At 37.6% G+C, this 51,629-nt stretch overlaps 1 protein-coding gene and 1 long non-coding RNA gene across 3 annotated transcripts; one reads left to right on the top strand and one right to left on the bottom strand.

Moving 5' to 3' along the window:
• The first annotated feature begins 4,731 nt into the window (after positions 1–4,731).
• Positions 4,732–6,553, top strand: LOC127084751 (uncharacterized). 2 transcript variants are annotated; one of them, XR_007788782.1, is made up of 3 exons: positions 4,732–5,615; positions 5,781–5,983; positions 6,414–6,553. It is a non-coding gene; the product is annotated as an uncharacterized LOC127084751 (long non-coding RNA). The 2 variants fall into 2 exon arrangements; XR_007788781.1 differs by lacking the exon at positions 6,414–6,553 and having other exon boundaries at positions 5,781–6,141.
• On the bottom strand, positions 6,117–9,419 carry LOC127084750 (uncharacterized). Its single transcript, XM_051025255.1, has 8 exons — positions 9,171–9,419; positions 8,567–9,076; positions 8,273–8,422; positions 7,990–8,196; positions 7,758–7,916; positions 7,507–7,668; positions 7,051–7,424; positions 6,117–6,968 (listed from the first exon to the last, which is right to left on the bottom strand). The coding sequence occupies exons 1-8, from the start codon at positions 9,313–9,315 to the stop codon at positions 6,357–6,359; spliced, it is 2,319 nt and encodes a 772-aa protein (XP_050881212.1). The 5' UTR covers positions 9,316–9,419; the 3' UTR covers positions 6,117–6,356.
• Between the last annotated feature and the right edge of the window lie 42,210 nt (positions 9,420–51,629).

The following is a 51,629-nucleotide window of genomic DNA, read 5'->3' as shown; positions in this document are numbered from 1 at the left end:
TACGGGCTTCGGTCCAATTTTGGTGAGCCTCGATTCTATGGTGATGGATCAGGTGCGAATAGCTAATTCTTATTATGAGGGATTAGTGAAGCGTTACCTATGTTGATGGTAACGAGTTTTGATGAGCCTCGATCCCATTGTGATGGATCGAGTGCGAGTAGCTAATTCCTATTATGGGGAATTAATGAAGCGTTACCTATGATGATAGTAGAGATTTTGGCATGCTCCGGTTCCAAGAGGGAATCGATCCTATGGAGGGGATCATGGAGTGAGATGAACATGAGTGTTCATATTTGGTACCACATGCATGTTGAGTCGGTGTTGAGTATATTGCATAAGTGTTGGAAATTGTATTGGTTGTTATTGATGTGTTGTCGGATGAGATGTTGTTGCATATGATGTTAATGATAATTGAAATGTGGTTTTGTATGATGTTGATGATAATTTAGATGTTGTCGTGTATGATGTTGATTATGATTTGGATGTAAGAATGTGATATATTGTTATGCATGATTGTGTAGATGTTGTACTCTATTCTTCATTCTATATCGTTACTATTGAAATGAATTCTCACCCTTTTTGTTTGAATGTTGCCTTTACATGGATATCATGCAGATACTCAAGAGTAGTATTGCTGAAGTAAGTGGAAGGTAGCTCTTGGATTACTTTTTTATTTTTCGCCTTTATTAGTGGTACCTTGCTCTGATCATGTAATATCGGGTTGGGTTAAACGCTTATTTTATTCCTTATATTTGATTATGTTGAAGTCATAAGACTAATTTTTTTGTTGAGAATTCTTAAGATGTTGAGTTGATTGATTACAACTCTCTTATTGTGTTATTACAATTGAAGTTGAGACTAAATGTTATTACTTGCTTTATCTTCCATAATTGTGATAATAATTCCGCTACAATGATACTTTAAAATGGAAGTGAGCATGCAGTGACAGGTTATGAATGTCTTATCATGTGAATATATAATACCGATCAGATGAGATGGATGTCGTGTAAACATCCCAGGTATGATTCAGATAAGTGGGATGTTGTGTAAACATCCTTATTACAAATGTATGTATTGAAATTTACTGTTGAAACCCGTGTTACGGAGCAGGTCATGCGTGTTATGAAGGTGTGACATCCTACATGGTTTTATTTTATATTTAACTTACGTGATAAATTATGTGAGGGGTTTAGGGTGTTACACCCCTGATGTCATCATTACTCCCTACTATTGGGATTTTTATCCTTACACCTAAGAGGCCTTTCATGTTCCTAAAAACTTACTTAAATACAGTTTCTCTCTTTGCACAACCCATAAACTTTTTCAAAAATTTATCTGAACCTCTTCCTCTTTCTACACTTATGAGAGTCAAAACCCTTTGTCTTAAAGGATTTCCTGTCTTTCTTCTCAATCCATGTACAGTGATCGCTTTTCATTCCTTTTATTCTTTTCCTAATCAATTTCAATGGTTCTTATTCGTAAAGGTGACGAGAGTATGAGGGTAATTTCTCCTAAAAATGTAACTTATATGCATGTATTGTGGAAATAATGCATGGAAGCGCCTATACGCGGTAGAGGAAAAATAGATTAGGGATTTATGGAGAAAGAAATGTATGAAGTCTTATTTGATAACACATATATGAATAGTGACACTAGCTCAATGTCTTCTTTCTCAGGTTTGGTCAAGATCATTATGAAGCTTCTCTAACTCTTTTAGTGATGAGGTTTTAAGTTACAACTCGATTTGCCTCGCCGAGCCTTGGGTAGAAAAATTTCGAGACCAGGTAGAATTTTCTAACACCGGTGGTGAGGCCCATTTTATTTTGAAACCTCGTGTCCTAGGTGAGAAGTTTTGTATACGGCAGCCGCCCGAAGTGCCCGACAAATATTTCTACTTCTACCCTGGATTACTGAGGATTTTAGCGTAGGTATCCCTTTCACCATCTTCCAATCTGAACTTTTGAGAACCATGAATGTTGCCATTTCATAACTTCATCCTAATAGTTACGAATTTCCCCAGGCATTTGAGGTAATCTGTTGGGGCCTTGATATTACGCCTAAACGCATACCATTGACATTTTATTTTCTTTTTTACGATTATGAGTCTATAGGGGCGGATAAGTGAGGTTAGATTTTGATGAATTCCATGCATGGGTGGGTCATCCTCTCCCCATATACGTCGAATTATAAAGGCTTGAAGGATAAATTCTCAAGGTAAGTGGTAATGTCCAATGCTATAAGTCATATATGAGAAAGATTGGACATAATGGATTCTTATTTATTGGACCAATGTGTAAGACCCCAATTTTGTCCCTAAGATCCCTCATGGCATCATAACATTGCAATTGCATAACCTCAAGGATCATTGAGCATCTTGGTTTCCCTTGCCTGTGGGTGGGACTCCTTGTGAGTGGTTTGAGATCACCAAGCATGTTTGAATTGTATATCATTATTTTTCTCATTTTTATTCACTAACCAAAAGCACAAAAATATGTCACTAACATCTTTTGGTTGTAGCTTGAGCAATCACAAGATCAAAAGCTTCAAGGAGGTCATTGGTCAAGAGGAGGTGGAAGCAAGCATGGTAATGGTTCCCAAAGCTCTCATCCATCAAATATGCCCCCTCTAGTGTTTCAATTCATCATGTTTGATCAAGGCAAGTCAAAGGATTTGAGGTTTGTTCCCCAGAGAAGCCCTAATTCATCTGTGCATCACAATGCCTTGCTCATGAAGCAACCTCAGCCCATGGTCAAAAAAAAATCAAGGGAAGTACTTTAACTCATCATTTCATGCATATTTGAACTTATTTGAGTGTCCTCAATCATCAATTCATCAAGATATGAGTCATGGACTTGGAAAGTTGATCAGTCAAATCATCTAACTATTTTGAAATACACTGAAACATAACTTTCTATGTGTTGGTCAAATGGAGATGGTTCCAAAATCAACAATGTTCTTAAGGACAATATGAACAACTTTCATGTTCATTAAAATTTTATTTGAAGCTTGGAAAACCATCTGCCATTCCAATACATTATAGGTCATTTTGATTGAAACCCTAATTTTAGGTCAACTTCCCAAGGACATAACTCATTCATTTTTTATGATTTTGATGTGGGATCAAATTAATTGGAAAGCTTATGATGTCTAATTCAAATGTTATGTTGAACAAAATTTCAAAATCTCAAAGGAAATACATGTGATAATGCAAGACATTATAGGTCCTTTTTTACCAAAGGCATTAAAAGTCAAAAAAGTCCAACTTCAAGTGCCCATAACTTCTTCATAAAAACTCCAAATGATGCAAAATTTAAGTCCATTTTGAGTGTCTTGAAAAGATCTACAACTTTGATGTTGGACGTGTTTCCATTTGAAGCTTGCATCATCAACACAGAAGGGCTTGAAAGTTGGCCAATTTTAGAAACCTTGCCTTGACATATTTTGCACATCACACTTTAAACTCAAATTTCATAATTTTTCACACTTCAAATGAGTTTTTGTCCAACATAACATTTGTTTCTTATACAAATACCTTTCCAACCATTACTCATATGCTTATATTTGGATTTTTCATGAATGACTTTCGAATAGCTGAACATTTGTGACCAATTGTGAAATTCACATTGAATCTTGAAATACAAGCTATTGCAAGGCAAATTACACGTCCAATTCCCTTTGGTCATTGCTCAGAGTTCATTTGACATTGCTTTTGGGCCTTGTGCATGATCATGCAAGCCCATGCAAGTGATATCCAAATTCATGCACACGGATTGCTTCACACTTCCCTTGCCAAATCCCCTATAAATAGAAGCTTCATTCCCTCCATTTCACATCTAATTTTTGACCTGAAATGCTGCTGAAATCATTCCCCAACCATTACTAAAGAAGCAATTGCATTTTCTTTAAAAAAATTCAGATCTTGAATTCAACTACATCTGGTTGTATTCATAGATCTAATGCTTCTAGACCTTCACCATACACTCCATTGAACTTCTGTTTTGATAAAGCAAGCAAGGTTTCAAGCTCAAATCACCAGAACTCAAACTTGAACTCCAACTGGTATTTGCTTCGATTCTCTTAATTCATTGACCTATTGGTTGTGGTTTTGTGTTGGCTGAAGTCCTATCAATGGAGGCATCATGTTTATGCTTTTAATTTTCGAAATTCATTGAGTTCATGATGAACACCAGAATTTTCAACTTCTGATTTCTCAAATCATAGAGATCTAGAATGAAAATGGATGGTATAGGAATGATCTACATCATCTTAGTTTTCTATTGATGTATAGATCGCTTAATTTGGTTAAGTTTTGAAGTTCTGCAACTTGGCCGGAATCTGGGAAGCTCACCGGAGAAGATGGTGGCTCCGGTGGCTTCATCAAGTCCAGTTCAAATCCTGGTCGTTGGATCCATTCTCCAGATTTGATCTCGTCCCTTCATTGTTATGACTTTTCATTTGGCACGGTGTGATGCGTTTGACCCGCGTGTATGGTGAACACGCGCTTCCTGGCTGTGTGATGATCCACGTCAATTAATGAATCATCACCAGACGGCTCACGTTTTTTCTAGTTTCTTAATTTCTGATTTTATTTCTTTTATTTCCATTATTTTCAAAAATCAATATCTTCTTCATTTTTAATCCAAAAATTATGGGACTAATTGCATTATTTCCCAAATAAATTCTAGTTTTTATTTCTGATTTTTAATATTTTTTATTTCATCATTTGATATTATCTTGGGAGGAATTATGGAGGTCGTAGACAGTGTAAACTCATTAGTTCAGAATGGGGTTCAAACTTTTACCTATATCAGAACCATCTCAAGTTTTTGGAGACTATATGTAGGTTCAACAATGAATCATGACAAAATAATTAGAGATCCTATTTAACTATGTTTTAACAATGACAATGGTCCTACAGTTTAACCGTGACAAATTTTAGGTCTTGTGCGATAACCCGTCTTACATGCCCTCAAAGACATTCCTGACCCATATGATGAAGTTTTAGATACGATGCTTCATAAGCTTTATCATAATGAACATGCTCCTCATAATACAGAGTTCTAGATCCTCTGGATGAACTTAGAAAGGAATGTGCTGAGTTGATGGCTAATCGGATAACTCGCTTTGATCTCCCAGGACGGCGCTTGGGTGGTTATTCTACTCAACCTCCACTCTCATCTCTGCGTAAAACTGCACTTTCTGCTGCAGAAAAGAGACCGTGGTTGGGATATCGTATTGGTGGTGATTGGCTTATAATGACGACACTTACTCCAAGACAAGCTGCTGCGATGGCCGCAGAAAGGAGATTACAGGATGACTAATGGTGTCGTTCTCAATCTTCATATCATGCAGCTGAAAACCATGTAAAAAAGAAGATAATCCTGGGAAGCTCAAAACCCTCTGAAAATCCTATTCTTGCTTTGGATCCGACATCTCGAAAAAGAAGTCGGGACAAGGATTCAAGTTTATCACTTTATTCACCTAGTAACCCTAAATTTGTTGATTTGACAATGGATACACCAAGTACATCTGGGCCACTATCTGGTGATAATAGAAAACTTCATTATGAAGAAACTGCAACCTGGCAGTGTTTGTCGTGCACTCTGTTAAACAAAGTAAACATTCAATGATATTGCTTTCATTCATCATAGTTATTTTCTTTACATTCTTGAAATATTGATGTGGATTTTATTTAAACGAAAGAATATAGTTAGCACTACCTATGGTCTTGTAACATACTTCCTTTTTTAATGCATGTGAACTGTTCCTGATTGATGCAGTCACTAGCCCCTATATGTGACTTGTGCGGCACGGAACAGCCAAAAGTTGTTACTACCAAGCACAACACTTGGTCTTGTAAATTCTGTATGATGGAAAACAGGGAAAAGTTCGAAAGATGCTCAGCGTGTGACGAGTGGAGATACTCTGATGGCCCCAACCTTGGCCCTGACAGAACCATGTAATTTGCAAAGAGATTTCCAATGTGAGTTATTTGTTGGGCACTTAAAAATCCATGTGTTAAATTAGCAACTGTTTTATATATTTTCCCTCATTTGAACTCATGTAGTCGACAGGTTGAGTTGTTACTTTTATAAAGAACGACCGCGTAGGAATAAAAAGTAGTTTTCTATCTTCAATCAACTAACCTTCAGAACAGAACTATGAAATCTCAGTTGCTTAAATATGACAGAGTACATAATAAAAGAATTTCACTATAATAACAACAATCCAACATTTGACATATAAATAAATAATTATATATATACTGCTCCAAATATAGGTAGTATGTAGTACTCAAGCCACTGTCTTCGTTATTTCAACAAGCCAAAAATGCATTTTCAGTACATTTTGCACCTTTAAAAGCCCTCTCCCTTATCACTTGTCTTTGGCACTTTGGTTACAATACCTTTCAGAAGATCAATGTAAAGCGGAAGTTGTGCTACTGCATACAAACTCACAGGAAGGCAAGTGACTGCATAAATCAGAAACACAATGTGCTTGAACTTGTGGTCAATCAAAAAGAAATGGCCAGAACAGAAAGTAACGAACAATGCAACAATGGACAAGAAAAGAGAGCTCAATCCCAAAAGAAGCTTCCTTGGCAAATCAATTCTGAAATCTTTGGCTTCTTTTCGAGAAGTAAGTATAGAGAGGAACATTATGAGTGCAGTGACAGAGAAACAAAGACCAATTACTGAAGACATAGCAAATGCCTCAAATGCAGGCCTTCCTTCCAGTGTTGGTTCGCCTGTGTCACTTTTGTTACCGCCCGGCACAGTGCTTGACGTAGCAAACGAAACGCCGGCAAGGAGTGCTGCTACTACAGAGCAAGAATTAGAAGTGTCTTTCAGCCATGCACTACCATCTTGTACCAGTGTTGCATGTGATTTCTTGAATAATTCTCCTGCTGTTTTGTCCTTTTTGTTTGTTCTAACTGTGAAATGCTCCGGCACTAGTTCTTTAGTGTACTGTTTATGTCGGTAAATAAGCTCAAATGAGTCATTTCAAAAGGTTGGAGTTGAGCTTATGGTATATAAAAAAGATATATACCTGAAACCATTTGATGTGCCACATCAGTTGCAAGGCAGCTCCAGAAATGTTCCAATCTCGATCACTTCTTGTAGCAGCTAAATGTAACACAGTGTTCTCTTCCATGTCCACACCTTGGATTAAGTTATCAAATATTGCCTTTTTATTACCCTCTTCAAACTGTTTTCTTAATGCCTTAACTACATTGGTTCTTCTGCTCTCAACTGCTACAAGTAATACATTTTTATTTTCCAAGTTAACATCGTATATTGAACTTGGTATTTTTGTTATAAGCTCATTCACTATTTCAACTATGCCATTTCTTGCTGCTGTCAAAATTGCTGTCTCACTTTCCAGTGTCTTAGAAATCGTTGGCTCCTCACTGTTATTATTTCCTGCAAGTTTCATTATGTTATCATGAGTATTATCAATAAACTACATAGAGACCAGTTAATTAAACAGTTTGGAATTGGATACCCTGATTTGGCTTGTAAGCAGAAAGGAAATCTGTTCCAATGACATATTGTATTGGTTTGGTGCCGGTTCCCAAATACGATTCATAAGCGTTCTCCATAAATCTGTTCAATAGTTGACCACTCCATTTGTGTTTTTGTTTCATCTTTGTGATTTCTTCAATCCCTTTTAATAAATTTAGAACACATAATCCATAGAACAATAAAACAACATTGAATATTCATATGATCAACTAAGATGAGACATTTAATTACCTACTCCTGAAAGGCCAAGGATGTAGATACATGCAAACTTCATAAACCAAAGACATGTAGCATAGTTTTCTGGAAGAAATTTGCTTTTAGATTGCATTGATATATTGCGATGTTGAAAATTTTGAAACACTTTGTGTTTCTCTCCCATATTTTTAGATCCTGCAATTCAATAACCGTTTCATTTTCAGGTTACATGTTTTATATACTATTGTATGATGTAATTCACACATACCATATGTAGCAGTAGAAGTAGTTTCTTTCATCAGCAGTCGCTTAACAAAGCGTATAAGTGGATTAGCATATTCTTTACATTTTTGAAAAAAGAGATAACATGTGTCATAGTTCGTTGGACATTTGTTGTGGGAGCTGCTTGACTCATACTGTTTCATGGCATAATATTTGACAGTATCTTCCACATTTAGGATTCCCACAGGTATACCTTGTAATGCATAATTGTATTAAAACTATGCATAATGGACATTAATGTACTTAATATTGAAATATTGAACACTTACAATGGTACATAATCCTCTTCCACCATATCATGTTGCATCCACTTTTGAATGCTGAGGGCCTAGTAGCAAGAAGTTTGAGAGGACTAAATCCGTGTCTGTTCGGAATGACAATAAGATTGGGATATTTATCTATTATTATAAGCGCCAAATCTGTTGCATTATACACAAATATTAGTATTCTAGATACAGTTTTTCTAACGCTCCAGATTCACATGCAGATTTAGATTCTCATGAATGCATTTGGAATCTGATAAGAAGAAGCAAACATGCAAATTAAGTAAAACAATTCATTACCGAAAAATTCTCTCTTGATGGCACAGTGAAGAATACTATCTCCATTGCTTCTAATAAGATCTTTAGAATAAGAATAATTACCATCAACATTACAATCACTCTCACTTGGTTTAAAGTTGAAGAGATAAACAAACGTTTGTTTTTGCCAAGACAATGCAGCAAGAAACAAAGGACTCTCTCCATCGTTGTTATCGATATCAATCAAATACTTCCTTTCACCATTTTTTCCAATTATACATTCACATATATCTTTGAATCCTTTTGATGCTGCAAGGTGCAATGGAGTGTCACCCTTTTGGTTCTTATATTCAAGGGCCTTCTCATTTTTCTGACTTATGATCGAATCAACAAGATTTCTAACAACTTTTCCATTGTCCTCATTTACTGCCACATGTAGTGCTGTTCCTCTACTTTTGCTGATATTTATTTTGCTGAATTTTGGATCTGATTTGTATAGTTTCTCAACTTCTTCCCATTTTCCTTCAATTGTACACCCCCGTAGCTTGTCCTCTTGATACAGACATTTCATATATAGTTAATAATTGGTTGCAATTAAATTTACTACTAGAAAATAAAATTGGCGACAATGTAAAAAATTCTATACCTTCCGAGGTGTATGCGGTGTCGTAAATATACTCTCCCACTTCAATAATGTTCATGGTGATCTTCAAGGCTGAAATGAAGAGTGAAACAACAATGTGAGATGAGGAAGAGAAGTTAACCCTTATGGTATATATGTTCCAATGCATGCAGCATGTAGTTCTTGTTTTAAATGAAGAATCTATGTTTTCAACTTTGATTGTGTGTATATTTCAAGTGAATTTGAAGGATAAGAGAAAAAGAAAGGATATTATTCCATAGATGCTTTAGAATACAGAAGCACAAAACTACTACAGTAAAAGAAGAAGATAAAATAGATTCTAAAGGAAAGTTTGTTCCTCAATTCTACAAGTTAAGTATATATTATATTATGATTGTTACAGTTCAATAAAGATCATGAATAAATACAAGTAATTTTATCTTAACACATGACATGTTTTTGAAAATGTTTCTACCGTTAGCATATGAGATGTATTTCCCAAACATTTACATTGGTTTTAATATGGGAAGAAAATAGATATAGCTGTTGTATTAATGATTGCTAAATTAATCACAATATTTACAAATTTTCTATGATTTGTATTTTCATATTTTGATTTTGAAATTTTTCTGTAATTTTTAAATTTTTTCATTTTTGTGAAATTTTGGAATATGAGAAAATTTTAATGAAGGATTTTATAGTGTTTTTATAAATTCTTTTAATTAATCTATATTATTATCATAATTTTTAAATTAAAAATATATTAATAATTATACTTATTAAAAGCACAATACGTAACCATTCTTAGTGATTAAGAGCTCTCAAAAACTTTAGACTTTATTGTGGGATTTATAATTAGCTCACGCAAGGAGGTTAAAACTATGTATATATAGTATCTGCGTAATGATATTGAATCTTTTCAACCTTAAGGTTGAGGTGTTAATATAGAGATCCATAGGTCAGAACCACAAACTCCGAATAAGTAACAATCACTTATATGAACATGAGAATGAGATAGTTAATCCCTTATTATTCAGGAGAACGTGATTAATTTCACTCTGACCCTTTCTCCGTGCCGTTACGGAATGGGACAAGTCATGTTCCACATTCTTACGCTTTGGGAGAGTTACCTAAGGAGCGGATATTATATTTGAGAAATAGGCATCACATCCAGTAAATAGGTGATATATCTAATAAACGGACAATTAGGAGGATGTTGTGGGTGTCATTCACCTTCCACGCCGCCCCTTGCGGACTCTTTGAAAATGTACTAATACATAGTCTCTCAAGCACGAGGGTTTGGAAAAAATGAAGTGGTTAGTTGATTTTTCCTTTCTTGGAACTGTTCAGATGATGCCCTAAGTGAAGTACCTCAGGTGAGACTTTAAGTTAAGTCTCTCAGGAGAGACTGCGAGTTGAGTCCTTCAAGCGAAACTTGAAGTCGATACCCTTTAGCGAGACTTCAAGCCGAGTTCCTCAGGCAAGACTATGAGTTCCTCGGGAAAGAATTTGAGTTGAGTCCCTCAGACAAGACTTCGAGTCGAGTCCCTCAAAAAAGAATTTAAGTCAAGCCCATTAGGTGATACTTTAAGTCGAGTCCCTTAGGAGAGACTTAAAGTTGAGCAATCTATGTAAGAGATTTCCCATGGAAATTTTGCATTTATGTTGCCCTAGGGGCGATAAGGATCTTTTTAGAAAAATAAAACATTTTCTTTTCCACATAAGAGCGACAAGGATTTTCCTATGGAAGCCCATGATTAACATTGCCTTTTTAAGGCGATAGTGATCTTCTTGTGGAAGTATAACATTTATATTTTTTTAGCACGACAAGAATCTTCCCGTGGAAGTCCAACATTTAAGTTGACTCTAGAACGGAATAATCTATTGTAAATAACAATAAAGGTTTTTCAAAGAGATTCATACATTGACAGGCAAATCACCTTTTTAAAAACAAAAAAGAAACAATTAACTATAGTAATATCTTAGGCTAACCAAATTCCAAGTTCTGGAAGTGAGTCTTCCATCTAGCTCTTTAAGTTTGTAGGATCTATGATGTAGCTTCTGATATATGTGATATGATCCTTCCTAGTTGGTTGTAGTTTCCTCGGTTAGGCGGGCATGATAGCCTATCTTAACACTAGGTCGCCTTCCTTCATCTCCCTTAGAACCACCTTTGAGTTATACCTTATGGTCGCCTTTATTTGGAGGCAAATTTTCAGATGTGGGCAACATATCCCATTTTCAGATAATGGAGCATCTAGAACAAGAGAACAGGGACTTGAAGGAAGAGATTGCTAGGCTGACTGCCATGATGGAGTCAGTTCTGGCCGCCCAGAGCCAAGCTTCACCAACTCCTGCAACTTCTCCCGCGAGGACTGTCATATCTGAGATAGCCACTTCTACTGTGCCTGCTGCGACAACCCACTTTGCTTCATCTATGCCAGCTGGGTTCCCCTGGGGAATGCCATCCAATTTCATGCCAGAGGGTTTTGCTCCTACTCTCGCTTCCTTGCCGGTATCTAACCCGGTCTTGTTTGTGCCACCTCCCGTTGTGCACACTCTTCCCCGTGTTGAAGACACCATTTATCATTCCGAGCCATTTGAGGGTCCAGACGTATATGAAAAGATGGACGAAATGAAAGATCAATTCGTTGAGCTGCGCAAGAAACTGAAGACTTTGAGGGGTAAGGTCCTCTTTGGTAAAAGTGCTGCTGAGTTGTGCTTAATGCCCAACGTGAAGATCCCTGTTAAATTCAAAGTGCCTGACTTTGAGAAGTATAAGGGAAACACATGCCCGCTCAGCCATCTTGTGATGTATGCTCGCAAGATGTCAACACAGACTGATAACGACCAACTGCTGATCCACTACTTTCAGGATAGCCTGACAGGTGCTGCGCTCCGGTGGTATATGGGGCTAGAGAGTGCAAGCATCCGCTCTTTTAATGATCTAGGCGAGGCCTTCGTTAAGCAGTATAAATATAATGTGGATATGGCTCCAGACAGGGACCAATTGAGGGCAATGTCGCAGAAGGATAAAGAGACCTTCAAGGAGTACGCCCAGAGATGGCGAGAACTGGCAGCTCAGATAGTGCCACCCCTGGAAGAGAAGGAGATGACAAAGATTTTCTTGAAGACTTTGAGCTCTTTCTATTATGAAAGAATGATTGCTAGTGCTCCCCCAGACTTCACCGAAATGGTGAATATGGGGATGAGATTGAAAGAAGGAGTCCATGAAGGACGTTTATCTAGAGATGACAGTTCCTCAGCAAAGAAATATGGAGGCTTTGCTAGGAAGAAAGAGGGAGAGGCTCATGATGTGTCCTCTCATGTCAAAAGAAGGCCCTCTATAAGGAGGAAGGATGTGCGTCCAGCCGTCAACCAACACCAGGTGGCTCATATAGAACCTGCTTTTAGAGAAGTTCATCATCAACAACAACAACAACAACATCGTCCACAACAGCAGGCCTACCAGCCTCATAACAATAACAACACCAGCACCAGCAACTACGAGAGGAAGAGGGTAACTTTTGACCCGATTCCGATGACATATGCTGAACTTTATCCTTCCTTGATTGATAGGAAGCTGACAACTCCTCGTGATCCTCTTGTTGTACCAGCCAACCCTCAGTGGTGGTATAAGCCCGAGCTTCACTGCGTGTATCATTCCGGTGCTCCCGGACATGACGTGGAGAACTGCTATCCGTTGAAGACCAAGGTGCAAGACCTTGTGAGAAGTGGGATATTGTTTTTTGAGGACGTAGGTCCAGACGTGAAGAAGAACCCATTGCCCGAGCATGGGAAGGCAGCTGTTAATATGGTCCTGGGTTGCCCTGACAAGTACAAAATCCTGTATGTAAATGACATAAGGCAATCTTTGGTCGAGATGCACAAGCTGTTGTGTGAACACAACCACTACGAGCATGACCATGGTAGGTGCCAGGTGTGCACTATCAACGAGAGAGGATGCCGTCAAGTGAGAAAGGACATCCAAGAGATGCTGGATCAAGGGATGATTGAGATACTTCAGAATTGTAATGAGGATGAAGTTGATGTAATTACTCTTGTGTTTAAAATTCCTGAGTCTGTTGTTGTCAAGTATGGTGGCAGCAAGAAGAAGGTATCGCCAGCTCTTGTGATAAAGCCAGCGGGTCCTGTCCCGTATGTATCAAACAAAGTTGTTCCCTACCGATATAACGCAGTTATGCTGGAGGACGGAAAGGAGGTGCCGTTGCCCTCAACTTATGTAGTAAGCATTTCAGATGTTTGTGGTGTGACCCGTAGTGGTCGTGTTTTCTCGGCTCCGCCGAAATCCCATGAAGATGTTGTGAAGAGAACTGTTGTTAATCCTGCCGGTCCTGTGGGGACTTCTTCTCAAAATAATTCTGTTCCTGTTGTTGATCCTATTGCTATTAAGAATAATAACACTCCTATCTTGGTTGGCCAGTCTGGCATTTTGAAAGAGGATGGTGATGAGATGCTGAGGCTCATCAAGAGGAATGAATATAATGTTGTTGATCAGCTACTACAAACTCCATCAAAGATATATGTCTTATCTTTGTTAATGAATTTCGAGCCACACCGCGAAGCTTTCACTACGCCAAAAACTGGAATAGACAGCGCCCCTTAGAGGGCGCTTTATTACAAAAGCGCACTCTAAAGTAAAGAGAAAAAATAAGGAGCATACTATTGGAATAGACAACGCACTTTAGAGGGCGCTTTTGTAACAAAGCGCACTCTAAAGTGAAGCGAAAAAATAATGAGGAAATGGAGGGACACCAATAGAGGACGCTTTATTGAAAGCGCCCTCTAAGGGTAACCTTAGAGGGCGCTTCTAAAAAATCGCTCTCTATGTCCATGTACATTTCCAGTTTATAAGGCGCTTTTGGAAAGCCTTAGAGAGCGCTTTTAGAAGCGCCCTCTTAGGCCCCCTTTAGAGGGCGCTTTTGTAACTAAGCGCCCTCTAAAGTGAAGCCAAAAAAAAATGGAAGGACAACAATAGAGGGCGCTTTTGTGAAAGCGCCCTCTAAGGTTACCCTTAGAGGGCGCTTTTGAAAAAGCGCTCTCTAAGTCCATGTACATTTCCAGTTTAGAAGGCGCTTTTGGAAAGCCTTAGAGAGCGCTTTCAGAAGCGCCCTCTTAGGCCCCCTTTAGAGGGTGCTTTTTTTAAAAAAGCGCCCTCTAAGGTCCCCTTTAGTAAACATTAAAATTATAACATATACTGCATGTCTCTTTATTTTCCCTCTCTATAAGCTATTTCGTTTACGTAACTGGGTTTTCTCTCAACTGCGATTACTCTCTACTGCGATTACTCTCGTCCTCCGTTCGTTCTCCCTCCCTCACCGTCATCGTCGCCGTTCGTTCTCCCTCCCTCACCGTTCACGTTCACTGCGTTAACCTCTTCCACCGTCACTGTTCACTTTCTTCTCCATCGTTACCGTCACCTTTAAGGTATTTCTCTTCTCCATCGTTACCGTTCACTTTCTTCATGTGTTTGATTAGGGCATTTTCTAAACTTAGTTTTTCATTTTGTGCATTATGTTGATTAATGTTGTTTAGGGCAAACTGAGTTTTTTATTTCTGATTGAAAACTGATATATTTGAAGTGTGTTTGAGCTTGTGCTTGGAAGTTTGATGATTATGGATGCAAGTTTGTTCATGTTCCAAACACCATAAGTTTGCATTGGTCTTTTGCATGCAGTAGGTGTGTGTGAGTAAATGTGTATGCAGTAAGTTTGTGCATGCAGTAAATGTGTTCACGTATTGAATCATTGTCTTACTTGGGTCTTATTGAATCATTTCTATATTACAGATAAAATGGCTAACCAAGACGATACCCATGCCGCGAATGAATCACGTAATAATGTTGAAAAAGAAATCAAACGAGGATTGACTGTTATGAAGTCAATCATTCGTGCAAGAGACAAGGGTGTAAAATTTGAAGTACATTGGAGTGCTGAAGACCAACTAATTGAGCCTAACGGTTCAATGTTGGCAAGTTACATTGGTTTCCTTGTTCGCCAACATATTCCGATTACATGTGATAATTGGAGAAGTCCGGACTTGAAGGTTGGCAAGGAAAAAATATGGTCGGAGATACAGGTACTTACCATATATTGTTATATGTTTTTTTTGTTGACTATTTGTTAACCATATATTGTTATAATATTACTTTATAATAACACACTCCATTTGTATGTTTTTTAGAGATCCTTTCACATCGATGAAAGCCGGCAAAAATATTGTATTCAATTGGCCGGAAAAAGACTCCGAGGATTTCGATCCTTTTTGTGCAACAAATTTCTCAAGGATGAGGAAGGAAAATTTGTTGAAGGAGAACGGCCAATGAAGTATGCCGAGATTATTTCAGCCGATGAATGGGATAACTTTGTCGCCAAACGAAGAAACGAAAAATTCCATGTAATGTCTATTAATTATGGTATTATACAATTGTTAAGTTACTTGGTTCTAATATGCCTTAAACTTTTTTATCCAGGAAGTAAGCGACATAAATAGGAAAAGGGCATCAAAACCCGCGTATCCGTACAAAAAAGGGCGTACGGGTTATGCACGGTTACAACAAAGAATTGTGAGTATATTCAAATGCTATGAGCTTATACATTGTCACAATATGTTATAATTGATGATCTTATAATCTAATTCAATGTGTAGCTAGCCGAGGAGAAAAGTGACGCAACATCTCTTCCGGACCACGTATTATGGAAGGCTGCTCGGGTTGGGAAGGATGAGGCTGTCGTTGAAGCGGTCCAAAATGTTTATGACGAATGTGTAAGTATATGTAACATTATTTCTTTAATTATACCGAAAATTTTGTTAGACATATAATTCATTTTTAATCTCCTCTAATAATATTTCAGGAGACTTTATCCCAAACCGTACCTTCAACCGAGGTCCAGGATTGCAGGAGCGTACTTAGTCGAGTACTAAATGTTCCTGAGTATTCCGGTCGTGTGAGGGGTAAGGGTTTTGGTGTGACTCCGTCGTCATTTTATAAAAAAACAAAAACAAAAAATCCTACCAACAAAGAGGTGATGGAGACCTTGGCGGAGTTAAGGGCACAAGTACTCCAACTGCAAAACGAGAATGCAAGGTATAGAGAGGAAAGGTGCGCTTCCGAGGCAAAAGATACTAGTGACCGAGCTAGTATCAATCATCAACCGAAATTTCCCGAGGTAATTATATATGTTATTATGAAATTAAAATAGCATTTTTTTACTTGACACATATACAAGTTAACAATAACATTTATTATTGGTTTAGGGCATTTCACCTTGTCAGCTGTATCTATCGTCACCAACTTATCGCATGGTTGGCAAGGGAAAAGTGCACAATACTTCGGGTGAATTACTTCACCATAATCCCCTCCCGGTGGGATTTATGAAAGTTTCGGTTGACCTCGTATTAGATACGGACGCCCGTCTACCATTACCCGACGTTGTTTCAGAGACAACGTTGATGCGAGATGCAGTCGGATCCTTTGTTGGTTGGCCGTCAGATCTAATTTTCCCTGATGCCGAGGTATATATGTTCTAAATGATTATGAATATTTAGAATTCACATTTCAATTCAGCTACAATTATGATACTTAATCAATCCTTATTACATGGTAATGTTAGACTCCTACAAGACCCACCCCTAAAGCTGGTAAAGGGATTTCAAGACGCATCGAGTCGGTTGCATCTCAAAAAGAGGTACAAATATATATACCCATTGAATTATATACACAACGATTCTTTTGCATCACAAAAAGTAATGATTTATTTTATATGAATTTTTAGGTTCCCGGTCGAAAGTTGAAAAGCGATGGTAAGGATATTCCAACGAAGGATATTCCAACGAAGGATATTCCAACGACGGTCGGGACAAAATCTCAAATTATGATGCGTCTTGAGAAAATGGTGGAAGAGTCCGATATTATGGACGGGTCCATTCGTAGTATAGATTTTGATGAAGGTGTTTTCGGAAAAGCTCATTTCGAAATAATTGGAAAGGAGGACATGCAACAACTTTTTGAGCACGACGAATTGGGCATCGCTATCATTCATACATACATATGGTACTCCGATCAATCTATAATTTACTTAGTTGAACAATTTATTTACACATTTCAATGAGTAGTCTAATATTTATTATGTTTCTATTTAAGGTATATGTATGACAAATTGATGCGGGGAACTGAATTGTGTAACCGTTTCAATTTTATTGCTGCTTCCCGTGTCAACGCAACGTTAATATCGAAAAATCCAACATCCGTAAAGAATGATCTAGTCGATAGATTCATGGCGGTCGGCGATAATACTACACGCAGTTTGTATTTTTTCCTGTTTAATTCTGGCAACGGGTTAGATTTTCTTTCTAATAATTTCATTCTAATCTATGTATATCTTTTACGTAGAAAATTTTCATTCATCTAAATTTTTGTTTTATTTTACAGTGGCCACTGGGTGTTGGTTGCTATGGATCTTTCGAGACTAATAGTGTATTATCTCGATTCGTTATCGGGTGATTGGAGTAAATATCCGGGTTTGAAGAAGACGGTTGACACGTAAGTGAAATTCCCCTAAATATTCGTGTGTATTTCTATATTTAATTATGTCTGTCAGATTGATCTCAATATACGTTTTTATTTTGTTAGGGCAATACTAAAATTTAGATCGAAAAAGAATTACCGCATTAGGAAGGACATTACCTGGGTCAGAGTTCAGGTATATATTAAGTATCTTATTTTTGCTTATAATAGTGTTTGTTTTTTTGCTTATAATAGTGTTTGTAAGAAATTAACTATATATATATTGTTTGTTTTTCTGTGTAGTGTCCTCAGCAAAATAATTCGGTCGATTGCGGATTTTTTATATTGAGATTTATGAGAGATATCATTGCATTGAATCGTATAGACATCCCAAAAATGGTATGGAATAATAACTTAGGGTTTATTTTAATATTATCGGATAACTAATCTAATTTGTTACTAAATCATGAATATGTTTTATTCTCTTAATTGTAGTACTTTGAGGAATACAAATCTTACTCAAGAGCTCATTTGGATGAAATGAAGGATGAATTGTGTCAATTCATTGTTGATCAAAGAATCATATAGCTAGGTTGTATATTGTTGTACATATATGTATAGAATGTTGTTGTTGTATGCTGTTGTTGTATATATGTTGTATATTGTTGTTGTACTTTTACTAAATCATGAATATGTTGTTGTATATTGTTGATCAAAGAATCATATATTAATGTTGTATATATGGAGGATTAATGTTGTATATAAATGGATTCATGTTGTATATATCAATGGATTAATGGTGTATAACATTGGATTAAAGGATGAAATCAATATGAATTTTACACTTTTGCAGCATGCGAACAGGTTACCAATTAAATATCCACTGTTTTTCAAACAAATTTTTTTAAAATAACTAACACTTTAGAGGGCGCTTTCTGTAGGAAGCGCCCTCTAAACACTTTACATTGAGAACTTTAGAGGGCGCTTTGTCCAGAAAGCGCCCTCTAAACACTTTACATTGACAACTTTAGAGGGCGCTTTCTGCAGAAAGCGCCCTCTAAAGTGTTAGTTATTTTAAAAAAATAAGCGCCCTCTAAACACTTTACATTGACAACTTTAGAGGGCGCTTTTTCCAGAAAGCGCCCTCTAAACACTTTACATTGACAACTTTAGAGGGCGCTTTTTCCAGAAAGAGCCCTCTAAGGTGTCCCTTTATGGACCACTCCAGAGGGCGCTTTTTTCATAAAGCGCACTATAATGTGGGCCTTTAGACAGCGCTTTCTCCAGGAAAACAAAGCGCTGTCTTTACCTATGCCAGCGCCAGATTAGAGGGCGCTTAAAAGCGCTGTTATAGGCCAAAATAAGCGTCCTCTTTTCCCTTATTTGGCGTAGTGTTTGCAGAGGGTGTTGGACATGGCATACGTGGACCACGATGTCATAATAGAGCAGTTTGATAGCATTGTTGCGAATATAACCGCTTGCAACAACTTGAGCTTCTGTGATGCTGATCTTCCTGAGGAGGGAAAAGATCACAATTTGGCTTTACACATATCTATGAACTGTAAGGATGATGCCTTGTCCAATGTGTTGGTGGACATAGGGTCATCACTTAATGTGTTGCCAAAATCCACTCTTGTTAAACTTTCATACCAAGGGCCTCCCATGAGGCAGAGTGGAGTAGTCGTGAAGGCGTTTGATGGATCGCGGAAAACTGTGATCGGCGAATTAGAACTCCCGATCAAGATTGGACCTAGTGGCTTCCAGATCACTTTCCAGGTCATGGATATTCATCCATCTTACAGATGTTTGCTTGGCAGACCATGGATTCACGAGGCAGGCGCCGTGACATCCATCCTACACCAAAAGTTGAAGTTCGTAAAGAACAAAAGGTTGGTGGTGATAGGGGGAGAGAAGGCTCTCTTGGTCAGTCATTTATCTTCCTTCTCCTATATTAATGCTGAGGATGAGGTTGGGACTCCGTTCCAAGCCTTGTATATTGCTGAGCCTTCGGGGAAAGGACTTTCTTCATTTGTCTCCTATAATAATGCGAAGTTGTCCATTAAGCATGGTGCAACTACTGGTTTGGGGAAAATGATCAAGTTGGAAGATAATAAGTCTCGAGCTGGCATAGGGTATTCTTCTGGTGTTTCCAATGAGCGTGGGCTATTCCAGAGTGGAGGTTTCATCCACATTGTTGAAGATCAGTAAGCTGCTGCCATCGTTGAAGAAGATTTAGAGGAAGACCTTGGCAACTTTGTCATACTTGGAGGAATCTGCAATAATTGGGTCGCTGTTGATGTTCCAACAGTTATCCATAAGTCAACGTAATGTGTTCATTTTGTATAAAAACCCTTCTCCCATGCCAAAGGGAGAAGTGAAGATATTGTTGGCAAAATTTTGTTAATACAATGATATTCATTCAATAATCGCATGTTAAATGTTTGTTTTCTCAAATGATTTTTCCTTTTTACTTTTTGCATGAAATTGGTGATCACTATAAAACCCTAAAAAAGAGAATAAAATCAATCTTTTCATCTGCATAATGATTTGCCTTGTTTGAATTCTGAAATCTCTTTATACTCAAAATCATTATGCAGGTTAATCAAACCCATTGAACATAATGATCCAACACCATCTCCCAACTTTGAGTTCCCTATATTTGAGGCGGAAGAAGATGATGTTGAAGAGGTTCCTGATGAGATTACCCGTCTGCTTGAGCACGAGGAGAAGATCATTCAGCCGCATCTTGAGAATCTGGAAACAGTCAACTTGGGGTCTGAAGACTGCATTCGTGAAGTGAAGATTGGGACACTCCTTGAAGAATCTGTTAAGAAGGGGTTAATTGAGTTACTACGAGAATATGTCGACGTCTTTGCCTGGTCGTATGAAGACATGCATGGCCTAGATACTGATATTGTGCAACATTTCTTACCATTGAAGCCTGAGTGTGTGCCTGTGAAGCAAAAGCTCAAAAGAACTCATCCTGATATGGCAGTGAAGATTAAAGAAGAAGTTCAGAAGCAAATTGATGCGGGGTTTCTGGTGACTTCTACATATCCTCAATGGGTAGCCAATTTTGTACCCGTGCCTAAGAAAGATGGAAAAGTCCGAACGTGTGTGGATTACCGTGACTTGAATAAAGCTAGTCCAAAAGATGATATTCCTCTATCACACATTGATATGTTGGTAGACAATACAGCTAAAATTCAATGTCTTCTCATTTATGGACGGATTTTCCGGTTATAATCAAATTAAAATGGCACCCGAGGATATGGAGAAGACAACATTCATCACACCTTGGGGAACATTCTGTTATCGAGTGATGCCCTTCGGTTTGAAGAACGCCGAAGCCACGTATCAACGAGCTATGACTACCTTGTTTCATGATATGATGCACAAGGAGATCGAGGTGTATGTTGATGATATGATTGCGAAGTCAAAAACGGAAGTTGAACATGTGGAACACTTGTTGAAGCTTTTCCAGCGTTTGAGGAAGTATAAGCTCCGCTTGAATCCGAACTAGTGTACATTTGGAGTCCGGTCCGGCAAGTTATTGGGCTTTATTGTCAGCGAAAGAGGTATTGAAGTTGATCCTGCCAAGGTCAAAGCAATACAAGAGATGCCTGCGCCCAAAACTGAGAAGCAAGTCCGAGGTTTTCTTGGCCGCTTGAATTACATTTCGAGATATATATCCCACATGACTGCCACATGTGCACCTATATTCAAGCTCCTCTGGAAAGATCAGCGTCATGATTGGACCGAGGATTTCCAAAAGGCCTTTGATAGTATCAAAGAGTATTTGTCTGAGCCTCCGATTCTGTCTCCGCCTGTTGAAGGGAGACCATTGATTATGTACTTGACTGTGCTTGATGATTCCATGGGATGTGTATTGGGTCAGCAAGATGAATCAGGGAAGAAAGAGTATGCGATATACTAGTTGAGTAAGAAGTTTACTGATTGTGAGTCTCGGTACTCAATGCTTGAGAAGACATGATGTGCTTTGGCTTGGGCTGCTAAGCGCTTGCGCCAGTATATGTTGAATCATACGACTTTGTTGATATCCAAAGTGGATCCAATCAAGTATATCTTTGAAAAGCCTGCTTTAACTGGGAGGATTTCCCGTTGGCAGATGTTGTTATCTGAGTATGATATTGAGTATCGAGCTCAAAAAGCTATTAAAGGTAGTATCTTGGCTGATCATTTGGCGCATCAACCAATTGAAGATTATCAGTCTGTGCGATATGACTTCCCTGATGAGGAGATTCTGTATTTGAAGATGAAAGATTGTGATGAGCCTACGCTCGATGAAGGGCCAGAGCCTGGTTCCCGATGGGGTATGGTGTTCGATGGTGCTGTTAATCAGTATGGAAATGGTATTGGGGCAGTGATTATTACTCCTAAAGGCACACATATTCCTTTTACAGCAAGGCTAACTTTCAAATGCACGAATAATATGGCAGAGTATGAGGCTTGTATTATGGGTTTGGAAGAATGTATTGATCTTAGGATCAAGCATCTTGATGTTTATGGTGATTCGACCCTTGTTGTTAATCAGATTAAAGGTGAATGAGAGACAAATCATCCTGGCATCATCCAATATAGAGACTATGCGAGGAGGATTTCAACTTTCTTTACTAAGTTTGACTTCCATCATATTCCTCGAGATGAAAATCGGATGGCGGATGCCCTTGCTACGCTTGCTTCAATGATTGTAGTGAAGTATTGGAATGAAGTCCCCAATATTATTGTGATGCGCTTGGATAGACCATCTCATGTGTTTGCAGTTGAGGAAGTGAAAGATGATAAGCCATGGTATTATGATATCAAATGCTTTCTCAAAAATCAGACGTACCCGCCTGGGACATCTATTAAAGATAAGAAGACTTTGAGGAGATTGTCTGGCAGTTTCTACCTTAATGATGATGTGCTTTACAAGAGGAATTTTGACATGGTCCTGCTCAGATGTGTGGATAGACACGAACCAGACCTGTTGATGACTGAAGTCCATGAGGGTTCATTCGGTACTCATTCCAATGGGCATGCCATGGCAAAAAAGATGTTGAGAGCAGGCTACTATTGGCTGACAATGGAATCTGATTGCTGCAAATATGTGAAGAAATGCCACAAGTGTCAGATTTATGCGGATAAGATTCATATTCCCCTGACACTTCTGAATGTTATTTCCTCACCATGGCCCTTCTCCATGTGGGGAATTGACATGATTGACATGATTGAGCCGAAGGCGTCGAACAAACACCATTTTATTCTCGTAGCTATTGATTACTTCACCAAATGGGTTGAAGTTGCATCATATGCGAATGTGACCAGGAAGGTGATCGTGAAGTTTATCAAGAATCAACTTATATGCCGATATGGTGTGCCAGACAAGATCATTACTGATAATGGATCTAACTTGAACAATAAGATGATGAAAGAGTTGTGTAGCGAGTTCAAGATTGCACATCATAATTCTTCTCCCTATAAACCCAAGATGAATGAGGCTGTTGAAGCTGCTAACAAGAACATCAAGAAAATTATTCAGAAGATGGTTGTTACGTACAAAGATTGGCATGAGATGCTGCCTTTTGCTTTGCATGGTTATCGTACATTTGTCCGCACTTCAACAGGGGAAACCCCTTTCTCTCTTGTATATGGCATGGAGGTTGTGCTCCCTGTAGAGGTTGAGATCCCATCAATGAGAGTTTTGATGGAAGCCAAGTTGACTGAGGCCGAATGGGTCCAGAGTCGTTATGATCAACTGAATTTGATTGAAGAGAAGAGATTAACTGCTATGTGCCATGGTCAGTTATATCAGCAAAGGATGAAGAAAGCCTTTGATAAGAAGGTCAAACCTCGTGTGTTCCGAGAAGGTGACCTCGTGCTCAAGAAAGTCCTATCTTTCGCGCACGATTCCAGGGGCAAGTGGACTTCAAACTATGAAGGTCCATATGTTGTTAAGAGAGCCTTTTCAGGCGGTGCTTTGTTGCTTACAACTATGGATGGGGAGGATTTCACTCGTCCTATGAATTCAGATGCAATCAAGAAATACTTCGCCTAAAAATAAAAACAGAATAGCTCGCTAAGTTGAAAACCTGAAAGGGCGACTTAGGAAAAAATGAGCGTCTCGGTGGATTGAAAACCCGAAAGGGCGATCCAGGTAAAAATTAGAGACATGACAAGTGAATATATATCTCGCTAGATTGAGTATCTCACCTTGGGGCAATCTAGGCAAAAATTAGGGATTTGGCAAGTAACTGCATCCTGACAAGACTTTGTTCTATAGCTGTCTTCTGTCAAAGATTCTCGCTCAGTCATCGTCAACTGAAGCTTCAAAAACATTGGATTCAGAGTTGGTGGAGAAACGATCATTATGTTTAATGTATCCCTTTTTCCATGAATATCACCAATTTCAAATTTGTAAAGATCCATGGAGTCTCGCCATTTACGGACTACCATCCCATTAAATAAATTTGAGCCTTTATCCAATTCTTTGCACTCTTATTTGTTTCTGTTTAACAAATGTTTGCATGTTTAACTAATGAATATCATTGTTTTAAACGAATAAAGTTTTTATAAACTATTTTTCTAAACAAAGTGAACATTCACAATGACTAAAAGGATGAGTGGAATGTCTTCAGTGCTTTCCCAAGGATAGTATGATCACCAAAGGGTAAGACATTTGTTCATATTCTGGCATGTTTATATCCTCTTATTAGCTTTCAGTTGTCTCCCCGTTGAGCACTGAAAAAGTCATCAATTCCCCACAGAGAGTCTGATTTGAGAAGTCTTCTCTGATGGCAGTAGATTGTTCTATCTTGTTGGATTGCGTCCTCCTAGCGGAATCTGTGGATGTTCATTCAAACAGTTTCAGGATGGTTTGTTTATGCATACATGTTTGTTCCCTGCGGAGTTTTAGCGATCCATTTTTGGTTATATGGTTGATCTGTGGATGATCCTTTATGTTCCAGTCTTTCTTGCCTTGATCTTTTAGAGATGTGTATCCCTCTATATCAGGCGCTAGCATTTGTGTTTTATCAATTATATGGTTGTCACCCCTTGTGTGGACTGACTTAAAATCCCTTATAAATTGATAAAAGTTGATATGCTATTCTACTCACGAAGATTTTGTCTCTCCCCTGCAGAGCTATCTTTCAGACATGTTGTCTCCTCGGCAGGAAGTGATATAGAGCAGTTGGTGAAGGGCTTGTTTCCCTTTTCATCCCCAGCATGTCGCGTATTGACGAAGGATTCATTTCCGATTCCCTCGGCTAAGACATGTTTTCCTTTGAGGCTTGCTTACAATTTATCATCAGCAGGTTTGCCTGACTTGAGTGTGATAATTTGTGCTGAATAAGATGTGTTACTCCATTCCCCGACGGAGCAAATCGTTCTTTCTCCCCTTTGTTTTGATTGATAGGTATCTGTTTGGCGTTTGCTCCCCACAGAATTTCACATCATTCCTCGATAAGTTCCCCAGTAGAGTTTCTTCTACGGTGGATCTTATCGATCTTCAGGTACCTGTTCCCGATAACTGGTGAGAAGTCCCTGGCAGTTGGCAGCTGTGACTTTGCCTGTCCCCAACTGTGATCGGTGTCTTCCAGTATTTGATCACCCTCACTAGAGCTGAGTTCTCCTATAGGCTTTGCCCTTCTTTTCTGAGATGTTATGCCGGATGTCCATTTGTGTTAGATATGTCTGTTTGTCAGCATTAACCATACACAAATCATGCATATACATGCATAATCATAGCATTCAGATATTCATGTTGCATTCTTTGCCATATATCTTTATGTGTTATTTCCTGCTGAGTGTACCACCCAGTAACCGATGATATTCAATCCTTTTTGAGTGTACCACCCAGTAACCGATGATATATCTCCTGGATAATTACTTTTTATCAAGCAATTCATCCCCGCCGAGGCATCTCTCATTTTCCCTTGTTTGGTAATGATTATTTCTCCTTCTGATTGGTCATCATTTTCTACCCAGTAACTGGTATCCCGATGTCCTTTCTTTTCGGTCGATTTATCCTTCATTAACCCAATAACCGGTTGTGGATAATCTTCCATGCGAGTATGTTATCTACGTTATGACGGTAATAGATAATATATCTCATGCGCTCTTTAGTCGAAGTCTTTTTCTTCCTCAGTCGAGTAAGATTCGTATTTCCTTATGGAACTGAATATCCATCTTGTAAGTCGAGTTTGCTTTTCAGCCCTCCTTTCGGATGATGAGTGTCTTGGATATGTTCCCAATTCACGCCTGGTTGGTCACCTATTATATGCCCAGTAACCGGTATCGCTGGTGTTCCTTCGTTCTGCTCCTTATTATGACTTTTTGTCCCCTGTGGAGTCAGATTTTCCTGAGTTGAGATGTGCCTTTTGGGACCTCCTCAGATGTTTCGGATGATTGATATCTCTCACCCTTATACTGGTCTTAGATATTCTTTCTCCCTGAGCTTGTTGTTCTCTCACCCAGTCACCGGTGTTTTGATAACATGTCTCTCTTTAAGTTTATTACCCAGTAACCGGTAATATCTCGTTGTTTCTCCCTCAACTGTGTCCTTTGTGGACATCCCCGTCTGAGTCCGGATTTTTATCCGATGTATCCTTTGTGGATAGTTTTGTTGTATTGGCATATTCCCCAATACATGCATCTTTGCGTCAGCTCGAGTCTTTCCATCGATTTATTTTCGAGGAATCCCTTCGTGTCTCCCAGCAAGTTTCCAAGTCGTGACCTGCTCACGCATTTTTACCTTATTTCCCCTAGAGTCTATGTCCTCCTAGTGAGTGGGTTACTCCTATGGATCTTCAATTTCTCCCGATTTCTTTTCCTTCGTGGCAATTATTCACCATGAAGATTTTATTTTTGCATGCATACATTTGCATCATGAGGTCTCTTAGGGACCAAAATTCGTCTCTTTGTTATTATTTAAGCTCATTCTATCTCGTCGAGACGAAGATTTTAACCTTCATATCTCCGGCTAGAATGACCTTAAATAGGGGCATCTGTAAGACCCTAATTTTGACCCTAAGATCCCTCATGGCATCATGTTATTGCACAAGTGCATTGCCTCAAGGATCATAGCATGTTTGGCTCCTTACCCCTAGGGTTGGGACTTGTGTGAGTTTCGAAGAGCTTTCTATTTAGGTCCGTTTTTGCATTTCATGTTATAACTTAATGTGCAAGCAAATGCCAATCCAATTGCACGTCCAATTCAATTCCATTTGAGTTCAGCATGGCTTATCACCCATCATTGGGCCTTACATGCGCCTGTACAGGCCCATGCAAGGAGGATTCAAATTTCATGCACACGAGGGAACCATGCTTCTCATCACATTTCAGCTATAAATAAGTGTACATTCTCATTCAAAGGGGGACCAAGTGGAGATCTGAATTGCTGTTGAATTGAAATCCAAACCCTCACTAAAGGAATTTTCAGTTTTCTCTTTCTCTTTCAAGCTTGAAATTCAACATCATTAGTTAATTTTCAAAGCTCAATTCCTTAACCTATCATCATCATCACATTTCCAGAGCAAAAGTAGATCAAGAGCTTGGAGAATTCGTGCTGTTTGAAGCTTCATTTCAGAGGTAGAACACCAAACTTTCTTGATCTAGATCTTGCAATATAATGTGAATCTCTTTGGTTTGTGTGGTTTTCTGAAGTCCTCATGCTTGAGGCAGGCCAGTGGTGGTCTTAATTTTGCAAATCGTGCCATTTCAGTTCATGCACCATGATCTTCAAGCTCATGTTTCTCTCTAAATAGGAACTGTGAGGATGATCCATGGTTACAGGGGTGATGTACATCACCTCAGCTTCATTTTGATGCCTTCATTTTTCATTTTCATTGCCATTCATTTTCCTACGCGTGGTGGCCAGAGATGGTTAAATCGCCAGAGAAGATGGTGGTTTCCACCACCATCCCCACGTGTTTGCTTCAGAGCCATTAGATAATGCATAAACGTTTTAATCTTGACCTTTCTTTATGTTGACTCATTTAAATGCAAGGTGCAGCGCGCTTGACTTAGGTCTATCATGTATCCGCGCCTTAGAGCCATATGATCATTGCCACGTCAATTAATGAGATGATCTGATGGCGCTGTATTTTTCTATTTTCCTTATTTTCTTTTAATTTCAGTTAATTCCTTTTATTTTCAAAAATTCATAAATATTTTATTTGAAGTCACAAAAATATGAGACCAATGCCAAAAAATTTCTTGAAAAATCTAGTTTCATATTTTGATTTTTAATCATTGTTGTGATTTCATTTAATATTTTTTGTGAATTATTTGGTTTTTAATAGTTTTAATTCATTTTAAAATACTTTCTAATATTTGAAAAATCCAAAAATATTTTCCTAACACCTGTGGATCATGATAAGTCAATGAAAAATAGTCTCATCAATTTCTTATTTAATTTGAGATTTATTTGAGATTTTAGTTCATATTGTGTTATTTTTTATTATTTTTAATTGTTTTTAAATAGTTTCTGATTTCAAAAATTATTGAGAAAATTCGTCAAAGTTTGTTTGACCATGTTAGACCTATGAAAATTTAATTGGACTTGTTGAAGTTGATTTGAATTAAATTTGAGGTTTGACCACATTTTGTTTATTTTATTTTGCATTTATTTTTAATTCCAAAAAAACCAAAAAAATATGTTTGACTTGTTGACTTGTGATCTTCATTTCTCTTCTGTTTGACATTGATTGATGATGACTTGGTTCACATTTGATCAATTGAGTTTGGTACTTGAATTCTCTTTCCATCCATTTCATATTCATCCCATTCTTTTCACCATTTGGCCAATGAGTTAATGTCTTATGGTTGGTCTTGACAAATGAGAAGTTTAACCTTCTTTGATCCAAACCAAACTCAACTTGATCCAAGATCAAGTGAGTCGTTTTGTGTCCAAGATAGGTTGCTTCTTGGTCAAGCAAAAAACCTAAAGTCCATACAAGGCCCTTTCCCTTTTGTTTTGGCATGGCAAGTTCTAGGAGTTTGACTTACTAGTCATGATCTCTAACTTATGTTTCTTTGCCTATAGTTTTATTAACCGACCTCAGATAGGTGTGACTACTACATTAGTCCATTTACGATTGCTTAATATAGCGCTACATTGTCTTATGACAAGCTAACATAACCCTACTAATTACTAACTTTAATTTGAGCCTTTAATTTCTTGCAATTTACTTTAATGCAATTTATTTCTTGCTCATTTATTCATATTGCTTTCACTTTGCTCACTTGAGCACATACTTTATGTTTATGCCATTTTTCTTTTGCTCACTTGAGCACATATCTTTATGTTTATGTCATTTTTTCTTTTGCTCATTTGAGCTCATTATTGTATATAAATATATTGTTGTCTTATGGTTGTTTTGTCTTTTTTTTTGTGTGAACCTAATGCAAAAGGAGAAAGGACTTAGAATTAGGACCTACCTATGCTTAAGGGAGTTCAAGAGCAACCCGACCCCATGCCTTTAGAATGCTAAATTGTTGAATAGCAACTAGGCCTCATGCCTTTAGAATGCTAAAATTCAAAGTTGATCTCAAAGGACTTCTCATCCAAACTTATTCTTTGTCCATTCCCCTTATTGTGTTGTGAACTTTTTGATGTTTGCTCTTGTGTGATAGGGATTCCATTTGTGAAAAGAGGACCATTGTCATGAGTAGCCAAGTTAAGAGACAAGCCAAATGGAGATCCTAGGAGCTTGAATCTATAATTGTTTGATTGCTTGATTGTGTGCTAAGTCCAAAGGAAAGGAGCATCTTGAATCATCTTTATGATTTCAAGAAGAGGAACTCCAAGGGTTTTATCTTCTCCCTCTTGTCTTTGTATGCTTTAGGACTAGCCCTTCTCTTCTTCTCCTCACTCTAACCCAAGCCAAAATCTTTTCTTGCAAACTTTGACTTTGTTTCAAACTAGAAACCTAGGCCTTATGCCTTTGACTTTTCAAAATCTTTTCATTAATACTCATTATGAATGAATCTTAACCCAATTTTGACTTCATTTTTGTAAATAAATCTAACTTGTAAATATAACTCACTTCAAGTTGTTTTTGTGGTTCCAATGGCCACTTGTTAAAACCTTTTCATAAGCATTAGTCATAGGTTTGAGTTATCATAGTGGTTGATGTAAATCTCACCTCATCCTTAGTGATTGGATTATAAGTCTTCCATACTTATTATAGGGTTAACCCATCACTAGTATGTTGAAGCTCTCCTCACATGGTGGATTGTTGGTTTAGGTTGAGTTTTCTCCCTTTGATAACAAAATACCTTAAGGCTTCTGGTCAAATCGATTCACCAATCTTTGAGATTTTTACCCCAAACTACGAGGTTTTGATCCTACCTTTGTGATGGTACGTAGGCAATGGGTTCATCCATTCAAACAACAAAACTTGTAAATATAATCTATTCTCTTCTCATCCCTCCAATCTTTTGCACATATCTTCACAAATACCAACCTACAACACATATTTGCAAAAAGGGTTCCCTTAGAGTACTAAGGATGTTTTGGGTGCGTAAAACCTTCCCATTTCATAACCAACCCCCTTACCCAGATCTCTGACATTTTTATTAGTTTTTGATTTGATAAAACTTCTTACTTGGCTTTTGTTCGCTTTTTAGCCTTTCCTTTGGACAAATAAAAGTGCGGTGGCGACTCGAATTGTATGTTTACTTTTGGTTTAGTCAATAAACCTAAAGATAACAAAAACCCCGCTACAGATGCATAAAGAGATTGAAGTATATGTCGATGATATGATTGCTAAATCGATTGATGAAGAGGAACAAGTTGAGCATTTGTTGAAGCTATTCCAACGTTTGAGGAAATATAAACTCCGTTTGAATCCCAATAAGTGTACTTTTGGTGTTCGTTCAGGTAAGTTGTTGGGTTTTATTGTCAGCGAGAAGGGTATTGAAGTTGATCCTGCCAAGGTCAAAGCAATACAAGAGATGCCTGCGCCCAAAACTGAGAAGCAAGTCAGAGGTTTTCTCGGCCGCTTGAATTATATTTCCAGATTCACTTCCCACATGACTGCCACATGTGCGCCTATATTTAAGCTTCGTCGGAAAGATCAATCTTGTGATTGGACCGAAGACTGCCAGAAAGCTTTTGACAGTATCAAGGAATATTTGTTTGAACCTCCGATTTTGTCTCCACCTGTTGAAGGAAGACCGTTGATCATGTATTTGACTGTGCTTGAAGATAGCATGGGTTGTGTTCTTGGTCAGCAAGATGAGACTAGAAAGAAAGAATTTGCAATCTACTACCTCAGTAAGAAGTTCACCGACTGTGAGACTCGGTATTCTATGCTTGAGAAAACTTGTTGCGCATTGGCTTGGGCCGCTAAGCGTCTGCGTCAGTATATGTTGAATCATACCACTTGGTTGATATCCAAAATGGATCCGATCAAGTATATATTTGAGAAGCCTGCTTTAATTGGGAGGATTGCCCGTTGGCAGATGTTATTATCAAAGTATGATATCGAATACCGATATCAGAAAGCAATCAAAGGTAGTATTTTGGCTGACCATTTGTCTCACCAACCAATTGAAGATTATCAGTCAGTACAATATGATTTTCCTGATGAAGAGATTTTGTACTTGAAGATGAAAGATTGTGATGAACCATCGCTTGAAGAAGGGCCAAAACCTTGTTCCCGTTGGGGCATGGTATTTAATGGAGCTGTTAATTAGTATGGAAATGGCATTAGGGCAGTGATCATTACTCTTCAAGGCACGCATCTACCATTTACAGCTAGATTGACTTTCAAGTGTACAAACAACATGGCAGAGTATGAAGCTTGCATTATGGGGCTTGAAGAGGCCATGAATCTCAGAATCAAGTATTTGGATGTCTTTGGAGATTCAACTTTGGTTGTGAATCAGATCAAAGGTGAATGGGAGACAAATCAACCCGGTTTAATACCATATAGAGATTATGCGAGGAGGATTTCAACTTTCTTTACAAAGGTTGAGTTTCATCATATCCCTCGAGATGAAAACCGGATGGTAGATGCTCTTGCAACGTTGGCATCAATGATTGTGGTAAAGTATTGGAATGAAGTTCCCAATTTGTCTGTGATGCGTCTTGATAGGCCAGCTCATGTGTTTGCTGTTGAAGAGATCAAAGACGAGAAGCTGTGGTATTACAACATCAAGTGTTTCCTCCAAAGTCAGATTTACCCGCTTGGGGCATCTTTGAAGGATAAGAAGACTTTGAGAAGATTAGTCGGTAATTTCTACTTGAATGGTGATATACTGTACAAGAGAAATTGTGGATAGACACGAAGAAGACTTGTTGATGACTGAAGTGCATGAAGGTTCCTTTGGTACTCATTCCAATGGACATGCAATGGCAAAGAAGATGTTGCGAGCAGGTTACTATTGGCCGACAATGGAATCTGACTGTTGCAAGTTTGTGAAGAAATGCCACAAGTGTCAAATTTATGCTGATAAGATTCATGTTCCTCCGACACTATTGAATGTTATCTCTTCCCCATGGCCCTTCTCCATGTGGGGAATTGATATGATTGGGATGATTGAGCCCCAAGCTTCGAATGGACATCATTTCATTTTAGTGGCAATTGACTACTTCATAAAATGGGTTGAAGCGGCATCATATGCAAATGTAACCAAGCAAGTTGTTGTGAGGTTTATCAAGAATCAGATCATATGCCGTTATGGTGTGCCAAGCAAGATCGTTACTGACAATGGATCGAACTTGAATAACAATATGGTGGAAGCTCTTTGCAAAGACTTCAAGATTGCACACCATAATTCTTCTCCCTACAGACCCAAGATGAATGGGGCTATTGAAGCTGCAAATAAGAACATCAAGAAGATCATTCAGAAGATGGTTGTCACATATAAGGATTGGCATGAGATGCTCCCGTTTGCTTTGCATGGGTATCGAACATCCATCCGCACTTCAACAGGGGCAACCCCTTTCTCTATTGTATATGGTATGGAAGCAGTGCTCCCCGTAGAGGTTGAGATTCCTTCATTGCATGTGCTCATGGAAGCCAAGTTGACTGAGGGTGAATGGTGTCAGACCAGGTTTGACCAGTTGAATTTGATTGAAGAGAAGAGATTGACTGCCATGTGTCATGGTCAGTTATATCAGCAGAGGATGAATAAAGCTTTTGATAAGAAGGTCAAACCTCGCGTGTTCAGAGAAGGTGACCTTGTGCTCAAGAAGATTTTATCGTTCAAATCGGATTCTAGGGGAAAATGGACTCCCAATTGTGAAGGCCCATATGTTGTTAAGAGATCCTTTTCAGGCGGTGCTTTGATTCTTACAACTATGGATGGTGAAGAGTTCACTCGTCCTGTGAACGCAAATGCAGTCAAGAAATACTTCGCCTAAAAAAGAAAAGAACAACTCGCTAAGTTGAAAACCCGAAAGGACGGCTTAGGCAAAAATGAGCGTCTCAGTGGATTGAAAACTCGAAAGGGCGATCCAGGTAAAAATTAGAGACATAAAAATAGAAGAATTTCCCGATAAGTTGAGTACCCCACCTTGGGGAAGCTTATGCAAAAATTAGGGATTATGGCAAGTAACTGCATTCTACTGATCTTCAAATTTTGGAGAAACTTTGAGCACAAGGGTTGACGTCAATTCATCATCCCAACAGCGGTCAAGAGCACAGTGGATATCAAAGGATTGGTAGAAGGATTAATGGTCATTTGTATTCAATGTAACCATTTTCCATGTAAATTACCATTTTCAACTTTGTAAAAATCCATGGAGTCTTGTCATTTACAGACTACCATCCCATTAAATAAAGTTGAGCTTTTATCCAATTGTTTCTACTCTTATTTACTTCAGCCATTAGTTTAAATTTTATTATGATCATTTTGAAAATTTAAATTTTTAATCAAAATCATTTTTTCCCTCAAAAAACATATAAAAGCAAGAATTTTTCAAATCAATTAAAAAAGAAGTATCAACAGCACTTCAAGAGCAACGAGTCCTTAAGTGCGAAACATCAAAGGTTCCCCAAGCAGTTAACCCCTCGGGTATCCCTGGTTGTTTGTGTTATTCCGGTCCCCCCGCGGAGTGTTAGTTCCCTAGCGGAGTTCCGATCCTTTTTCCCAGATAAGTTGGTTGATTCAGTATCTTACGATGTGTTATTTCCCTGATAGTGTTTTTGTATCCCCAACGGGGTTGATCTTCAGCAGAGTAAGATGTTTTCCCCGGTAGATCGCATTGGTTTCCCCACCAGTCGCCATCCGACTTGTTCCCAGTCAGAGTTCCCTCATGGTTTCTGAGCAGCTATTTGTGTTTATCTTCTGCATGGTTGTCTCCCATTTGATATGGTGGTTGACCTAAAATTCTTTGCAGACTCGGTAACTTCTCCTCTCCTCAGTAGATCTCCTCCTTCGGCTAGATTTGAGCCTTTGGTTTGTGATTTCTCTGTTCTCCAGCAGTTGTCTCCCTATTTTTGTGGATTGACCGAGGATTGTACTGATGATTCAAATTCTTTGCGACACCTTTGTATCCTTTGTGATCGTTTTGTCAGCATAATCATCATATACATATACATTCATATAATTTCATGATTGCATATTGGCACCATCATATTTGTTTGATTTGTCGATTTGAGATTCTCATTCTCTGTATGGCGGTACTTTATCCCCATACGAATTTCGGTGTCTGTCCTCCCTCAATTGTAGAGCGTCATCCCCTTAGGCAGAAAGACTTTAACCTTTCTCCTCTTCCTCACCGAGTTGTTCCTCGTGGATGATTATTACTTCAGTTTCCTTTCCAGTTGTTTATCTGGATGGAATCACTCCCCTTGAGTTATATCCTCATTGGGTTGAGTCTTAATTGACTATTTCTTTCTAGCTTTTACCTAGATAGATGCTTTGAGTCTCCTAAGATCCCATTGCCCAGTAACTGATAATATTCTTCTTAGTTTGCAGTTTGTTACTTCTTGCCCAATACCCGCCAAAATTACTCCTGTCTTTCTTCTCAGTAGAGTCCCCAGTGGATCTATTCCCCCAGGAAGTATATCCTTGATATGTTCACCCTTACCGGTGATAGATATCTTTCTCTCCCCTGCCTGAGTTTATCCTTGATATGTTCATCCTAACCGATGACGGATATTCTCAACTTTGGTATTCTACCCAGTAAAAAGGTAGTTGTAATCCTTATTCTTATTTCCCAGAGAGTTAATCCTTGATATGTTCATCCTAACCGATGACGGATTTCCTTCTCTTTGCGGTCTTCTACCCAGTAACTGGTAGTTGTAAATCCTGCTTTTATTCCCTCCGCAGAGTTTATCCTTGATATGTTCACTTTAGCCAATGACGGATTCTCTCTCATGGTATTCTATCTAGTAACTGATAGATGTAATTCCTATTTTCACCCCTCTCAGAGTCTATCCTTGATATGTTCATCTTAACCGGTGACGGATTTTCTCTTTGGTGGTCTTCTATCCAGCATTCAATATATGTAATTACTACCTTTTATTCAGTTGGTTTATCCTTGATATGTTCATCTTAACCGATGACGGGTATCCTCCTTGACATTTCCCAGGAAAGTCTATCCTTGATATGTTCATCTTAACCGATGACGGATTTTCTTCCCTGTTGAGTTTATCCTTGATATGTTCATCCTAATCGATGATGGATATTCTCACCTTTGGTCTTCTGCCCAGTAACTGGTAGTTGTAAATCCTATTTTCTGCAGTTCTCCCCAGCAAGGCTATTCTTACCCAGTAATCGGTAATGAATATCCCCTTCTGTTGGTTCCCAGCGAGTCATCCTTGATATGTTCATCTTAACCGATGATGAATGTTCTCTCTGTCAGATCTTTGTTATCTCCTCACCTAGTAACAGGTAGTAGATAATAGATTTCTGCACCTCCTGTGTTGAAGTTTATTGCTCCCCCAGTTGAGTTAAGTGCACATTTCCTTAGTGAAATCGCTTTTCCTTACATGATTCAAGTATTTCAGTTTCATCCTGACTTACTCGTATCCCCTGCAGATGTTGTTGTTTCCCCGCCTGAGTCCTTTCCATGTTTGAATGGAATTCCTCGAGTCCCCCAGTAGTTTTAAGCCATAGCCTGTCCTGCGCATAATTCCTTTATCCCCCAAAGTCTCTGTCTCCCCAGTGAGTTTTCCTTATGGAATGCATTATACTCCTGCGGACTTTCGGTCTCTCTGATTTCTTTTCCTTTGTGGCAATATTTCCCCATAGAGCATTAACTTTTGCATTCATATCATTTGCACCATGAGGTCTCTTAGGGACCAAAATTTGTTTCTGTGTTGTTATTTAAGCCTATTCTACTGAGTCGACATGAAGATTTTAACCTTTGCCTCCTCAGTTAGAATGTCCTTAAATAGGGGCAGCTGTAAGACCCCAATTTTACCCTAAGACCCCTTATGCAATTTCATCATAAGCATTAGAATTGGGATCATACCTTGGCATCCTCCTTACCCCTCTTTCATTGGGTTTGTTTTGGGAGAGATCACCAAGCACTATGTGATTGTATCATACTTTTATATTATTATTTTACTAACCAAAATACAAAAATATGTCTTTTGCATTTGCTTAACTCTTTTGTAGGTAGGGCATGATCTCCATAGATCTATCAAGTTCATATCTAGAGTTTAGGACCCTCATGACAAAGAGCACAACCATGAATTGATCCAAGAATGGTTATGAGTATCATATATGAATTCCATTGATTCCTACATGTTATATTGATCAAACATTCTTCAAAGAGTTTGAGGGTGATTTGTCTTGGAAACCCTAGTTTGACTAGGTATCTTGAGTAACTTCTCCAATAAGTTATCTTGCCATTTGATCAAATTTATCAAGGGACACTTCAAAATTCATCATCTTATGCATATATGATCTACCATGAGCCAAGAAAGTCCAAAGAATTGAAGGTTAGCAAGTTGGTTGATGGTGGTTGGCCAGATGAATTCATCTGATCAAAACTAGGTCTCCCTAGACCCTATCTCCTACAATTTTCACCATATGAAAATGATTCCAAGAGCAAAGTTACTCTAAATGGAATTCCAAACAAATTTCATGTTGAGAGCTAGATCTAGTTTTGCTTGGAAAATCATTTTCTATGTTGAAACATTATAGGTCATTTTGTCTAAACCCTAATTTGAAAGTCAACTTCCCAAGGCCATAACTTGCTCAATTTTTATGAGATGAAAGATTTCCAAGTTTCACAATCAAATTTAAGATGTCTACTTCAACTTTGATGTTTGGAGTGAGAGCTAATTAAACTTTTATGAGCATGTGATATGAGGTTACATTATAGGTCACTTTTGACCTATACCATTGAATAAGTGATTTTTCCAAACTTCAAAAATGCATAACTCTATCATTTCAAATCCAAATTGTATTTTCAAACTTCTCCAAAATTTCTTAAAGACTTTGTTTTGATGAAGATAACATATTTCAAGAATATCAAAAAGGATGAGCCAAGACAAATTGCATAAGGATCAAAGCTTGCTTACAAATTTCGTGAAGATTAAAGACTCAAAGTTATTGATCTTCAACTTATATGGGTACAAGCTAAAACTCTTTGCATTGATATTTGTTAGTGCTCAAAACATTTAGTCAAATGCATTACCAAAACATCAAATACATACCATAAACACTTACCCTTTTACAAAACACTATTTTTGGTCTTTTAAGTTCATGTAACCGGTTACCAATATCATGTAACCGGTTACATCCCCGGCAGTAGCAAAAAACCTTTATATTTGATCATTTTCAATATGATGTAACCGGTTACATCATTTAAGTAACCGGTTACCTGATCGAGTTTTTAAATTTCTGGGCCATAACATAACCATGTAACCGGTTACATCCTTCAGGTAACCGATTACACCTGAACCAGTGGCACTTCTTCATTGTTATTCAATGCCATACGAATTCATATCTCTTGCCCTTGACCATTGCATTGTTCCACTTATATGCAGCCTTTCTAAAGGGTATAGAGTCTCCTATATATACTATACTTTTCAGATTTTATCACTCACCTCTTTCATACAAATTACAAACTTCAAATATACCAACTTTTAACCAAAGTGTTGATATATACATCAACTTTCATTGAGATATTTTTCCAACATTGTTACATACATATTTCAGAAAAATACTCTCATATATTCATACACATTGAGCACTAATATTATCCTTGTGATTTGTTTTACTTGAAAGAGAAGATCAATCAAGTGATTGATATATTTGATCTATTCAAACTCTTATACAAAAATTATACTTGTTGTATCTTTGCTTTCTAGGATTGTTAGGAAGCAATATAGTCACATTAAGAGGATTGTTCTCATAGGGTGACTTAGTGAAAATCCAAGAGGATTGTTCTTGGTTTTTGGTTATTTCTTGTACAAGTTACCAAACATAGTGAAAATCTCTTACTGCGTAAGGGGACTGGAGTACTCTCGGATTGTGAGGGGAACCGGGATATATCCTTGTGTCATTTATCTTTCCGCCTTTACATCTTTCATAAACTTCCAAACCAGAAATATCATCAACTTCATATCATAAAACCGGATAAAATTTTAAAGAACCTAATTCACCCCCCCTCTTAGGCGCACTTCGTTCTTACACAAATGACATGCAATTGGTGACCATTTTGAAGGTATTTTAAATAGATACAAGTTTGATGAAGATACTTTTCTCATTTGAAGCTCACATAAAAAGTTAAGCAAGGTGGAATATTGAGATATATGGCTTGACACTTAGAAAAAATATTGATATGTTGAAATTTCCAAACTTCCACCTCAAAATTCATCATGATACAAGCTACAAATGGAAAAGGGTTGAACATGAAAGTTGCTACTCTATCTAACCTTTCCAAAAAGTCCAAATTCATCCATTTTGGACAAGGTTTGAATGGGCTGCACATGGCTTGAACATTGCATCATCATTTGGCAAGAATTAAACTTCAAGCTTCCATGTACAATTGCCTAGCACTCCAATTTGATTTCATACTTGTTCACACTCAATTATGGATCAAATGGAACAATCTCATGGGCCTGTACACGCCCATGCACACATGCATCACTCATTGCCAATTTTGGAAACTCATTTGGAAGGTGCAAATATCACATGATTTAGTTTTAAATAGAGCTCCATATGCTCAGAATTAAGGACCCCTTGGCGCCAACTTTGATCCCAAACACCAAACCCTTCCATTCGAGAGGATAATCCTGAGAATTTCCATTGGAAATTGAGTTGGAATCTCACTGTTTTGAGATTCAAAACTCCAGGGATCCAAGATCTTTTGTGCATTCTAATCTACTTCTGCAAGCATACTGAGCAAGATCAAGCACGAGCCAAAACAAGAACAATTGAATCCATACCTGCATTGAAGGTATTTTCCAGAAAATTCCATCTCTTCGTTTCTCTCTCAATTCCATCCAATTCTCTTGGATCTTTGGTTATCTGAAGTCCTACCAATGTAGGCAAGAAGATTGAGTTGCTTAGAGGTCAAATCGAAGCAACTCAGTTGACACACCTCAAAATTCAACTCCTCATATATTTCTATATATGTGGAGTTAGTTAAAATTGAGGTCAGATTCGTGCTCTATGCCATTTTTTCTTTCAGATCATGTCCTCCTCTTTCATTTTCTTGATGGTGATGAGTGAACCAGTCCGGCCAGGGTCACCAGAGAAGATGACCGGGCTTTGGACGCCGACGATGCGCTGGAAGTGTTCAGAGCCATTGATCTGGTTCAAATTGTTTTAATCTCACGCGTTGATTCTGATTACCATTCCTGTGGCGCATTGACTTAAGTCCACGGTGAAAAGCGCGCTGATGACCACTTGATCTGCCACCTCAATTAATGAGGGAGATCAAGTGGTCCACATTTTTTTTGTTATTTTATGATTTTCTTTTATTCCTTTTATTTTCATTAATTCATATTAATTTTAATATTGATCCAAAAAATATGAGAGTTTCACCAAAAAAATTTAAATAATTTCCTCTTTCATATTCTGAATTAAAATTATTTTTTGGATCATTATTAATATTTTTCATGATTTAATTGATTTTGCATTTGTTTTTAATTGTTTAAAAATACTTTTAAGTCTTCAAAAATTCTGAAATTTTTCTCCAAGGCCCTTTGACCTTGTTTGACCTATGATAAATCTCATGGCCATTTCTTTGGTGTTTTGATGAGGTTTTAGGAATTTGACAAACCATATTTAATTTAAATGTCTTATTTTAATATTTTTAATTTGAATAAATGTCAAATAATTTTGTTGACCAATTGTGATGACTTGTTTGAGTTTGATTCTTGTTGTTGGGCCTTGGTCAAGGTTGATTTGACTTTGTCAAGTTAATATCATTGGATTTAGGGGATTGATGGAATGTACATTCCATCTCCCAAAATGAATGGATGATATTAATTTGGTAAAAGTCCTCCTTTGATCAATTTGAGTTTTGATCCATTCCCCTCTCTCTTTATCTCATTCCCCTTCTTTATGCATTAATCTCATTTGGCCTATGATATCTCAAAGTCCTAAAGCTAGTTGATTGAAAAATTAACATGAGTATGGATGAGATTAGGCCACCTCTTTTGCATATTCTTTTTGTGTGTGGTATGTTTCATGAGCGTAGTCCATTATACTATGTCTCTAACATGCATTAACACCAAAATTCTATTGCCCCGCCTCAAATAGTTGTGACTTCTACATAAGTCCAATTACGACTGCTTAACATAGCGCTAAATTTGTGACACAAAAGACATAGCATTCTAGTTAGTGAGATTGTAAGTCTCCCCTCTTTCATGGTATTGTGTGGAAAGTTGGCCTTTTTTCCTTCCTTTGGAAGATGTCTTGGCTTAAGGATTCATGCTTGTGATAAGTGGGTTAAGTGTTCTCCAAAGAATGTCTTAAAATGAAAAGCAAAAGCAAAACAATACTAACTTCTAACTCATTAACAACTAACTTCTAATTTCAAGCCATTTATTTTAATGTCATTTAATTCTTGCCTTTACTCATTTGCCATTGTTCATATCATTCTAATTGTTTATGTTAATGCAATTTTCACTTTGTCCACTTGGACCATATTGTGTGATATATCTTGTTTGTTTGTGTGGTCTTTGACCATTAATGTACATAATAACAACAAAAAACCCTAAAAAACTTTTGTGTGGACTGTTGGCTTGATCTTGGACAAATGGACTTAGAACTTAGGCAACATTCCTATGCTAAAGGACTTGTCCAATGCTAACTTATTGAGAAACCAAGTGCTTGCAATTTGAAACTTCATCTGATACATCACTCAAGATCCCTCTGAGTTCATCTGCAACATGATCATTGTGAAACTGTTATTTTGAACCTGTGACTTGTGAAATTCATTTGCTACATGGGCTAATCTTGAAGAAGATCATGGAATGGCTAAAGCTTGGATGTGGCTATCTTTATTTGATGCCTTTGCTCTTCAAGATAATATGATTTGTGCATTTGTGTGTTGCTTGATTCTAGATGTCCAAGGGAATTCTGGGTTTTCTATTGACATTCTTGTCTATTGGATTGCTACCCATTTGGTCAGATCTTTTCAACTCTTAACTTTTAATTTTGTGCATAGGATTAATCTCTTCATCTTCTCCCAATTTCTTTAATTTCAAAATCTCTCCCTCCCTTTTCAAAGTCTTCTTTGATTGAACTTATTTTGTTCCAAACTTTGACCACTTTTCAAAAAGATAGAAACCTTGGCCTTATGCCATTGCATTTTCAAACTTCTTTTCTTAAATCAAATTTGTAAATAAACTTAACTATACTTGACTTAAACTTTCAAAAAGCCAAAGAGAACTAACTCATTCAAACCATTTTAGGCCTTTGTGCCTTTCAAACTTAATTTTTGTCAAAAGCAATGCATCCACTTTGAAATTTGTATCACGAACTACGAGGTTTTGATCCCTCATTTTTATGTTAGTACGTAGGCACAAGACCGAAGGTCTTGCCAAAAACAAAAATGTAATTAATGAATTCTTTTCTCATCCCCCCATTCTGTTTGTTTGTAAACATCATTTTTATACCAAATACATATGCACACAAAAAGGGCTCCCTAGGAGTACCTGTGACACTTTGGGTGCTAACACCTTCCCTCTGTGTAACCAACCCCCTTACCTGTAATCTCTGACATTTTATTAGTTTTGATTTGAAAACTTCTTACTATTGGGTTTTGTTCGTACTTTTTCCCTTTTCCCTTGGAAACAATAAAAGCGTGGTGGCGACTCTTGTTATTTGATCTCTAGCTTATCCATAGCTTGATGATCATGAATTTACCGCTACAAAGACCATGTAGAAGATAAGCTCAAATGAATCCCAATACTTGCATCAAATGAAGCCTCAATTCTCAATAACTTCGGTCCCAAAATGTTGGCATTGGCCAAGTCTTTTTTTCACAGGGAATGTTGCCTAGTTCTAAGTCCAAAAGTTCAGATCAAGATCAATAGTCCACCAAACATTTTTTAGGGTTTTTTGTTGTTTATTAAGTATTTTAAGGTCCCAATACCGTAAACATAATCAAAATACACAAAAAACATATATACAATCACAATATATGGCTCAAATAAGCAAAGTGAAAATGGCATAAACATAAACAAGTTAAATGAAATGTAAATGGAAATGAATGATAAATTACTAGAAATTAAATTGCATAAAGTAAATGACTTGAAAGTAAAGCAGTATTAATAAGAGTTAGTCAAGATTAATTGTATGTTAGTGGTGTTTTGCTTTTTTGATTGATTAAGTGATTCTTTGGAGAACACTCAACCATCTATTCATAAGCATGGATCCTTGAACCAAGACATCTTCCATAGGAAGGAAAAAATGCCAAGTTTCCACACAATACCATGAAAGATGAGAGACTTACAATCTCACTTACTAGAATGCTATGCCTTTAGGGTCAAATTTAGCTCTATGTTAAGCAATCGTAATTGGACTTATGTAGAAGTCACAACTATCTGAGGTTGGGCAATAAGAATTTAGGTGTTAATACATGTTAGAGATTTGGTATAATTAACCAAACTCCTAAACCATACCACACAATAAAAGAAAAGATCAAAAGGGATGGACCTATCTCATCCATACTTGTATTGGTTCATCTGACACAAAGTCATTGATGAACCTATTAGCCTTAGGATATTGAGACTTCATTGGTCAATGAGAGGATTGAGAAAAAATAGGGATGACGATTAAGTGGGGAGGGGAGTGAGAGAAACACAAATTGGTCATGGGAGGAGTTTTATAAAATTAAAACCATTCATTCATTTTGGGAGATGAAATGTACATTTCATCAATCCCCTAAATCCAAAGATTTTCATCCAACAAAAGTCAAATCAACCTTGACCAAGACCCAAACAAATAGTCAAACATCACAAGACCATAAAAATGGCTCAACATAATTTTTACACAATTAATCAATTAAAAATCAATTTAAAAATGGATTAAAATACAATTTAATTTGGTCAAAACCTAAAATCTCTTTAAAACACCAAATAAATGGCCAAGAGATTTATCCTAGGTCAAACAAGGTCAAAGGACCTTAAACAAAAATTTCATGATTTTTGAAAAGTCAGAAGTATTTTTAAACAATTAAAAATATGCACAAAAACGTTTAATTCATGAAAAATATCAAAATTAATCCAAAAATAATTTTAATTCATAAAATCAAAGAGAAAAATATTTAAGGATTTTTGGTGAAAGTCCCATATTTTTTGGATTAAAAATGAAATTAATATGAATTAAACAAAATAAAGCAATTAAATGAAAAATTAGAAAATACAAAAAAATGAAGGTCATCAGATCTCCCTCATTAATTGAGGTGGCAAATCTGATGGCCACGCGAGCGCTATCCATGGTGGAATTGAGTCAAAGCGCCGCACGCGTGATAATCAAAACCAAGGGCCAAGATTAGAACGCTGGACCAAGATCAGATGGTTGGAACCTTGCCAACACACCACCAGAGCCCTAGCTCCGGTCATCTTCTCCGGTGATGACCACCAGACTGATCCAACGTAAACTTCATGAAAAATGAAAAGCAAGGGCACTATTTTGAAGAGAAAATGCTTAGGATCACGAATCTGGCCTCAAATTTCTCCAATTCCAAGTATATAAAAATATACAGAGATTTGAATTTTGAGGATCATGAACTGAGTTGCTTCGATTTGACCTCAAAGCAACTCAATCTTGTTGCCTACATTGGTAGGACTTCAGCCAACCAAAAATCACAAAGAATAGTGAATAATTAAGAGAGAATCGAAGAGATGAAGTTTCTGAATTTTAACCTTCGAGTAGCCTCAATTCAGCTTGATCTTGATCTGGATTTGCTTGATTCTTCCTCCTCTTGCTTGCAGTGATCCATTGAGACGAAAAGGGAAATGAATTCTTGGAGTTTGATCTTCAAAATAGAAGGTGAAATTCAAACTCGATTTCAATGAAATCCTCAAGAAATTCTATGGAATGAGGGGTCTGAGTTCTCTTGGCAAAGCTTAGGCAAGGTGTTCATTCATTTCTGAGCTCATGGCACTTGTATTTATAAGCTTACTCAGTGCTTTTTACACACTTCAATTCAAAATCCAAAAATAACAATGATCTCATGCATGCTTGCATGGGCGTGTACAAACCCCAATCAGTGATGCCAAATGGTCCAAACTTAATTCCAAATGATGCTGAAACAAAATCAAGGGACCATGCAATGTTAAAATGAAAATTGGTCATAAATCTTTCCAAATGGGACCATGCATTACACCCATGCGCAAGTCCCTCAATTTTGATCTAAATGAGATGATCTTGAACTTTTAGGAAAGACGAGATCAAGGGGAACAAATTACATGTAGAACACCTTTCCATTTGAAGCTCGGATCATGATGAATTTTAAGGTGTGAGTTTGGAAAATCAAACATATTTGAAAATTTTCTCAGTACCAAGTCAAATGTTCACTTCTTCCACCTTGAATAACTTTTGTTATGGACTTCAAATGGAAACAGTTTCTTCACCAAAGTTGTATCTATTTCAAACCTATTCAATTTGGTCAACAATTTGACCTCATTTGGATTTATCATGAAGGAGTTATGCATTTTAGAAGTTGAGGAAAATCACTTGCTCAATGGTAATGGCCCAAAATGACCTATAATGTTTCCTCTTGGCATATGCATTTGCAAGTTGAATTTGAACTTACTCTAAACATAAAAGTTGAATAGGACATATTGAATTTGATCATGATACTTGAATGGCTTTCATCTCATAAAAACTGAGCAAGTTATGGTCCTTGGAAGTTGACCTCCTAACTAACGTTCAGAAAAAATGACCTATAATCTTCCATCATACAAAATAACTTTAAAAGAAAAACTAGATCTTGACTTAAACATGAAAGTTGTTTGTAATGTAATTATTAGTAACTTTGATCTTGGAATCATTTTCATATGACAAATATTGTAGGAGATAGGGTCTAGGGAACCCCAGTTTTGACCAGTTGACTTTCTCTGGTCAACCACCATGAACCATCTTGTTAACTTAACACTCTCTTAATATTTGAGACTTATGGAGGATAATATATGTGTAGTATGATTCAATATGAAGTATCCCTTTAAATATTTGATCAAATGTTGAAGAAGCTTGTTGAAGAAGTCACACAAGATACCCAGATGAATTAGGGCTTCCAAGTCAAGCAAGCTTTAAACTCTTGATGATTTCTTGATAAAAATGATATGTGAAGACCATGGGGATCCATATATGATTTCTAGAGTCAATATGACCCATCTCTTGATTGACATCCTTGCATTGAGGGTCTCAAATCCTAGACATGAGCTTGATGGAGCATAGGTGAGCACACACACTACCTACAAAAGAGTTAAACTATACATTGACATATTTTTGGTATTTTGGTTAGTAAATAATGAAAAACAAAGTATGATACAATCAAAAGTGCTTGGTGATCTCTCTCGATGCAAACCCAATGAATGGGTGGTAAGGAGGATGCCAAGGTGTGATCCCAAAGCCAATGCATATGAAGAGATAGCATGAGGGATCTTAGGGTCAAAATTAGGGTCTTACAGCTGCCCCTATTTAAGGACATTCTAACTGAGGATGTGAAGGTTAAAATCTTCATATCAACTCAGTAGAATGGACTTAAATAACAACATATAGAAACAAATTTTGGTCCCTAAGAGACCTCATGATGATATGATATGAATGTTAAAAATAATCTCTGTGGGGAAAATAATGCCACAAAGGAAAACAATCCGGAGAGAATGAAAGCCCACAGGAGCAAAATGAATTTTTTAAGGAACACTCACTAGGGAGACAAAGACTCTGGGAGATAAAAGTGTTGTGTGTAGGCCAGGCTACGACTTAAAACTGCTGGAGACACGAGAAGAATTCCATGAAAATAAATCAATGGAAGGACTCGGTTGGGGATAAGGGAAAATCTGCAGGAGAGACGGGTAAATCAGACCAAAGCTGAAATACTTGAACCCAACAGGGGATTAGCGACTTCACTAAGGAAATACGCACCCAAACTCAACTTGGGAAGAATGAACGTCAACACAGGAGTACCAGATGTATATTATCTATTACCGGTTACTGGGTAGGAAGATAATGTACTCGAACAGAGAGACATCTGTTACCGATTAGGGTAAACATATCAAGGATGACTCGCTGAGGTATAAGAGATGTGTTCATTACCGGTTACTGGGTAAGAAACAACCTGCTGGGTAAGAATATCAAATAGCATTTACAACTACCGGTTACTGGGAAGGAGACCAAAGAGAGAATATCCTTCACCGATTAAAGTGAATATATCAAGGATAGGCTCAAAGGAAGAATATCCGTCATCGGTTAGGATGAACATATCAAGGATAGACTTCTGGGGAGAAAGTAGGAATTATATCTATCAGTTACTGGATAGAATATCAAAAAGAGAATATCTGTCATCGGTTAGGATGAACATATCAAGGATAGACTCAGTAGGGGGAAGTAGGATTTACGACTACCTGTTACTGGGCAGAAGACCGCAAAGGGGAGAAAACCCGTCATCGGTTAAGATGAACATATCAAGGATTAACTCTGAGGGGAGAAATAGGATTTATATCTACCAATTATTGGATAGAATACCAAAGAGAGAAAAATCCGTCATCGGTTAGGATGAACATATCAAGGATTAACTCTCTAGGGAAATGTGAAGACGAATCCGCTGGGAAAAAATAAAGGAAGTAGATTATATTTTACTGGGTATTGGTTAAAAGTAATGTACTCACAAATCGAGAAGAAAATTACCAGTTACTGGGTAACAGACTCTCAAGGGATCAAAAGTATCTATCTAGGTAAGAACTAGAAAGAAACCGTCAAATAGGGACTCAACCCAATGAGGACATGACTCAAGGGGAGTGGTTCCATCCAGATAATTAATTGGGGAGGAAGCTGAAACAATAATCATCCACGAGGAAATAACTCAGTAGGGAAATGAGAAAGGTTAAATTCTTTATGCTTAAGGGGATGACACTCTACAATTGAAGGAGGATAGACACACCAAATTTGCATAGGGAAATAATATCACCATAGCAGGGGATCAGACATAAGGAGTCAAATGCAATAAAAATGCAATGAAATATCTGATGTTGTGTTTTATGCATGAATATGTATGTATATGATTATGTCGACAAAATAACACAAAGGATACGAATATCTCAGATCTGAATCACCACTGCAACACTCGGCTAATCTCAACAAGATGGAAACACCAACTGGAGGAAATGTTGGGGATGAACACAAATAATCTGGCTTTGAATAAATTCTACCCTGGTTGAGGAAAGAGAAAAGGTCTGCTGAGGATCCGAGTTGTTAACTTTGCAGGGAATTTTAGGTCAACACCATATCAAATGGGAGACAACCTCGCAGGGGACCGAGTCAAATACTGCTCAGAATCAATACTATCGTATCTGAAGATGAACTCCGTCGGGGAGTACAAGAGATAAAACCCTTCACGGAGGATCTATGCAACCTACTGAGGACGTGAGCCTACAGCTCAGCCGGGGAAACTAGTTTGCAAGAGGGATTGATCACCAATTCAACTCTATTGGGGAATAGATGATGAATCATTCGGGATTTGTCAGACCAACTGCTTGGGGAAAACCTACAAGGCCCCACATGTAAAGACTTACCTGTTCTCAGGATGTTGTTGATATTCCTTACTGAAATCAATTGCCTTTTAAAGTGATTGCTTTTATTATTAAGAAAAATGATTTTTATTCATTAATTTATTTCAAAATTATCATCATAAAAATTCAATTTTATTTAGCTGAAAATAAATAAGAGTAGAAACAATTGAATAAAAAGCTCAACTTTATTTAATAAAATGGTAGTCTGTAAATGACAAGACTCCATAGATCTTTACAAAAGTTGAAAATGGTAATTTACATGAAAAAAGGGCTACATTGAATACAATGATCACTACTCTCCCCATCCACTTCAATATCCATTCTGCTCTTCAGCTTTGGTCGAGAAGGACGAATCAGAACCAAACGACTTGCTCAAAACTGTTCCAATGATCAGGACCAACCGAATGCAGTTACTTGCCATAATCCCTAATTTTTGCCTAGATTTCCCCAAGGTGGGGTACTCAATCTATCAGGATGATTTTTCTGTTTTATGTCTCTATCTTTTTCCTGGATCGCCCTTTCGGGGTTTCAATCCACCAAGACGCTTATTTTTGCTTAAGCAGCCCTTTCGGGTTTTCAACTTAGCGAGTTGTTCTTTTCTTTTTAGGCAAAGTATTTCTTGACTGCATCGAGATTCACAGGACGCGTGAACTCTTCACCATCCATAGTTGTAAGAATCAAAGCACCGCCTGAAAAGGCTCTCTGAACAACATATGGGTCTTCATAATTAGGAGTCCATTTGCCCCTAGCATCAGGTTTGAAAGATAAAATCTTTTTGAGCATAAGGTCACCTTCTCTGAACACATGAGGCATGGCCTTATCAAATGCCTTCTTCATTCGTTGCTGATATAACTGACTATGACACATGGTAGTCAATCTCTTCTCTTTAATCAAATTCAACCGGTCATATCTGGTATGTCATCATTCAACTTCAGTCAACTTGGCTTCCATCATGACACGCAATAATGTGATCTTAACCTCTACTGGGAGCACAACTTCCATACAATAAAAAAAGAGAGAAGGGGGTTGCCCCTGTTGAAGTGCATACGGAGGTACGGTACCCATGCAAAGCAAATGGGAGCATCTCATGCCAATCTTTATACGTCACAACCATCTTCTGAATGATCTTCTTGATGTTCTTATTTGAAGCTTCAACAACCCCATTCATCTTGGGTATGTAGGGAGAAGAATTATGATGTGCAATCTCGAAGTCTTTACAAAGATCTTCCACCATATTATTGTTCAAGTTAGATCCATTATCATTAATGATTTTACTTGGCACACCATAACGACATATAATCTGATTCTTGATAAACCTTACAATAACTTGCTTGGTTACATTTGCATATGATGCCGCTTCAACCCACTTGGTGAAGTAATCAATAGCCACCAGAATGAAATGATGTCCGTTCGAACCTTTGGGCTCAATCATATCAATTCCCCACATGGAGAAAGGCCATGGAGAGGAGATGACATTCAACATTGTCGGAGGAACATGAATCTTATCTGCATAAATTGACACTTGTGGCATTTCTTCACAAACTTGCAACAGACAGATTCCATTGTCAGCCAATAGTAACCTCCTCTCAACATCTTCTTAGCCATAGCATGTCCATTGGAATGAGTACCAAAGGAACCCTCATGGACTTCAGTCATCAATAAGTCTACTTCGTGTCTATCCACGCATCTGAGCAGAACCATATCGAAGTTCCTCTTGTAAAGCACATCACTATTCAGGTAAAAGTTGCCAGCTAATCTTCTCAAAGTCTTCTTATCTTTCAAAGATGCCCCAGACGGGTAAATTTGACTTTGGAGAAAACATTTGATATCAAAATACCAAGGCTTTTCATCTTTGACTTCTTCAATAGCAAACACATTAGTTAGCCTATCAAGACGCATCATAGTCAAGTTAGAAACTTCATTCCAAAATTTCACCACAATCATTGAAGCTAACATTGCAAGAGCATATGCCATCCGGTTTTCATCTTGAGGGATATAATTGTAAGACCCTAATTTTGACCCTAAGATCCCTCATGGCATTATATCATTGCTCATTGCATTTGCCTCAAGGATCATAGCATCTTGGCTCCTTAACCCTAGGGTTGGGACTTGTGTGAGTTGGTTTGAGACCACCAAGCATGCTTGAATTGTATATTATTGCTTTTCTTTTTTTGTTTACTAACCAAAAGCACTAAAATATGTCACTAACTTTGTTTGTTTTGAAGCTCAGGCAGTCATGTGATTCAAGGCTCCTAGGAGGCCCCTATGCTCATTGATATGGCCAAATGAAGATGAAAGCAAGCATGACAATGGTTCCCAAAGCTCTCAATCATCATATATGTCTCCCAATTATCTCAATTTGTCAATTTGATCAAGATAAACCAAAGGGCTTGAGGATTGCTTCCCAAGGAAACCCTAATTCAACTGTGCATTGACTGTGCCTTGCTCATGAAGCAACCTCAACCTATGATCAAATAAAATCAAGGGAAGTTCTTTAATTCATCATTTTATGCATATATGTACCCATGTGAGGCCTCTGAATCATTCATTCATCAAGATTTGAGGTTTGGACTTGAGAAGTTGACCAGTCAAATCATCTGACTATTTTGAAATCCACTAAGACCTAACTTTTGATGTGTTTGTCAAATGAAGATGAACCCAAGAGAAACAATGTTATTAAGAACAATATGAACAACTTTCATGTTCATCAAAAATCCATTTGAAACATGCAAGGTCATCATTAATTTCAAAACATTATAGGTCATTTTGACTAAAACCCTAATTTTGGGTTAACTTCCCAAGGACATAACTCCTTCAGTTTTTATGATTTTGAGGTGAGACCAAGTGAATTGGAAATTTTTATATGTCTACTTCAAATGTTATGTTGGACAAAATTTTATAATCCTAAAAGAAACACATGTGATAATACAAAACATTATAGGTCACTTTGGACCAAAGCCATTGAATCTTGAAAAAGTCCAACTTCAAGTGCCCATAACTTTCTGATAAAAACTCCAAATGATGCAACATTGAAATCCAAATTGATTGTCTTGAAAAGATCTACAACTTTGAAGTTGGAGGTTTTGTCATTTGAGGCTTTCATCATTGAAACAAAAGGGCTTGAAATTGGTCCTTTTTGGCAAGTTTTTCAAATACATGTTTTGTACCTTGAACTTCATGGCCAATTTTCACAATTTTCCAAACTCCAAATGGATTTTTGTTCAACATAGATTTTGTTCATTATATCAAGACCTTTCTAACCATTACTCACATGCCTATGTTTGGATTTTCCAAATGGGATTTTCGAAGAGATGAACTTTTGTGACCATTTATGCATTTCATGTTAAATCTTCATGCACAATCCAATGCCATGCAAACTGCACGTCCAAACCATTCCATTATCATTTCAGCTTGCATTTGCAATTGATTTTGGGCCTCACATGCGCCTGTACAGGCCCATGCATGGAGGACCCAATTTCATGCGCACGAGTTTGCTCACACTTTCCTTGCAGCTGTGGCTATAAATAGAATGCATTGCCTCATTCAAATGGCAACCTGAAGGCGCCTGAATCCCTGCTGAATTCATTTCCCAACCTCTCACCAAAGGAATTTGAATTTTCACTTTCATTTTTCAAGTTTGATTTTTAATAACATCAGTTGAATTTCAATACTAATTCCTAAGCCTAGCTCTCATACCAAGCATCAGGATCAAGCTGCAAGCAAATGATTGGTTGGATCGAGCTCATAAAAGCTGCTCTACAAAGGTTTATACCTCAACTGTTTTGC

Source organism: Lathyrus oleraceus, chromosome 5 (assembly GCF_024323335.1).
Source record: "Lathyrus oleraceus cultivar Zhongwan6 chromosome 5, CAAS_Psat_ZW6_1.0, whole genome shotgun sequence".
Lineage (NCBI taxonomy): Eukaryota > Viridiplantae > Streptophyta > Magnoliopsida > Fabales > Fabaceae > Lathyrus > Lathyrus oleraceus.
The sequence above is the reverse complement of the archived record's forward strand: the minus strand, read 5'-3'. Positions and strand labels throughout refer to the sequence as shown.

What these genes read in the sequence shown, in the direction of transcription:
- LOC127084750 (XM_051025255.1), bottom strand. Translation starts at nt 9,315, where the DNA reads ATGCATTGGAACATATATACCATAAGGGTTAACTTCTCTTCCTCATCT. An exon ending in CATCAAGAGAGAATTTTTCG is followed by an intron (nt 8,423 to 8,566) that starts GTAATGAATTGT and finishes ATAATGCAACAG; the next exon opens with ATTTGGCGCTTATAATAATA. An exon ending in TACTTCTACTGCTACATATG is followed by an intron (nt 7,917 to 7,989) that starts GTATGTGTGAAT and finishes ATTGAATTGCAG; the next exon opens with GATCTAAAAATATGGGAGAG.